The sequence below is a fragment of the Cryptomeria japonica genome, chromosome 7 (genome assembly GCF_030272615.1).
Source record: "Cryptomeria japonica chromosome 7, Sugi_1.0, whole genome shotgun sequence".
NCBI classification, from domain to species: Eukaryota; Viridiplantae; Streptophyta; class Pinopsida; order Cupressales; family Cupressaceae; genus Cryptomeria; species Cryptomeria japonica.
This window is the reverse complement of record NC_081411.1, coordinates 706,716,833-706,788,921: the sequence shown is the minus strand read 5'-3', so window position 1 is coordinate 706,788,921 and position 72,089 is coordinate 706,716,833. Positions and strand designations below refer to the sequence as shown.

The following is a 72,089-nucleotide window of genomic DNA, read 5'->3' as shown; positions in this document are numbered from 1 at the left end:
CTTATCCTAAGAACATTGCATCACCTATTAAAAGTATAATCATTTACATTCAAGTATTTCAGCCTTGCCCTCAAAAGGCAAGCTTTTACATTCAGTTCAAGTTCATTTTCTATTTCAATTAGGTTTAATTCCAAACCTGGGGTTTGACCTAAGGCAAACCCCTATCCACAACCCCCTTTATTTCCTTCTTGTGTGCAATTACAAGTACCCAATGGTGTCGGGAAGATCAAATTAGCATCAAGACCTAGAGGCGGAGCATCCAAGTAAATTTAAGTGAAAAGTGCCTAGACCAGGACACCCAAGGCCCTAGTCCTCAACTAGCCTCAAATTTGGTAGGGAGCTCTTAGGTAGTCTCAATTTTTTTGCAATTCAACCTAGTCTCTGGGACCAGGACACCCAACACTCTGGTCCAACCAATTTAAACTCAAATTCTGGACACAGGTGCACAACAAAATTCCATTCTTAGATCTATACGTGTTGTTTTAGTTCTATTAAGTTATGAGTCTGATATCTTACTAATTTAGTCACTTGTATTCATCTTCTTTGCATAGTTTCACATCCTCCTATATTTTGCACATTCTCTTTCATAGAAACAAAGGAATAGAAACCCTAAAAGTATTCATTGACTCTCTTTCACAAGAGTTAGTCAAATAGAATCACTCCTTTAGGTGCTTTTGTATTCCAATGTATGAATGAAAGTGGAGTTAGGTCCTAATACTACTTGATACCATTTTCATACATCACATTTTGGTGAACCCGACATCTTTCATACTTAATTATGATTTATTGTCTCGTGTCTAATTGTTTATGCATTTTAAAATTCAAATTTGCACTCATAGATTGAATCTTCAATTGAATTACATACATTTAGAGGTTAAATTCGCAAAAACCCTAATTTGTAATTCTAAAATAAACTTGTGGGTTGCATAATTTTTCAAGTGTTTTTTCAAATTTAGATGTATTTATTTCATAGTTTTATTTAAAAGAAAAATACAAATAAATCTTATTTTATGCATTCTGTGTGTTTGCCTGCTTTAGCTCATTTCATTGCAATAGTTAGCATTTCTTTCAAAATGTCAAATTACTCTTTGCAAGAGTATCATGCCTTTGACATTCCATTTTCTTATAATGACTATCCTTTTGAATAAGTATATAGTAGAGAAGAACTTGAGGAAGCTCTTGATGGTTTCCTTTATCCTAATCTCTCACCTTATAAACAATCCTTTTATCAAAGGTTAATCAACATAATGCATAATCCATTTAGCAGTGATGACCTTGAGATTATGGATGAAACTCTTGATGACTTCATCCTTACCTCTAAATCATCTTCTAAATCTCCAAAAACTCACAAGGATATTATCAAGCATGACAATCTTCTTTATGAACCTTTACCTTCTATTTATCCTATTTATGAAGAAGTTTTTGTGATAAAAGAAGCTAATGTGGATGACCATCCTCTTTATCAAGCTTTACCTTCTAGACAAGAGGCCCTAATGAACCATGATAATTCCTCTCCTAAATATTCTCTTGATCATGAGGATAATTTGGTGCAAGAAGAGATTATTAACACTTATTTTACAACTCTTCCTCTTAAAGATGAAGTTTTAACAATTGATGATGATCTTCCTCCCAGAAATAGCCTCTCCCATTAGAATATCTTAGAGCAAGAGGATGATACCATAAACACCTTCCCTAATATCACTTTACCTTCCATGCATGGTACCTCTCCTAGAGAATAAATGTTGATGGACATTGATTTACCCTCTCCCAAATTTGGTCCTACCAATTAGGGCACATTGGTACAAGAAGAGGTTATGAGCACTTCTTTCAAAGATCTCCCTCCTAAGGATTAACCTTTGAAGAATGTTCTTTATCCTAAAATGTACCTCCCCCATGAGAATCATTTGGTGCAAGCAGATGATATTGTAGCTACCTTTCCTAGTGATACCATATCTTCTTTTCATTTTAATGAATTTCTCACTAGAGATGAAACATTAATGGGTTATGTTTGTCCTTCTCCTAAAGCTTTTCTTACCCATAAAGATAATTTGGCACAAGAGGATGAAATCATAAGCAGTTTCCTTAATGCTCTCCCTTCTAAAGATGTATCCTTGGAGAAAAAAGATCTTAATCAAGTCAATACCATTCATATTTCTAGTTATGAGAAGCCTAAATCCAAGGTACCTCCCAATATCCTAAAAGTTGCAAAATACATATGTGAGAGGTGATATGGAAAGACAACTAGAACAAAAATATGGTTTTAAAATGCATCAAACATTTAATTCTTATGTCAAAAAAAAAGATCCCAATATTCTTCTCACTTCTCTTTCTTCCCCCTCTCACCCCAAGAATCACATTGATAAGGATCTTGTTGAGAAACTTCATGATATCTTAGCAAAGATCTCCCTTTGGGACTTAATTAAAACTTTCCCTTCATACCATAGGTTGATCCAAGAAGCCTTTCATAAAGTGATTCCTCATACTTCTTCTAAACCAAATGATATTGCATCCTCACAAGATGAATTGCCTTCTACAGAGGTTTAAAATAGAGATGATCCCCTTATGATTACTCCTCACATTTATGAACAAAATATAAGAGGTACCTTAGTTGATAATGGATCAGCACTTAACATTTGTTGTGTTGACTTATTAGATAAGCTAAATTGGGATCCTTCTTTCATTCAACCCGACCCTCTTTGTGTTTGTGACTTTGATAATGTTCCTAGAGAGTCACTTGGTATAGTCATATTACCTATCAAAGTAGGACCCGTGACTTTACCTACTCCTATTCATGTCATGCCCAACCATCTTAATTATAACCTTCTTCTAGGTAGACTGTGGATTCATGCAATTAAATTAGTCTCTTCTACTCTTCATCACACAATCAAATTCATATATAACAATGAACTTCACACAATAAAGGTTGATCCTAACCCTTATGATTTTGTTCATGATGAAGTAGGATGCATTTCTCCCTTTAATAATATGATTCCTTCAACAACACAATATCCTATCAATGATGCTTCCTTAGCAAAGAATTGGGTACCTTAGATTTTACATCCTACTTAAATGGGTATAAGATCCCTCAATCGACACATTAAGCCTTCAAGGATCCTTGTGTGTCATTTATCCAAACTTATTCTAAATAAATTCCCACCTCTCCTTCCAATACATATATTTATGATGATTGCGGCTCTTTAGACTTTAACACTAAGAATTAACCCTCTCCTCTAGACATTTCAACACATATATTTGATTTTATGCATGGAAACAATGGACATGGTTTCGGATGTATACAACAAAGTTTTGATGGTCGTGAGAAATATAAATCACACTTTTCCAAAGAGGGTCTAGGTTTCCAAAGTCCTCCTTTTTCGGTGTCCCCTCCTCCGTTGTCTAATACATCTATGTCTTCTTACAACTTGTCATCAAAACAAGAGAGTATTTTGTGTGAGCTTCTTAAAGCCAACTTGATTACTCTCCCTTTAAAAAATCAAAGAAATAATTGTAAGAAAATTCAACACAATCCTTCTTTTTGTAAGTATCATCAAATCCATGGTCATTCCACTAATGAATGTCATGATTTAGGGGATAAGATTCGACAACTTATTGTTACTAGTATCATTCAAATACTAGATGACAATGAGTTGGACTCTCAACTTATTCCTTCTACATAACATTAGTGGATGTTATGTTGCTCCTCGTTATGTGACATTGGTAGCTTACCTATTGGGGGCTCATTGTCATTCATGGTGGTACAATTTCAAGTACAGTCATACTTTGGTAGCAACATAATAGCCTATTCTATATCTTTTCTTGTCTTATGTTTGGGGGCAATAATGATTTCCAAATATCTCTCCTTCTTAAGATTGAACTTTCCCTTTGTGAAGTAGTGTCTTTACTAAGGATCTCTTATTGATTGTGGAGGTGTTATCCCTACTAGGGATCCCCTCCCTCTTATTGGAGAAAGTATCCCTAATGAGGATCTTATCATTGCCTTATAAGTACATATCCTTAATTGGACCTCTTGCAGTTATAGGTACTCAGTGGAGTCGAGAATAGAAAAACAGCATCAAGAATCAGAGACAAAGCATCCAACCAAATTTCAATGGAAAGTGATTGGACCAAGGCACCCAGCATCCTAGTCCTCCTCAGTCAACCTCAAATTTTGCGGGGAGCTCTTAGGAAGTCTCAGATTTCATCCCCCCAGTTTGCAGCTCAACCCAGTCTCTCGGACCAAGGTGTCCAACACTTTGGTACTACTCATTTAAGCTCAGATTTTGGTCACAGGTGCACAACAAAATTCCATTTTCATATTTGTACTTGTTGTCTCAGTTCCTGTTAAGTTATTAGTATGTTGTCTTACTATTTTAGTCACTTGTATTCATCTTCTTTGTATAATTTCACATCCTCCTATATTTTGCACATTCCCTTTCATAGCAGCAAAGGAATAGAAACCCTAAAAGTATTCTTTGACTCTTTTTCAAAATAGTTAGTCAAAGAGAATCACCCCTTTAGGTGCTTTCGTATTCGAATGTATGAATGAAAGTGGAGTTAGGTCCTAATACTACCTCGATCCATTTTCATACATCACACCAACCACAATAATAAAACACTCAAGCAATTCATTATATGTAGATCAATCAGACATTCAATCATCAACAATTCCTATTCAAGCCATCAATCAAGTAATTCATGCAAGCTTCGAGTCATCTAAGCAATTCATTGAAATATCAATTCCTTCAAGCCTCAGATAAGGAATCTATCAATCCACCAGAAATTCATCATCATGCATCATTCCATCAACAAATACCAATCAATTGATAAGTCAATCAATCAATCATCAAATATTGAATATCAATCAATTATTAATTCATCATACATTCATCAGTCCAATTATCAAACAAACAACCAAGAATTGAATTTCACTCATTGTTGAAAGAATATAATCAATTGTTTGCAGCATTCACATATATAAACATCGATTTATCAACCGCTAGGCATAAATCCATTACTTTATATCAACTCTTTCTTAGCACACAAAGATGAATGTTTTGTTCATAGATTTAGGACATGTAGATTCTTGGTTTCAAGTTCCAAACTATTTTCAACTCATAAGGTTTGAAAAATATCTTGAGGATAAAGGTGGAATAAATCATTGATGTTACAATTTTATTCTCCCTCTCTTACATTTCCTTGAAAGGAAGATTATATAGAATAAAATGAGGTTTGAGGTGCATCCTAACCACAATGTGATGTAGGAGCATCCACCCATCACCTATGGTTAATGATTTCAAATAAAATTAAAATGGTTTTTTTTTTTTTTACTTCAACACCATTTGGAGCACCAAATCTTTATAATTTGGCAGATTTTAATGACTAAGTCAGATATCATTTATCTATTGTTGGATGTAATCCACATGGAGAGTCGTGTAATGGATGTATAGAAAATAAAGAAAATTGTCGACCTCAGACAGAGGTCTTGACCCTAAAATAGATGGGTGTGGGCTACATATTGACAGAGGGGAATGAAGTAACACAAAAAAGAGGGAGAGGTGGAAGTTGAAGAGAGATTTTTCAAGCTTATAAAATAGATAAAGGAAAAATTGATGTTGGGGGGAACGCTGGGAGAAAAGTGTGCATCTGAAATGAACACATAACATGTCTGAGTTGTATTTGCAGTGTGTGAGAGACTGGGTAATTTTGTATTGAAAATTTTGGATTTTTTTGTGGATTGAGAAGTCGTTGTGAGGCTACTATTGTATTTTTAAGTTGTAGATTTAATGAATAATATTATTGTTGCAGAAAAAAGTCTTTGTTATTGTTTTGTTGTTTTGTGTTTCAATTTGAAGTGTATAGGCAGGAGTGTTCTGTTACTACATCAGTGGTATCAGAGATAGAAGATTCTGAGTGTGTAGGCAGATTCCTCGGAAGGAGGCAACTTGCACCAAGATCAAGCTTGTGGGTATTGGGAAAAAATCTATTCAAGAGGAGCCCCACATAGTTGGAGTAGAGTTGGAGTTAGAAATGAAGGAATAAATCCTCTAGATGTTGTTCGTATTGATGATTTTAGAGCCCTGAGTAGGCAAGTTGAGGCCATTCAGGAAGAGATCATAAGAAGGTTTGCTTGCAGGAGGACACTCGAGAGTGATGATGATGAGAGTGAATCAATTTCGAAAGAAGAAGCAATTGCTGAAGATGAAGCTGAAAGAGCAGCCATAAATGATCCTCTTGTTAGAGCAATACAAAGATCGAGAAAAGATTGAAGGTTGAAGTTCCTTTCTTCGATAAGAACTTGGAGATCCAGAAGAATTAATCAATTGGATATATGATATGGAAGAGTACTTGGAGTTTGAAGAAATAGAAGATCCAAACAAAGTGAGGTTTGCTAAAACGAAACTAAAAGGACATGCTAAAATCTAGTGGAAATAAGTCCAGATTGGAAGAGAGAGAAGAGGAAAAAGTAAAATTTGCAAGTGGGATAAGATGTTTGAAAATATGAAGAGATGATTTATTAAAAAGAATGCAAACCCTGACACGAGGAAGTAAAACACTAAGAGAATACACATAAGAATTCCACAAGATCATGATCAAAAAAAGCCATTTTGAAGCTGACAAGGAGAAGATAACCCGTTACATCAATGGGTTCAAGCCAAGAATTTAGGAAGAGTTGGCGTTGATAAAGATCTACACCGTGGAGGACGCATATCAATTTTCATTGAAGGTGGAAGAAAGATTAAACAAAAGGTTTGAAAACAAGCAACGAGGAAAGGGTAAATTGCATGAAGAGAAGAATGAAGTTAATAATAAGAAAAATTAGAATGAAGAAGACTAGCAATAGCAAAAATCAAGGGTATGATGGTTCATATGGTTCTAGAGATCAAAATTCAAGAGGTAGAGGGAGACCAGGTAGAGGTTTTGGAAGAGGATCTTTCAAAGGAACCAGTTATAAGTGTGGTGAAGAAGGCCACAAGGCCTATGAATGCCCTCATGAAGAGGAAAGACCAAAAAGAAGATCAAAAAATCAGAATAGAGTAGCAAACATCAATGAAGAAGAATCACATTCATCACAATTAGATGAAACCGAAGGAGGTGAAGTCCTAATGCAAAGAAAAGAATTGTTGAATACAAGTAACGAACCATCACAAAGAAAGAAGTTGTTCAAGACAAGATGCAAGTGTGAAGGAAAGGCTTGAAATGTCATCATTGATATTGGTAGCATGGACAACCTTGTGTCATAAGAAATGGTAGAAATTTGAAGCTTGAGAAGAAGAAACACCTGAATCCATATAGGATAGCATGGGTACAAGATGATAAGAAAATTTTGGTAAGCAAACAAAATGTAGCAAGATTTAAGATAGGAGGTTGTTTTGATGAAATATTATGTGATATTATTGCTATGGATGCATGGCATATGTTGTTTGGAGACCTTGGCAATATGATAGGAAAGCAATGCATGATGGTTATACCAATACTTACAAATAGACTAAGGATAGAGTAAGACATTAAGTTAAAACCTTTGAAAGATGATTTGGTTCAAGTTTGTGGGAATGCAAGGGTTTGCTTAGTAAATGTTGTAGATGGTATGAAGAAAAGACATGTTCGTTTTGCTATCCAAGAAGTTGAGAAGGATGATTTGCTGATGCATATTGAAGATTTCAAAAGGGACGAAGGTTGCAGCAGAAGGTAAAGTAAAGTAAAATCATATTTTTTATGTGTTTGATGTGAATGAGAGTAAAGAGATAAGGAAACAACTGCAGCAGTTAATAGCCTTGATAAAATCAAATTTGAGATGCATGAAGAGGAGGCAAATGAAGGGTTTCTAATAAATCTTTGCTTGAAAAAAGTACTAATAAATTCCCCTTGATCAGTGATCGTGATTCCTTGTTAGGAAATGAGAAGATTGGGTCTTTTGACTGTTGTACTAACATTGTTTTGAATGAAGGAAATCAGATTACAGAAATGATACGTTTTCCAAAAGGCATTGAAACAGTGAAAATTCATGGAGGCAAGGTGGAAGGAGGGGGGAAAGTTAAAATAGCAAACAAGGTAATAGAAGACCTTTATTTCATTGAAAGAGAAGGTAAAAATTTATTTGTTTTATATACTTTTGATGGAATGTATTGGTGGGAAGTCAAAACTGAAAATTTAGATTTCATGAATGATAGAAGAAGACTGAGGATATCACGAAGTTGTAGAAAAACAAGAAAATGACAGTGGACAAAGTAGAGAAGTGGATGCAAGACAAGGATATGGTCTACAAATGTTTCTAAGTTTGACTCAAGAAACATTTTCTTTCTACCATGAGTGTTTGATGCAGGAGCATCCACCTATCACCTACGGTTAATGATTTCAAATAAAACTATAACATTTTTTTTTTTAACTCTTAACACCAGTTGGACCACCAAATCTTTATTATCTGACAGATTTTAATGACAAAGTTATATAGCATTTATCTATTGTCAGATGTAATACATGGAGCCTGGTGTGATGGATGCGTAGAAAATAAAGAAAAATATTGACCCGAGATAGAGGTTTTGACCCAAAAATAGATGGGTGTGGACTACACATTGATGGAGCGGAATGAAGTAACGCAGAAAAGAGGGAGAAGTGGAAGTTGAAGGGAGATTTTCAAGCTTATAAAATGGAGAAGGGAAGAAGGGAAAAATTGATGTGGAGGGGGATGCTGGGGAGAAAAGTGTGCATGTGAAATGAAGACATAGCATGTCTGATTTTTTTTGGTGTGTGAGAGAGACTGGGTGATTTTGTATTAAAAAAAATTAGAATATTTTGTGGATTTAGAAGTCGTTGTGAGGATACTATTGTAAACTTTAAGTTGCAGATTTAATGAATAATATTATTGTTGCATAAATTCTTTGTTTGTGTTTTGTTTTTTTGTGTTTGAATTTGAAGTTTATAGGCAGGAGTGTTTTGCTACTACATAACAGTGAAAGGATAGATATTCACAATTCCTCGAACATTCGTGGGAGTCAAGTGACAAATTTGAAGATAATAGCATGAGTTATAGTTATCTCAAAGCGCTTAATGTTAGATAATAATAACCTACCTTGAACGAAATGACAACAACATATCTTGGTAGCACAACGGAAGATGAATCTCCATAAAGGACAAGTTACCATGACAACAAGAGGTTTATTTTAGAAAGATATACATTATAATGAAACAATGAAAAAAAAAAGATACAACAAAGAATATTACTAGAATGAGTAATGATTTTATAACTACCCCATGCATTCTAAGTTGCTCAAAGGAAAGGAGGGAAGAATATGGTAATGCCTGGAAACTTTGGATTAGTGATCATTTCAGAGAACAATAAATTTAAGGTCATAAAAATGTGTCATGCCCCTAACCCTCATCATTAAATATATGGAAAGCATTAAACCTCGTTCTAGCATAGAATAACCCTAACTACCCCCATCATATTATGTTATTCTATGCTAGAAGGGTAGTTAGGGAAATCATTAAACATAAAAATGTGTCATCCTCCTAACCATCATCATTTTAGAGAACAATGTTGGATTATATGTTTATTCATCTTTTGATAACTTACCTGGTTGCAGGCTCTAAATCAAGATATTATTAAGTTGACAATTTACATTTCCCAAACATAATGCATACATCATTTAGGAACTCTAGGGCAAATTGAATTAAGTCCTAATAGGGGACATTACACTTCTCTGCTAACTACATTGATTCCCTTCATGCTACATTAAATTGAAATGTCCTCTCAATTTATTGATTTATTTGACCATACGATGCCTAATAGGAGATGGTCTTATACGGGGATGTGACATAGGAGCACATCACATGAGCCAATGTGGTTCTATGATCCAAAAATCAGGACAAACTTGCTAAACCAATGGAATTAAGGAGAAACAGTTCAGTCAAGAAAGTGTCTTAAGTGATATGAATCCAAAGAATCGTCATTAAAACATCACATTCTAATGAATGCAAGGCCATAAACATGTTAAGGGAGAATCTAAGGTGATCTAGGGCATCTCAAAGTTTGAAACAAGTTGCAAACTTCAACTATTAAGTAGACAACCAGTTTTAACGTTTTCCCCAATTGTCACAAGCAATGAAAGCATAATCTAACCACAACGAAAAACACAAATATCATGAGAAAAACACAAATGCCCCTCTGGTGGAAGTGACAATTTCATCACTATGCACACAAAGGGTGGAATTTGATGGTTTTATCGAGTTCACTTTTTAGAATTTCATCTTCTATTTAGGTGTGCCATGGAAGGGTAGAGGACTGTATATGTTGTTTATCCATCAAACAAGAAGGGTTGGCTCTCAAGAAATACTTCCATTTCTCCACCTGTTTCATGGTTTCAAAGGTGTAGGGCAAAGGTTAGGTTTGCAGAGATACATAATGGATAAAATCATAAAAAGATGATGTTTGTTGACTTTTTCATGACTCCAAAAGACCTATATATGGCATTGCAACATCTACTTATTGACAGAAATAGTGGAATGAGTAGCTTTTTGCTCCCTATTGCTAGTGTTATTAGTTTTACCCTTTTAAGGATTTCTCCAAGACAACCACTTTGTTGTAATTTTATATGTGCATGTTCTGTGCAAGTTTTTATGTAATATCCCCTGTTGTTGATAAACTGAATAAGCAAGGAATATTGTCAAACAATTGACGGACAACCTGTTGTTCTAGTTTTTTGTCTATATAATCAGCGTGTTATGCAGTCTGGACAGCTAGTATTACTTGCGTGTTATGCATCCCTTGAAGAATTTTGTCAAACACCTGACATATGACTGAAATAAAACTTCAAATTGCCAATGGAAACAACAAAGAACCCATACAATTTATCACATACAGCTAATTATCATTTCGACAAACATAAGACAGGCATCTAGTCTGAAACTTAACCTTCACTGATTTGACTGATGTAGGAAAGCATACAAGAAACTAACATGAAGTAATATACCTCAAATGCATCTTAGTATGGAATGGACATTACAACAAACACTTGTCATGTGTGTTTCAGAATAAGAAATTGAATATTGAATAATGTTGTCATAACATTCTGAATACAATTTCAATCCTTTAGAGAAGCAAAACAACTTATTTCTTCATGGATGATTGACAAATGAAAACCCTATTAATGGCTGCCACAAAGTCTGAACACTAGTACTCAAAAAACTATTATTATTGCTATCAAATATTGGTTAAAAACTAATTTAGAATCGCCTTGCCTTAGGATGGAAGAAGCAAGCAAGATCCTTGTTTGCTGAGCCAAATTCAACATCAAACATGAAGTGTCTTTAGAAATGCCCCTGTTGTTCAAGGAGATCAGATTAGGATAAATGATCAGCTGTTAGTCCACAATTTCCTTCCCAAAAAGTTTGCCATTCCTCTACTAATACAACGCTACCCTCATTGATGAAATTTGATGCCAATTGAATGAAATATGAGTAGAATCTAAGGGAAGATGTTGTCAGGTACGATCTAGTTTCAGACCGACTAGATTCTAATCCCCTCGTCAAATACACTCCAATAGTCACAGAGAATCGCCTTGCCCTTCCAATATGATTGTTGGCCTTAATAGGAAAATTCAATAACTCTATGATGAAATTTGAATCAAATCGAGAGTTTATAGGAGGGAGACGATTTTGTCTCAGATTTGTAATAAGCATCTACCTCTTAATTTCCTCTTTCCAAAAATAATCCTCAATGAGTCGCTTTCCTTCACCCAAGTTGTTGTTGTCTTCTTGAGTATGATTTGTGGTCTGAATGATGTGGTGTGACCAGATTGTGGCTTGGGAGCAGAAAATGCAATTTGTTCTTCAAATCTGAAACTTTGATCAGCATGTTCCCAAACAATGTTTCCAAATGATCTTCAATAGAAATCAGTTTCTTCTTCTATAGAAATCAATGGGTTTAAGGCTCCTCAAGGATAATTATGAAAATGCCATGAACACTCGTCCACCATTTAAGTTACAACAAACTCATTATGCACAATTAGGAAGACTGAAGTGTCTCCCTCTCATAATAGTAAATTTGTCTTCGAAAGAAGACTTCACAAATTAGGCGCTAATGTAGATCCCGTCACGAATCCACCCCCAAGATGAAGAACTAGGGTTTCGTCCAACCCTTCTATCAATCTGCTGAAAGTTTGCATCCTCAAAGATTCAACTAATGCAAAGCATCAATCAGTTCATCAGATCCAAATCCATTCTCCAATGATCTTACAATGAGGCTCATCCTCTATTTATCTTTTTTCTCCATACGTCTCATAAACTTCTAGAGGATTCTAGAAATAATATTATTTCATTTTAGTGGCTTTATAATTAATTATTTTATTTTAAGTCGCTAATTAATTAATTAATTAATTATAAAATCGCCCTTTTAATTTTTTTTAATTTATTTCATGATTTTATAAGAAATTAATTAATTAATTTCTCCTTATTTCTCCACTTAGCCAAAAGGCTAAAACTTCATAAGAGGCTAGAAAAATGGGGACATTACAGTCTGCCCCTCCTGAAATTGCTTGTCCCCAAGCAATCTCCACCGCTTAACAAAAACATTCTGAAGAATCATGCCACCTGGATCCCAAATGAAAAACTATGCAATACCCCTGTCAACATGAAAGACCTCATGTAACACCAATTGAATCTACTGAATCAATTCAATCACCGCATCACGTGCCACAGGATTATAAGCGTCAACCCTAGCAATACCCGGATCCCAAACCAATCCATCAATCCTACCATATGTGATGAAGATGAAACGACTCCTCAAATCACCATGAATCTCCCATCCTGGAAGGCTGACTAACAAGGAAATGTGGAAATGAATTCCCACATGCCAATGAAACAACACAAATGGCCACCCAACATTGCTATGATAACTTAGATCAGCAACATGAATGATGTCATAGATGTCAACATACCAATGTAAACCCAAGAGATCCATCTCATACTCATTCCCCATTGAATAGATATGTCCCCACACACTTTTCGTGCCACTGAATAGCTGATGTAGAACATGCCAAATCTGAAAATGCATTGGGAAACAAAACATGGCAGCCACTAACCCATGCAGAATCAAGGAAAATTGTGTCACTAATCAACAAGTAGATAGCTACCATATCATAAGAAATAGGTGCCCACATCAAATTTGTAATGTAGGTGTCTTTCTTAACACCCCAAAGTAATTCATGTGTAGTTGATCTCATAAGGCCACTATGCTCTGCTCATGGTCTATATGATTGCAGCGCTCCTTGACCCCTTGTAAGTGTTGCCCCTTGTTTGGGCAGCTAGCAACTTAGCTTGCCTAGCCTCCCTTAACCACACATCACACATACTTTGAGTCCTCTTTACCTCTTCTATGTTATGATGCACAAAATCAAACCTTTTACTAGATGCATCATCAACCAATAACTCGTGTTCATCTTCCCAAATCTGAGTGCCAACATTTGTAGTCTTTTCTTCATTTGTCATTTCATGAGTTAAAGCTGCAAACTCATGAGAATGAGGGAGTAAACAGTTGTTGCCCAAGAACAATTCAGTGATGGTATCATGCCATAGCAAAATATGACCTTCATCATGTGTAGTCAAAACACTAGTGGTTGCTCCACTAGGTAAAGGATCAATTTTCACACCCACCCAAGTCTGATTGTAATCACCAAAATAATTCTTACCATTATCCATATCAATCTTATCCTCAAACAAGTTGTTAACAACATCCTTGTGGGTTAATTTTATTACCTCATGCTTTTCTTTATTTGCTGTCATGAAATCAGACTGCAGTTGGACATCTCCAACTTCTACCGTGTGTTTATCAATCCATACCTGGTTGTCCTCAATGGAGTGTTCATGTGCTGATAACAGATTACTGATTGGATTCAAAATATCAGAATTATGTTCCCTTTCATCCCTCCTTATCATCCTCATCACATGTTGCCCATGTTGTTATGTCATCACTTTCAAATGATTTATTCATAAGTGAAGATTCATGCTTCTCATTAGAGACATCCTAGAATTCTAACATGTTTCTTCATTGAATTAGACCATCACTTGCACAATCTCTATCTATCTGAATCTTAAGAGCACCAACGAAGAATTTCGAGTGGTTCTCACTTGAAACAGTTTGTTCTTCATTCTCTTTCTTGCTTGTTCCCTTTTCTTTGACCATCCTTTTATCTATACATTTTTGATTGAACTACCAAGGACCTTTACAAGTGAAGCATAGACCTTGTCTTCACATTTCATTCTTGCTTACACTATGCTCTTGTCAGAATGTTTTCCCATGATCACTTGTGCGCTGAGAAATTACTTTTTTCTTTGATTTCCCAAACATTCTTAGAAATCCTTGTTTTGTTTCCGGATCATTCAACAAATCTTGCAAGTTCCTCGTCAAATCAATAATGGATTTGTCAATAGCCATATTTCCCTCTATACTTCCCCAACAGGATAGCAGGAAACCGCTTAGATACCATTGTAATATCCCCTGATGTTGATAAATTGAATAAGCAAGGAATATTGTCAAACAATTGACGGACAACCTCTTGTTCTAGTTTTATGTTTGTATAATTTGTGTTATGCAGCCTAGACAGCTATTACTTGAGTGTTATGCAACCCTTGAAGAATTTCGTCAAACACTTGACATATGACTGAAACAAAACTTCAAATTGCTAATGGAAACAACATAGGTTCCATACAATTTATCACATATAGTTGATTGTCATTTCGACAAACATATGGCAGGCATCTAGTCTGAAACTTAACCTTCACTGATTTGACTCATGTAGGAAAGCATACAAGAAACTAACGTGAAGTAATATACCTCAAATGCATCTTAGCATAGAATGGACATTACAACAAACACTTGTCATGCGTGTTTCAAAATAAGCAATTGAATATTAAATAATATTGTCATAACATTCTGAATACACTTTCAATCTTTTAGAGAAGCAAAACAACTTATTTCTTCATGGATGATTGACAAATGAAAACCCTATTAATGGCTGCCATAAAGTCTGAACACTAGTACTCAAAAAACCATTATTATTGCTATCGAATATTGGTTAAAAACCTGATTTAGAATCGCCTTGCCTTAGGATGGAAGAAGCAAGCAAGATCCTTGTTTGTTGAGCCAAATTCAACATCAAACATGAAGTGTCTTTAGAAATGCCCCTGTTGTTCATGGTGATCAGATTAGGATAAATGATCAGCTGTTAGTCCACAATTTCCTTACCAAAAAGTTCGACATTCCTCTACTAATACAGCACTGCCCTCATTGATGAAATTTGATGCCAATTGAATGAAATATGACCAGAATCGAAGGGAAGATGTTGTCAGGTACGATCTGGTTTTAGACTGACTAGATTATAATCCCCTCCTCAAATACACTCCAAATAGTCACAGAGAGTCGTCTTGCCCTTCCAATATGATTGCTGACCTTAATAGGAAAATTCAATAACTCTATGATGAAATTTGAATCAAATCGAGGATTTATAGGAGGGAGACGATTTTGTCTCAGATTTGTAATAAGCATCTACCTCCTAATTTCTTCTTTCCAAAAATAATCCTCAATGAGTCGCTTTCCTTCACCCAAGTTGTTGTTGCCTTCTTCAGTACGATTTGTGGCCTGAATGATGTGGTGTGACCAGATCGTGGCTTAGGAGCAGAAAATGCAATTTGTTCTTCAAATCTGAAATTCTGATCAGCATGCTCTCAAACAATGCTTCCAAATGATCTTCAATAGAAATCGGTTTCTTCTTCTATAGAAATCAATGGGTTTAGGGCTCCTCAAGGTTAATTCTGAAAGATGCCATGAACTCCCATCCACCATGAAAGTTATAGCAAACTCATTATGCACAATTAGGAAGACTGAAGTGTCTCCCTCTCATAATAGTAAATTTGTCTTCGAAAGAAGACTTCACAAATTAAGCGTTGATGTAGATCCTGTCACGAATCCACCCCCAAGATGAAGAACTAGGGTTTCGTCCAGCCCTTCTATCAATCTGCTGAAGGTTTGTGTCCTCGGAGATTCAACTAATACAAAGCATCAATCAATTCATCAGATCCAAATCCATTCTCTAATGATCTTACAACGAGGCTCATCCTCTATTTATCTTTTTTCTCCATACGTCTCATAAACTTCTAGAGGATTCTAGAAATAATATTATTTCATTTTAGTGACTTTATAATTAATTATTTTATTTTAAGTCGCTAATTAATTAAATATATAATCACCCTTTTAATTTTTTTTTAATTTATTTCATGAATTTATAAGAAATTAATTAATAATTTCTCCTTATTTCTCCACTTAGCCAAAATGCTAAAACTTCATAAGAGGCTAGAAAAATGGGGATGTTAGTGTTTTCATATTTTGTTGCATGTTAGCTTTATTAATGAACACTTAATATTGTGTTGGATGTGTTAGAAAGTTGACGCTAAGAAAATCTTTTTTAGTGGTGATCACAAAAGAGAACAACTCGAATGTTTTACAAATCAATCAAGAGTTTTGTAAATGGGCCAAAAATTGTTGCATGCATAAGGTCAGAATTACTATAAACTCAGAACTGTTGGGCAAGGCCTAACATTCCACCTCAGCATTAGTAATGGCAAAAATATCACTTCCACTAACAAGGGGGCCCTTACATTGCATGCATGAGCAATTTTAAATCTGTCCTTCTGTTTCTTCTTCAAGTGTATATTCGTATTGTATATGCTAGATGTTGTGCAAATGTTGACATGAGAAGTACATCAAAAGAGTTTCAATGACTGTCTGCAGCTTACTGAGCCCATCAGTCTTAATGGCAACCTTCAACTCAGTAAGCCCATCAGCTATATTAAGGCATCTACTGATCCATGTTTGTAATTTAGAGTTAACTCTGTCCGATATGCCTATCCAATGTTCCCAATCCTGCAATTTATGAAGCTTGCTATGAATTTTGAAGCCCATGTTTTTAGTTTGAAGTTTATAGAGTATCACGTTTCAAGTTTTTAGTTTGAAGTTTATAGAGTATCACCATGAAACAAAATCCTCAACTGCTGAGATATACCATAAGGTTCACACTCTTTGAAATTAGAAAGTAGTATTCTTCTACATGATAACAACCACAAGCCGGCAATGGTCCACATGGTCTGACCACACCACTGCAGGCCGTGTTAGTAATAATCATGGAATCTAGGGCAATTTACATGGGATTTTGATGAATGATGTCAGCTTTTGCAAAAAAAAATTGATAAGTTTTTCTATAATTGAGTTTCTTTAAAGAGGTTTAACCAAGGAACAAGTCATTGATGAAAGATGAATGATAAATTGTGAGCAGAGTTAAACCATAACATCCAACCACGTGAAAATATAATCTCTGCAATCGTTATGTTCACAAGAAGCTTTAATCCCTGCTAATGCTATCATTAATTTAATCATTCTGCCACTCCTTCCATGGACAAAATAAGAAGCAAAGGAACAATGGGTCTCCTTTTTTTAAGACTTTGGTTGAATAGAAATGGGGGTTAGTCATAAATAATAGAGGAAAAGGAAAACATTATTAAAGATTCCCTTACCCAACCAACCCCAGCTTTTGATAGAACTCAAACTACAGTGTCATTAATTTGGACATGATGTACATTTCACGGTCAAAAACTTTGTAGAGCTCAATGATAGTTTACCACAACTGCAAACATTTTTATTTTCTGACGATAGCAGCCAAAATTAGTAAAATATATCACCACCAAAGGTGGTTTGCACCCTGCTTATAAACTCAACTCTAAATCAAAACATGGCATTCAAATAAATAACATTCAAAAAACACAAGCGAAACTGTCAATCATAGATACTCTCATGGGCATCAAATGGCTATGGTGCTGAGTACACCATAAAACCTAAATGAGGATATTGAAACCCTTGCCACACTTCTGTGGGCATCAAACAGCCTGGCGCTAAATAAAATATGAACTCAGAAAGAGGATTGCCATGACTGAATGCTTATAAAGCTCGATCACTATAAAATGAAAACTATTTTATTGATTATAGATTTTGTCAAAACTTGCTAGAATCAATCAATCAATTGTAATGATCTCAACATTTTTCTCAAGAACAAGGAATTTAACCATAGCAATATTTTAATATACATAATATTTTAACATTTGTAATATTTTACATTCTGTTTTCATTAATACACACACAAATAACTGACCAAACCCTATTTGATTAGTCTAATATATTGTGTTTATGGCTCTGTAATATTTAGACTGCAACAGTAGATATGAAATACAATGTGAACATAATTTTTTATCTACCTTGCCATTTTCTCTTAATGGTGTAGCAGACAATCATAGATATAGACACATAAATCAATGTAGAAAGTCTTTCATTGGATCATCATGATGAATTCTTTTCATTCGATATGCCTCCATATCCTCCGCTGTGATCTGCAAGAAGCAAACACGAACATAAATAAATTTCTAACAGAGGCATGTGACAGTGTATTTAATCTACCAGGATAACTTGGAAAACAAGAAAGCAAAAACTGTTCCTACCTCATCATTCCATTTAACATTGTATTTACGTTTTCTTTCATCCTTTTCCTCCTTTTTCCTCTCATCCTCCTGGTAAGATCAAACATAGCAAATCAATGTTTGTAAGACTGAATACTTGACAGTTCCATGGCATTTGTCAAAATTATAATGCAATTTGAGAAGGTACTGGTTTGACTTATAAGAATGATCCATTTCACCTTTTCAGAACTCAATATAATTTTTAGCAAAAACATGCTCTGATTGGGTCAATATCAATTACAAATACCACTAATTGATTTATGCTTTCTCTTGGTATGATTATGTAATCAATTTGCAACACTTGATTTGTAATGTCACCTTGTTGACTTTGAAAAGAGGTAACTGCTCTTTTGTTAATTATTTTTGTACAAAAAGTATATATATTTATTTTATTTTGCCGTTAACAGTAAAGCTTCTTTTGAATTTACCAAAAAAATTCTGATAAAACCTTTGCCCTTCGAATCATATTCCTAAATGGATCCAGTTGTGCAAGCATCAAAATAAATTCCCCAAATGTTATTGATAAACATAACATTTATGGGTGAGAACAATCATGTAACTTGATTGTTATTTTGTATATAGACTTATGTAAGATTGCATGTTACAATGTTTATTTAAAAGAAATTTTGCAAACAAGATCTTCAGTCGGTACCTTTTTGAGAGCCTCTGTAAGACGTTTCTTATCAATAACAAGATCCTCAGGTACATCAGAACCCCAGGTTGCAAGGTTCTTTTCTTCAAGTTGTGGAGGCTTTTCTGCAATGGGAAAAGGAATGAATAAAAGGCTATGGCAAGAATCAAAGAAAAAGCAGCATCTTAACTAATATTTTGATAAAAAAAGTATTATGAGCAAAGCAAAGGGCAAAAACCTTCTACAGATTCCATCCGAATCAAGTTAGCTTTCATTAGATCAGTTGCTGCTTCAGCAGCTTCAATCCCCGCCAACCCTGTACAGTAGCTATTCCTTATTGTTTGTTTACAACATTTGTAACCCCATTGATGATCTTTCCACCAGGAACCCCAAACAGAAGTGTGGTTGTTAATGAACAGATCTTCCTCATACTTGCTCTTTGGTACAGCTTTTTCCTGAAAACAGACATTTGAATCAACAGTTCATGTCTAGCCTACAGGAGGAAAGAAAAAACTAGCCATTCAATTGAAATATTTTACCAGTACAGAATTTTCAATTAGCCTTTTCAAACCAATTCATCTCATCACAGAACAAAGGGAGGATGTTCAAATATGGCTTACCTGGCCTTTAATTACACGGCCTGCTCTGTCATATTCAATTTGATTCTCAGTTTGACCCATGAGAAGCTCAACTGGAGGTTTTTCTTCAGATGCTGCATTTCCATACTTGAGCATGATATCCTCCTTTGTTTGGGACTTCAATTTTTCTTTCTTTATTTTGAATTCCTGGTGCAACAGTTCTGCTTGGGATGGAGCTGCCTGTAAGTGAATATCCTGTCCTTTCTCAAAGGCTTCCCATGCATGTATATTTAGTTGCTTAAAATCCTGAGCTTGGCCAGTAGTCCTATATTGATTATCTCCCTGTAAAATTTTATGAAGTGCAAATCAACCCAGAGCATCATAATAAGAAGATAATTGACCCTTAAGAACATCAATATTGTAAGAAAAATTCAAATATACATTGATAAAAGGCAGTATACCCCATAGAACTTCTCATTTGGATCACTGTCAGGCAGAGGATCCTCTCTCATGGACCGAGTCTTTGGATCATAATGAGCTGAATTTACATCCAAATTCAAAAGGTACTTGGCCGTGTCTTCTCGAATTCGTAAGTTTCTGGTGTACATTTATGCACGTAAGAGTGAATCAGAATCCAAATGAAAGATGGTGCAACATGTACAATCAACTAAAAAGTTAAAAACCTGATTACAAAAAGGATCAAAATAGAAACTAACCTAACTGTACCTGTGCTACCACCTCCTGTGGTACGCACACGCTTTTCTACCTTGGCAAAATCCATTTGCTTGCTCTCATCAACCTTAGCTTCATCGACCTTTAAAGCATCCTCATCATCTTCCTCATCACTGTCCTCACCTTCTTTTTCAGGATTATTATTCTTCTGCTCTAGTTTTATCAATTGCTGTTCTTTCTGAAACTTCCTCCTTGCCTCATCCCTGGCATCATACCTATCTATGACACGGGCATATGTGGCTGGATCGTAACCATTCCACCGATCACGTTTTCCATCATAATCCAGTTCAAAGGATTCAACTTTCTCATCAGGTGCTATTCGCTTGTTTGTCCATTTTGCTCCAACTTTACGAGGCCTTTCCATACAGGACTTGGAATCATGTGTCATTGCCCCACAGCTGGTACACAAAGTCATTTTTGGAAATTTATAAAATAATAAAACACAACATTTGATAATCCAAAAAACTCTAGTGTCCATTTTGTCTTATCATTTTGTCAAGTAAACCCACTGGAAAAGAACAATACTAGTTGCCATTTCAGTACAGAAGAGAACATCTAAGAATATATGTTTTTATGCATGTGTAAGAGCATAGTGTGATATATACATACTTTAAGCATGCACCTTTTCTGTATCTATCAGCCTGGTAGACCTTCGCACCTCTGTCATACCAGTCCTTTGAATAGTTTGGATCTGACTTCCATTTCCTTTGATGTTTCAGACTCTGATGAACAAATTAGTGGCAATTACATTAGAAACATTGGAATAATAGCGTGATTTTAACATAAAAATAATGCAATCAAAACTAAGAGAGTTTAAAAAATAATTACCGGCCTCTCTGCATTTAGATACCATGGAGCTGATGACATATATTGAGGGATGTGAGGATTGATCTCCTTTCCATCTTCATCAAGTTCTGCTGGTGCGAGTCCAGCCTTCCGAGCCTCTTCTAACTCCAACTGCTTTCTGTGATCTTCTCTCGATTTGAACGACCCTGTAGTTTAAAAAACCATTAGCACTATTGCATACAACATTCTCCTTGCAGAAGGTATATGAAGGTATTTCCTCTCTCACATCTTAAGAGGTGAACTGCAGTAATGATATATCTGAAAATTGTATGAATATCGTTAGCTTGTGGAGCCACCAAAATAAATATATTCAAAATTCCTAACCATTAGGAAAGTTTCCTCTCAGTTGGTGAGAAAGGTAACTCTCATGCCTCATTCCTCCCATCAAAACCCAGATCAAGAATGCTTGAAACTCAAAGCCATAATCAGAACATAACACTTAAAATATTCAATTCTGAGTATGCTCCGGCCTAAACATGGATTTCTAAAATTCTCTTTTTCTTTAGCTGGGAAAACAGGAAAATACTACCTGACTTACTAGAGTAAGGCAGAACACAAATCAAATAACTAACATATATTCTGCGCAAGCTTTTGTCCATTCATGGCTTTCTAAAATTTCCTTGTTTCTTTAGCTGTAAAAACAGGAAAATGTTACTCCACTATAATTGATGAATGCAGCACACAAAACACAGAATTTGCCTATGGTTGAGCAACCTTTTGATATGAAAAGGCGAATTGTTACCACAACTTAACATGGCAATGTTGTACATTGTGAAATGCAAAACTTTCTTTCAGATGAAGGGACAGATTAGGTGGTAGTCTTCTTTCAAAATCTACCTGGGACTCACACCTGGCATCACCAGTTTTTTTGCTCTGTGCAAACCAGACTGCATAAATGGAGTGAGCAGACAACAGGAATTAAAAGCAGGTCATCATTATGGCAATTGATCTGCCTACTAGACACTTTCCCAGAATTTATCTTACAGCGTAGCATAACATTCTAAGGCAAAATTTGCAGGTCTCATTAGCTAGCCACCTATAAAATGTCAGATGCACCGATCAATTTCATGGCCCTTACTATTGTAATTGATGGCAAAAATATGCTTCATTCATCATGGGGTCTTGTTGTGACCTTTTTCACACATCACCCCATTGAGAATGGGGACCCTCTCCTTTCCTGCTTTCTAGGGTTTTTGTTAGTGTCCCGTGGCCTTCCACTTCAATTTTGCTCAGTTCTGTCAAGTTTTGAACGGTTTGAGTCTCAAGGATTGAAAGTTAGTTTTTGCAAACCAAGTGATAACAGATTCTAGACACCATCAAAGTGCCTAAAAAGGCCAAAGGATGAAGAATGCAATTGATTTGAACGAATTCGGACAACTTTCTATTTTTGAAAAGTTTGCTTTTTTGCTTTTTCCTATTTTTTAGGCAGTTTCGTTTTGGCATTTTTAGCTCAATCCCCGGGATGGCTTTTTTTAGAAATTTTTCCCTATTTTTTTAGGGATGTCTTCTTTTTGCTTTTTTGGAGTGGGGACCTAGGGTTTGCACTCGTACCACTGACCTCCATCGATCGTAGTCGAAATTTTCAAGTTTTGACCCAAAAAGCTAAGTTCCTACATTTTAGGGGTCATGGCACTTTGGATGGGTTACCTGAGTATGGATTTCAAATATCATGTTAATATGGCTAAAATTGAAGAAGTTATCAAATTTTGAAGTTTTCCAAGTATTTCTCTAAGTCTGGCTAATCATGTTTGGTGTTAAATGTTATGTCAGGAACTCCAAAGTTCACCATGTAGGAGAGATGGAAAAAGTCTGCCCAAGGTGCAAGTGCAATGGTACCTCAAGCTTCACAAAGTCCGCCCTACTCTTGATAGCATTGGAGCATGAGTGATAAAGTCCGCCCTCCCAAGTGCACATGAGTGAAAAAATCAGCCCAAGATGAAGTATAAGTGTCATGAACTCCAAAAAGTCCGCCCAAGCAATGTGGCATGAAGCTAATGAAGTCCACTCTCCAAGGTTTCTAAACCTTCTCAAAGTCCGCCCTAGGGGTGAGTCCAAAGCAAAAGCATAATCATGTTCCTCTTGAAGTCCGCCCTAAGGTGAGATAAGAAGCAAGTAAATGGTGCATAAGTCTAACCAAGTCTGCCTTGAGGGAGATTTGAAGACCAAGTGCATAAGCCAAGGAAAGTCCACCTAGGACTAGTTTGCATGAAGTCCACCTTCCTGCTTGGGAAGAGAACAAGTAAAGTCTGCCCTACAACTTATGGAAGTAACACTCAAGGAAAGTCCGCTTAGAGGTGTGTGAGCATGGTCAAGGTAACAAGCAAGTCCACCCTCATGGTGTGTGCTAAGGGTATCAAGTATTTCCAAGTCCGCCCTCACCTTGGTGCACAAGCTAAGTGAAGTCCGCTCAAATGAAGAAGAATGGAAAGAACCAAGGAAATCCGCTTTGAGGAGAGAAAAATTTGATTAAGTTTAAGGTGCACACATCAAACAAAATCCGCCTTAGGAAGAAAGAGGTTCCTAAGTGCTATAAAGTCCGCCTTATGCTCCTAAGTGTGAAGAACTTCGCCCACGGTGATTAATGGGGAATCACAAACTCAACAAAGTCCACCCTGCTCATAATTGAGGTCAAAACAAGTCAAAGATTGCTGACTAAGTTTTAAAATGGAACATTCTTCAAGTGATGTCAACAGATCTTCATGGTAATCAATGTTTAATGGTATTGATTCGAACAACGAATTGTTCTACACTCATTGCTTATGCATTAACATGAATGGTGATCAATGTTTAATGGTATCGATTCGAACAACGAATCATTCTACACTCATTGCTTATGCATCAACATGAATGGTGATCAATGTTTAATGGTATTGATTCGAACATCTCTAAAACGTCCTCAGAAGATTGCACTGAGCTTGTGTCAAATTGTTCAAGTTGATGGTTAGACCTTGCCTAGTAGGATTCCACATAGTCATTCACTCATCTTCTTACATTCTAGGCTTTAGGAGTAGCATAGACTTCTCAAACCCCATCTCTTTTACCTTTTTTTATCTTCCAACTAAGTAGATAGGACCTAAGTTCCAGCAAATCAAGCATTCAGGCACTCAAATGTAAGTCCCTTTGTGATTCCAACATAATTACATCAACCAACAGAGCTTATCCACACGTAGTGACCCTACATTCATGAACCTTGGAGTCTTCTCAAGTGATCCTTAAGCTAATCTTCAGCATTTGAGAGATTTTGTTCAAGAGAGGATAAGATACTCTTAGGTATTTTATTTTGTGTTCGCATGTGCTTAAAAAACACATCAACAAAATTGGTGCTAGGAGGGCCTGATCACGATGAATGCCTGAACAGTTGATATCCAGATTCTATTAGTTTATGTTTGAGGGAGTAATTTAAAGGACTTTTCACCCTCCTCCCATGCTCAACAAAATTAGGAAGGCATGACAGTGAATGTGAACTCTTAAATAGGTGAATCCAAGGAAGATCGGTGGGGAGTCATCCTCCACGCTTGACAGAATTGGAGCACAAGGAAGGCATGATTGTGGATACATGAGTGAAGCAGTTGATGTTGGAAGTCTCCCTTTGGTAGACTTGCGAAGAAAGGAAGCAGTTCGCGCAACTGGAACCAGTTGAGCTTTCAAAGCTAAATTTGAGATTTGCAAGATCTCTATTCCAAAAAATAAAATAAAAAAGTCAAAAACTAGAAAATCAAAAAAAAAAATCAGAAAATCAAAAAAATCAAAAGGAAAGATTTCTCGATGGAGCAACAACAGTTTCATTATGAACAAGAAGTTGATATTCCTCAACTTTAGTGGAGTTGAATATATAGCTTTACCCACGCCGCTTGTCCGAGTTTGCAAGGCCAGGGCAGTGTCGAATCCACGAGACGAATGAACATGATGAGATACATTGCCCAACATACCTATCAAGGATGGAATCGGCGGCGCAAGGAAAGATCTTCATTTGGGATGTCTCCAAACCAAAAGTAGAAGAAAGCAATTTCAGTGTCCTAGGAAGAAAGGATCCCCTCTCAAGTTTCTTATGGATGATCGAAAATCAGCTTATCTTGAGTGGTGAAATGCATTTAGAAAACATATTGCTACCATTGTGGAGTAGGATTCACAATGCACCCCACTCTAAATTTACTTGCTCATTGTGTGAAATGGCTATCAACCAAGTTAGATACCAATTTGGAATGCCAGTCTTATCCGAAGAAGAGTGTATTACGAATAGATCTTGGGGTACACACCTCGCAGCCGAATTTAGAAGAACATATGAACATGACATTGCTACATCACCAAATAGTGAAGAGAGGCAGTTGCACGATGATGCCACAAGTTCACTTGATGATCAACATAGTGTAGCAAATAGCTCACCATACCTTGCACCTGAAGAAGAATATCATGAAATGAAAGTTGAAGAAACAATTGAGAATGTTCAAGTAGTGGCAAGCAATGATCACAATATTGAGCAAATAATCAAACAAGAAGAGAAATTCCTTAAAGAATTTTCATTCATGCTACAAAAGGAGATCCTTGAGAATGAAATGCAAGAAGTTTCAAATAGCACCCTTGAAGAAGACAATCATATAGAAATGTTGAATGAAGAATTGCAAATCATCGTGGGCTCGAGTATGAAGAACAATTCGAGGGGACACTCAGAGACGTTATCACCATCATACTATTTGAGGGGGCGCTGAAAGATCTCATGGAAAAAATACAAATGGAATCACTGTCAAATTTTTTCAAGACAAACAAGTTATGGTGAGTGATTTAATTCATCTTAAACTCCGGCCTCCCGAGACAACGCTCGAGGATGACATGCCACCAGAGATTGTATTTGATCAACTAGAGGAAATTTTTGAAGCTCAATCTATTAAGGAGTCCCTAATTTTCGAAGATATGCTTACAAAGTTTCATGAGGATGCGTGGTTTATGCATAGAGATGAGCAAGAAGTCATTATGAAAGCAAAGAATGTTGAGCTATTCGAAGGACTGCTAAGCTTGTTTCAAGAAGAAATCACAAGTGAGGATCAACATATTGTCAATGCTCGTGGAATGATACATCATCAATGACAACCTCCTGAAGCGGTTGATGATCTCTCTTCTTATGATGCGAAGCTAGAAAACACACAAGAATTTCCATCCGAGCTTGACACATGCCAAGTTGCCTCTTTCCTTAAGCCTAGCTTTGAAAGTTATTATGATTTTGATTACAGGGGTTTTGGGGAAACAACTTGCATGTGGATAGATCATGGTCCTAATGAATTGCCTCAATTGCTTATCTTGCGTGAGGAATTGCCTGAATATGAGAGATACATGGTGAGAGCTTGCTTTTCCATATTCAAGGATGAATTTGCTCAACTGCAAACTATCACTTTTACCATGCTCGTGTTGCACATATGGAGAAATCATGTAAAACCATGTACATATTTTGCTTCTTTGAGTCGTGTCAAGTCTAGGAGTCTCATATATAGCTTTAGAGTAGGTTTTCCTTTCGTGTGTTTTAGTTAGAGGTCTTTTTGAGCCTTATTCTTAATTTGCCTTGAGTCATTTGACTCATGATCTTGAGTGGCTCAAGTGGTTTAGTTGTTTGCTTTCTTTAGTTCGTTTGCTTTTGGTTTGCCTTGGTTTGGTTTGCTTTAGTGTGCTTTTGCTTAGTTTGCTTTGGGTTTGTTTTGCTTTCGAGTCAATCATTTTGCTTAGTTTAGGTGTCCTAGGTGGGAACCTGTTGACGCGTCTAAAATCGCAGAACTTACGACTTCATCCAGCCAATGCAAAATAGAAATACTAAGAATCCTATCCTCTCTTGAGATAAGGAAATCCCTAATGCTGTGTGAATTTGATCAATGGGGATGACCTCAATGTTTTGGTTGCCAGGTCTTGACTGCGAGATAGCTTAGCAGTTTGATGTGTTTTGCTGGAAACACAAAGGGGACTTAAGGTTAGACGGAATCGGTTTCGAACAGGTTCTCTAAAGTTCATCAGTCCTATATCATTTGATTTTGCCTCTAATTGATACTATTTCAGCTTGACTGTATGGTTTCTTTTTGATAAAAAAGGAAAAAAGGAAGGGAAAAGAGATAGAAAATATCTAATTAATCTATATCTAAGATAGCATATTCAAGAAGATAGACGAGAACCTTAAAAAAACCAGATTTAACATTATCAGCTAATAAAGCACAATGTTGTAAAATCTAGTGCAATCTTCGAAGGGAGTTGGATTTTCATGCTACTAAACATAAATACAGAATTTGGCATCCATTCATTTGATGTTTAACAACCGAACTAAGCACATAAATGGGTTCAGACTAACCATGCAGGGGGAATGGCAATCAGCCAATCCTTAATGGTATGAACACCAAGGTTTCTATCAAATATTACCCCAAAAATACTATGTGAAAGCAAAATACATAACAAGAATGTTAAATGATGAAGGAGACCATGCACTCACAAAGAAATAAGACAGCTTTAATTTCCATTAATTCTGCATGAATTTCGCTAGAGTTTCAGCAACAATCTTAGACTTTTCTTTACAAAGAGGAACTAATTCCTTTATATAGACTTCCAAAAACGGATGAATGGCCAAGATTTAAACTTAAATAAGCAGACCAGATTCATCCTACATCAAAACTGCCCATACCCATAAATGGGAGGCAAAATATCAACAAAAGGAGAAACAATAACTACCCAAAAAGGTAATTAATAACTACCAAAAAGCTGCTCCAAAAAGTGCACATGCACGGAGCTCAAAATTTACAACTGTTTTGGCAGTTAGAAATGAACTTTATGCCTAAAAAGTGCCTTTTAAGATTTTAAAGGAAACTTGCACTTTATGAAAACACTTTCTCCTTTTCTGCTGTAGACCCTTTTTCCAAAAATTCATCCTCGCCGTGCAAATACTCCTTCCAGAGGTCCCGACCTGCTGCACGCTCTGCTCGAACATATTCTTGAAATTTGACGCATAGCTGGAATAGTACCATGCTTGGAGGCATAGGAGGATGGTGTATTTTATATTGCATACCCTCCAAGTGGCGATCTACATGCTTTAGCCCATCCTTCCAATCGGACCAATGAGCCTCAAAACTTAGGATGTCCGACTGCAATCCACTGGCAAACTCTAGGTCCTCCGTGGAGTACGCGACCTTATCAATTCTCAATCTATCCTCCCAATCTGGTTGTACTTGGTCCTCGGACAAACTATTCTTCCAGCCCAGAACCATTGATCGGAGGATCTTTCCACCAAGATCCCTCATGTTTTTCAAAATTTCCTCGCATTCCTCCTGTTCTTTATTAATGGTGTCTTTTGTTTCATTCTTCATGTTGGCAGTCCAGTACCACTCTTTAAAAACGCTGATATCATAAGGATCCAGGATAGCAGTCAATGTGGGAACCTGCGTGTGGGTCCAAAAAAGAGCCCTCATGAGGGGAAGAATTGAACCAACCACCTCATGAACCTTGAAACATTCCCTCTTTACCTCGAACAATTTGACAAAAATGGTCTCCGGGTGGTGGGCCATTTCCTTTACATCTTCAATGATGTGTTCTCCCTTTTCCTTGATGTCTCGAATCCATTCCTTGATAGCTTTGGCGGTATCACGCACTCCTTCAAACTCTATTGTAGTCCTTTGTGCCAATGCCAATGGGGGGACGTGAGATTCGGGGGCATGTTGCAATGGCTTCAGCAGGTGATCAATGTACACCTCGGCCTGCTCAGCACAAACTCGGTACATATCCCTCTCAGTAGTCATTTCGTCGAGTTGCCTGAGCATATTTTGCACGGAGTCCTTGAACTCTTCCCTTTCTTACTCTTTGGTGGCTCACCCTATCGGGATGGTTGTAATGCTATAATCGGCCAATGCAATTTGATTTGTTGGCTTATCGACACATGGGGTAGCGATATGGATGGTGTGGTTTCTCTGCTCATCCTTGGTGATCCAGGAGTAGATCTTGGGCCTTTTCTTGCCTTTGGATTTTGTTTCCTCTATGCGAGAGAAGATATCCTCCAAGTTGATAGGTCGCTTGATGGCTGCCTTCCGATGTGCACGAGCAACTAACCAATCTTGAGGGATGGTTTGCTTGGATGTTATGGCCAAATTCCCACTTTGCTCCTTAAAGGTTTCAGCTGGCCCACTACCTATCTGCAATTGATCTGTCATAGAAGGAAAAGATGCAGTATCCAGCCCTTTACTTATAGCCGAGTTCTCCCCCACCTCACTGAACAACTATTGAGTATCCCCTTGTGATGGTTGCTCTTTAGTTCTGTCGGGCTCGTGGGTCTCATCCACCTTGCGTTCTCCTTCAACGGTGGTGTCATCTTTGTCGGCGCTATTCAATTGTAATTCATGTCGACTCCCCTAGGTGAGTTCATGCATATCAGCCTCCTGATTAGGCAGAATTTCTCCTTCCTCAACTTGATTTCCAGGTTCACTAGAACCAATGATCCTGACCTCTGCATCTAGCTCATCTTGTGTCGGAGGATTATTAGCCTCGAATGCATCAACATCGCTTTGGGAGGGCGAAGCAGGTATATAGTCAAGCTCAACTACGTCATCCTCCAAACTATGGTCCTTGGATGACGAACTGACCTCAGGCCTTCTAATAGGGGCCTTTTCCCTTCTAGTTCCTTTTGATGCTCGAGTCCCTCTATTAGCTCTGGCTTTCTTCCTCTTCTTTCTGGGTTTCTCAACCTCTTCCTTCGAAGCACTTGAGGTTCCCTCATCTTCCGAAGACTGGGAATCGAGACTGCCCATCATATGGTATGTAAATTGGATTCCTTCATGGGTTAGTCTCTCAATCTGTTGGGATAACTAGTGATCGGTATACCTTCCTAGAGCTGCCATAACTGCCTCAAAATCAGTAATCGGATCCTGAGACCAATCAATTCCTCGCAAGAGGTACTTTACTGCCTCAAACTCTTGGACCTGCAAGCAATTGCCCGAATCTGTCACCTGATCTGGGACGCAACGGTATTCATAAAGCCGCACCTGCTGCACACTTAGCCTTGAATATTTATGCCATCAAACCTCATAGTCATCAGAACAATTTCTCCAATAGACCTCAATCAATGCCTTTGCTCTGTAGTGCCTGCCATAGGCTCTTTTTGCCAAATTGTCATGATCAAAACATTTCCTGGGGAAATGTTCCTGTAGGTCATAAGATGCTAATTCAGCAAGTGACTCGTCAGCTTGTATTGAATTCTTGAAATGGACATCGAGAGCACCCAAAACCATAGGGCAGGTGAATCCGGACTGCTTCTTATCTCTGAGTAAACTGCCCGCTGGATGTGCCTGCCTTGCAACTTTCAAAAGGACTATTTTATCTATGGGATAGCGCGGAAGTCAGAACAGAGCTCCCTCAAAGACGGCTATTCTAATATAGATGAACCTACGGAATTGGATAAACCAGGCGCCGTACTTTTGTACCAAAATGGTAGCCTGCTCTGAGAGCCTTATGTGCAATCCCCCCTGCATCAACCTGACTAGGCGCATTGTAAAGGCGTCATTGACACGCTCATATTGACCAACTGTATAAGTAGCGTTGTTCTTTTCCCTTTGAGCTATGTCATAATAATGTAGTTGAGGGTAGCAGTTGTACACCTTTACCTGAGTGGGCCCGTTCCCGATTTCACCCTTCTTGATTAATCCTGTCAACAGCTGGTGTCGGGCGAACATATAGACTAGGTAGGAGGTCATGGTGAAGTACTTCTTTTCTTCAAGTTCGACCAGCTTTTAAAACTAGGTATGGATATTATCACTGATGATCTGGGCCCAGTCGAACTTGGATTTTCCGGCAAAGACCTGTTTCGTAAAGTAGAACATCCGGCACTCTTCAAAAAAGTTTGACTGAGGGAGTCCCATAACCCGACTGAGTAAGGTGACCATATCACCATGCTCGTTATGAAAGTCACTTCTGGGGGTCTTTTTACTAATGGGATGTCAAATGCATCCCTAATGGCCTCAGGTGTGAAATCAACTAGCACCATATTTTCTAGAACCACTAGCCTAGTCTCTGGCTGATAATGTTGGGCAGCCTCAACTACTAGCTCATAATTCTGCACGAATGGAAGGAAACCTGCCACCTGAGCGATACCACTTTCCATCATCCGCCTGGGCTTGCCATAAGCGTTAGGAGAATATACCCGGTCTCTGAAGTCCTGAATGTCTATGTGGCCCAAATCAATATCACCTATGTTTTCCCATATGCTCTGGACTTTTGACTCCCTCAGTCCTCTCTGGTACTGATACTTCATCTTCTCGCCTTTACGGGGAATGTCAGATTTAGAGGCCCGAGATGTTCCGGTTGCACCAGGCGTCTTTGAGGATTCTACCACAGATCTAGGCATTTATCTTACAGAACCGGATGCAGATTACGAGACGAGATGAAGGAAACAAACAAGTTAGTCAAAATAGAGGATGATGTTAGGACATAAGGATCAATGGGAAAACTGAAAATTTGAAGAAAGTACGATGCTTCAACAAAAAAGCCTGATTAATTTGGAAGTGAAATGCTATTAAGTTCTTTGTTTAAAATTTGCTACTTGGCTGCGGTTCAGGGCTCAGGTGTTCAATGATTGCCAATTTTGCACTCGAAGTCTTAAGTTCAGTTTTTAAAATGTTCAAAATTTTCCCTAAGTCTACATTTGTCTTGCAAGGCTAATTTTTTGGCAGGTTCGCCTCTACGCCATGTTTAATGTTTCAAATAGACGACCAATTTTGCATATATAATGATTTGAAGGAAAAAATTGAATCATACCTGGCGAATTGCCTAATTGATGAGCGAACTTCGGCGACTTGGGTGGTTTTGCAAAATGTTGCCCTTTTGCCTTTTTCCTCTTGCGTGATATTGGACTATACTTGCTGATATTCGGACTAAAGGCACTCTTTGCAAGCTTGTTAAAAAAACGCCTAATTGAAAAACCGCGACACTCCCAATTTCGGGGCAAAACAAGCTTGCAAACTCTCAACCTTTAACGCCTTCCTCCTAATCTGTGATTTCGGACAGGGAAGACTGAAAAGGTATTGCCAAGTTTAAAACTTATAGCACCCTTAACCAAAATATCACGACTTTCATGATCTTCGGCATTTTCGGTCTACAAGGCAGTTTTGCAAACCCTACGAAAAAGACGCCTGCCTTCTTTATTTGCGATTTCGGACTTCGGCTGAGAGAGGCGTTATAAAAAGTTTTCCAACTTAACACCTTCCTCTCGATTTGGCATTCCAAGTCGTCTCGCCGATTTTCGGGCCAGAAGACGTTTTGAAAAGTTTTAAATATTAACGCCCGATTGGATTTGGCAAAAATCGGGATAAATAGCAATTTTGCAAGGTTTTCTTAGTTTTGACGTTTTAACTTGGTTTGGCGAACTTCGGCTGAAATGTGTGTTTTGAAAAGGTTTACAATTTTAACATTTTGCCTTTGGCCCCCGAAATTCGGCCCAAAAGGGTCTTTTGCAAGCTTTTTTAATTTTTCACTTTACCTTTTACCTCCGAAAATCGGCCTAAAAGGGTCTTTTGCAAGCTTTTATAAATTTTCACTTTACCTTTTACCTCCGAAAAATCGGCCTTAAAGGGTCTTTTGCAAGCTTTTATAATTTGTCACTTTACCTTTTATCTCCGAAAAACGGCCTAAAAGGGTCTTTTGCAAGCTTTTTTATAATTTTTCACTTTACCTTTTACCTCCGAAAATCGGCCTAAAAGGGTCTTTTGTAGCTTTTATAATTTTTCAATTTACCTTTTATCTCCGAAAAATCGACCTAAAAGGGTCTTTTGCAAGCTTTTATAATTTTTCATTTACCCTTATAGCGAATTTTGGGACAAATATCGATTTTGAAAAGTTTTATAACTTTAACATTTTCCCTTTGGTTCCCGAAAATCAGCCTAAAGGACACTTTTGAAAAGTTTCACACTTTAGCGTTTCACCTTGGTTTGGCGAACGTCGGCCAACTTGGGTGTTTTGAAAACTCTCAAAACTTAGGCGTTTTCCTCCATTTGGCAAAATTCGGCCCAAAAGGCCATTTTGCAAGTTTCTGGAATTGACATTCTTGCCTACCTAGCAGACTCTCAAGCTTTAAAACTAGGTTTCCCTTGGATTGACTTTGGGTATTCAAAATGTGAAACTCTCCGCGTAGAACTCCCAGGCCATTGGACTTAAGATCCAAACACGCCCTTTCTTTTAATGACCACAAAGCTTATTGCTTCACCACTTCCTGGATCCCAACAAAAGGGATGACGGACAAAAATCAAAATTCAAAACTCCACAAGATGAAGGCTGAAAACCAAAGAGGGGGACCCTGTTGGCGACAAGGAGTGTGTGCAACACACAACAAAACCTTCATTTGTGAGAAAGACGTTGGTGTTGTTTACTCACACACCAGCAACAATTTGGATCTTATGTTTGGTTCATTTCTTAGATATCTATTCATGAAGTGCTTTTGAATCCAAAGTTATTCCTCTTCGACTTTATCATTTGGTTAGGACTTGTACTTGACTTCGAAGGGAATCACTCTCTGTTTCTTGATACCGACATCTCTTGATTACTATATCTTTACACACTAATAAACTCCGAGTCATTATGGTTTTCGAGCGAAGCCATGATTACTGAAAAATCCAAAGTCTAGCTTCAGCGCCACTATAATCGTCAAACCCAAGTAAGCTTCATTGCTTATGAGCCAAAGGAATTGACGGAATAAAAGAAAAGAAAGCAATATCAAAAGAGAAAAGATGAGATAAAAAGAAAAGTCAAGAGAAAAGAAAATGAAATATCAAAATCATTGGCTATGGGAACATGCAAGTAACTCCATTGGGGCTATGGAAGCCCGGTTGGCAATGTAGTAATATTCGTGAGATTACAGCGATAACCTCGTCGGGGCTATAGACATCCGACTAGCAGCGAGGCTCTATCCAAGATGCTTATGAAGTTTAGACAAACTATGTAGCTAATCACGATGGAACTTAGAAGTGAAAATGTTCATGTTGAGGGGAATGAATACACTTGCACACACATGGGTAATCAAAGACGAGTTACCTTGATCCAGTTCGGGATTCTTCTTCTACTTTGAGTACACTTTCTAGTCTCTTGATAAGTTCGGTTGAATATTCTGGAGGTTCTGAGTATGGATTAAGTCTTTATATTTGAGATGTTCAAGAACATTTATTCGAGGTGGCACTAGATGTTGTGAGGTATTCACACATCACCCCATTGCAAATGGGGACCCCCACTTTTTTCCTACTTTCTAGGTCGTGTTAGGGTCTTTAGCTCCTAGCCTTTGCATTAGAGGGATCTAGGTCATCAAGAAGTCAAGAGTCCGATGGATAGTCTTACATGAGTGTGAAGTAAGTAAGTTTACAAAGTCTAGATATCAGGAGTTCAACCATGAGCAAGGAAGGATTGCTAATTTGACGGTCATTTCAAAGTGCTCCTCTTAAAGGAACGAACTCCACTTCATGAACACTCCTTGTGTAGTGAACTTCATGCTTGAGAGATTTGGAGCGAACTTCTTCATGGTGAAAGTGGAACAATGAAGGAAATTTGAGAGCACTTACTTCATGTTCGAACGTTCAACGGCAAACTTCACGAGTTGGAAGATTCGAGCGAATTTCATGAATGAGCACACATGAATGAATTTCAACTTCATGAGTTGAGCTCTTGGAGCGAACTTGAACTTCATGAGTTGCACTTTTGGAGCAAGCTTCATGACTTCACCTTTTGGAGCGAACGTCATCAATGAGCACACATGAACGAGCCTACATGAGAAAAATTGAAATAGAAATGAAGAATGATTGATGGCATTTAGCCTTGAATGGATTCAACTTGAAATGAACTTCATGAGTTGATGATCAAGAGCGACTTCATGAGTTGACAAATTGGATCGAACTTCATAAGTTGGCAAATTGGAGCAAATTTCATGTTAAAAACATTTGGAGCGAACTTCACAAGTCAAGAAAATAGAGCGAAGTTCATACAAGTATACTTCATGAGTTGACAAATTGGAGCGAACTTCATGAGTTGGCAAATTGGAGCGAATTTCATGTTGAAAACATTTGGAGCGAACTTCACAAGTCAAGAAAATAGAGCGAAGTACATACAAGTATACTTCATGAGTTGATGGTTAGGAGTGAACTTCACAAGTCAAGAAAATAGAGCGAAGTTCATACAAGTATACTTCATGAGTTGATGATTAGGAGCGAACTTCATGAGTTAGGAATTTGGAGCGAATTTCACTTAAACAAACTTCATGAGCACACTCCTTAAGGCAACTTTCATATTTAAGCTCACATGAACGACTTTCAGCATCACAACTTGACCTACAAAAGTGAACTTCATAACTTGGCAATTTGGGGAGAACTTCAGGAGTTGAAGAAATGGAGCAAATTTCTACAAAGGTGAACTTCTTGAGTCAGAGATTTGGAGCGAACTTCATGACTTGGAAGATTGGAGCGAATTTCATGAGTTGAGAAAGACGAGAACTTAATAAGCAAGATGATTAAAACAAGTTTCACATGCACACCATCTAGAGCAATCTTCATCTTCAAACCTACATAAGCAAATCTCAAATTCATGAATTAACATGCATGAGAGAATTTCATATTGAACTTCACAAACTCAACAACATGAGAAAACTTCATGAATTCAAGGAGGGGAGCGAACTTCACCCTCTAGCATACAGAAGTCTACTTCATGAAAGGACAGAGAGGAGCGAACTTCATGAAATGAGCTTCAAGAGCGAATTTCAAGTGTAAAAGTTATGGAGTGAATTCTACTTCATGTGTTCCTAATTGAGGGTGAATTTGCAAGATTGACTACAAGACCACTCCATTGGAAGAGATTTGATGATTGGAAAGAGTCATTTTGAGTTGAAAAGATGAAAGGTGAGAATTCAAAGATCACTTCATGAGAAGCAAGGTCAAGGTGAACTTGATGAACATCAAGGGTGGAGTAAACTTCAAGAGCTCCTCTGCACGAGCAAAAAACAACTTCAAGTGTCCTTTCATGAAGGCGAATTCTCTTTATATGCTCTTATTAAACTTATATATCAAGTGTATTTGATACTTGCAAGAGATGGAGAAAGAAAACATGAAGATCAATGTGGAGAAAGAATGGAACAAGTCGCTCGAGGATCAAATTTCAACATCAAGATTAAGATGCAAGGAATATATCCTAAAGGGAACTTCATAGACAAATACAAGAAGGTAATCACACAAGAAGCATTCACTTATACAAAGACATGATCTACAACATCAACGACATGAAGGGAGTCACAAGAGAAGGAATTCCAAAGGAGAAAGACAATGGTGACATCGGAAGATCATCAACACTTCAAAACTAAGATTTATACCTTGCACTTCCATGATCAAGGCATTCGAGAAGACAATTTCAGAAGAGTTAATCAAAATTAGAAGATCATCGTCATCATTGTTGAAGTTGGATAATGTCGAGTATCAAGAAATATTCCTTCATGATGATCTACCAAGCCTACAAGTGCAGGATAAAGGTGGAATCCTAGTCATCGTCCCAGTCACCACTCGCCAATCAAAGAAGTTCCACCTCAGCATGTCTTGATTCAATGTACTTGATTCACCAGTGATGGCACAAACTTTGAGACACCTACCCTTGTTATCTATTGGTCATGCCAAAGTGTTGTAATTATTTCATTGGCCAAATTGAGTTTGTTGTAACAAACCCTAATTAGGGTTTTCATTGTAAAATATTGGCCATTGATCTCAAATTGATCTGAACCATTGAATTGTATTGAGAGCACTATAAAAGGCTCAAGTCTCTCATTTGTAAAGGTTAATAGCTAATGATTAGTGAATAAGAATAGAATAGAGGATAGAATAGAAATAGATTAGGAGAAGGAAGAATTGTTGATATGACTTGTAAATGAGAAACTCTTTTCATTGAAGTTATGGTGAAATTTGTTATTTCAATAAGCCTCATGGTTCTACTTCTCATTTTGTTTTCATGTTGATTAAATTGGATGGAGGAACTTATTGAATGTAATTATGTGGAATCCATTTGGTCCATACCACTAGCCTCTTGTTGCTTGTAAGTGCGCCTTGTGTGGTCAACTGGAATGATATGAGCTTAACTTTGAATCGTTCTACACTCATTGCTTATGCATTAACTTGAATGGTGATCAATGTTTGATGGTATTGATTCAAACATCTTTGAAAAGTCCTCAGAAGATTGCACTAAGCTTGTGTCAAATTGTTCAAGTTGATGGTGAGACCTTGCCCAGTAGGATTCCACAGTCATTCACTCATCTTCTTACATTGTAGGCTTTAGGAGTAGCGTAGACTTTTCAAACCCCATCTCTTTTGCCTTTTTTTATCTTCCAAATGAGTAGATAGGACCTAAGTTCCAAAAAATCAAGCATTCAGGCATTCAAATGTAAGTCCCTTTGTGATTCTAGCATAATCACATCAACAAACAGAGCATATCCACACGTAGTGACCCTACATTCATGAACCTTGGAGTCTTCTCAAGTGATCCTTAAGCTAATCTTCAGCATTTGAGAGATTTTGTTCAACAGAGGATAAGATACTCTTGGGTATTTTATTATGTGTTCGCATGTGCTTAAAAAACACTTCAACACTAACTACCTTCGAATTTCCCCTAGGGAGTGTGGATGAAGTTGCGGATGACTTAAGTGAGGATTCTTGATGACTATCGATTTTCCACCAAAGCTTTTCATGACGATTTTTTGTGGATTTTAGTGCGGATAGTGATTCAAGACTTGGTGCCAATTTCCACCAAGTGCAAATTGAAGATTTTTAAGTCCGTATTGCTATCCAGACTGGGGTCGATTTTCCCCCAGAGGTGTTTTTTGGCCAAAGTGATGATTTTTTGTCAGGATTTTGACTTCAAACTTGGGATGATTTTCCATTGAAGGCAATTTTGTGCAATTTATGATGAAAATTTGTTGGGATTTTTATCTAGATAGGGGTCAAATTTCCCCAATGTGCATTTTTGAAAAATTTGAAGTATTTTTATTTGGATTTTTAATCCAAATAGAAATCGATTTTCCCCATGGGTCAAATTTTGGATGAAATTTTAAAATCTTTTTAATAAAGTGACCCAAATTTAATTGTTTTTAATGATGTTGACAATTATTTAAAAAATAAAAACAATTAATAAATGATTTGCAATGAGCATTTAATGATTTCATCTTCTAGAAGCAAATTGATTTTCCTAGGCAAGTATGAGTACAAATATTTTATCCCACATTGGTTGTGTGGTGAAAATTCAACGTGAAAGCAAAATTTAAAAGGGGAGTGGCCAGCAATATAATATTATTATATTTGCCAAGTGTGTTTCATACTTAGGCGATTTTTTCCTCCAGCTGGCGAAGTGTCAAGTTGACACATTGGGCTGAAGATTGGTTTTATTGTTCATTTTTCTTCCATTCCCAGCCACGGCGATTTTTCTTAGCTGCCATTGGGTGTGTCTGAAGCATCATTTTTCAGACTTTAGCGATTTTGGGAGGGTGGCGCCAATATAGGAGTTGGGCGATTTTTGTTTTGGGAGGATTTTACCTCCATTTTGGCTATTGAGTCTCCTTAGGTGGTGGCGCCATTGTTGGGAACTTGCTGATAATTGTTCTCAAACCTGATTTACATCATTTTTCAGACTTATGTGACCTCTATTGTTGGCTGGTAATTAATTTTCAGATTTCATTCTTCATTGCCCAGCTAATTCCAATTGGACGATTTGCATTTAGAGGAGTTTTGTGGAGTTTTGTGTGTATTTTCAGACCATTTACATGCTGTTACAGGTCTGAAACTCCATTGATAAGGAGCTGACCTCAGAAAAATACCATTTCCAGCCACTTGTCAACATAGGCGATTTCACTTTGGAAGCATTTTTGCTTCATTTCGGAGCCATTTTCTGAGTTTATCTTCATTTGGGTGCTGGTAGGTCTGAAAACTCCATTTTCAGACTTGTCTTCAGAGTTAACTTTCATTTCCAGCTCTACATACATTCTCAGATTTACCCATATGTTTGCCTTAAGAAATTGATTTTCATCATATATTTTGCCTTTTGAGTGATTGCAACATGATTTTAAGGAGTAATTTACACAGTTGCAGGTTGTCTTCAGACTTTTGGCAGCCATTGTTGACTTTGAGAGGGTGTCCTCGGACATTTTTTGTGTGAAAACACTCCTTTTCACACCTTTCCGTAGTCATTTCTTGATCCAGTATACTCCTTTGCGCTCTATTTTGGGTAAATTTCCTAAGTGTAAGGAGGTGTCTTCATACTTTCTTAAGTCTGAAAATGAATAATTTTATGAGTTTTCATGAGGGTCTTGTACCCTAATTTTATGTATTTACATTCTATTTTCAGAATTCGTTTTAAATATGGGCAAAATTCTTGATTTCTATTCCCAAATTTGTCTACATTTTAAGAAATCAGAACTTTCCTAATTCTGAAAATAGCTTATTAGGATTGATTTTCTGAAGTTCTAACTTCTAGCTTCGTATAGGTACGATGTCGAAGCCTGGAATCAAGGAAAGGAGAGAACAGAGGATAGTTAAGACGCGATTCTATCCAGAATCCAAGATGTCATCCAGATGGAAGGAGATTACAGACATAAACATGCATTTCCTGAACATGGTCCAGACGTGGCAACGGATGTTTGGAATTGGAAGCCAGATTCCTTCCCCAGCTTATGTGAACATTATGAAGAGTGGTATTTATCAGGCCGCTGGATTTTTGTAATCCATACAGTGTAGTGAGCTTATCCTTGAGTGTGCACGATGTTATGATCCTTGCTCCCGAATGAACAAAACTCCTAAGGGTGCCATCATTGCCTACCTTGCTGAGGATGCGATTGCTGACGAGTTTGGAATTCCACGTGGAGTAGACATGAAAGATATAACCAAGGATGAATATGAAGATAGATATAAAAAGAAGATGGATGTGTGCAAGACTGTAGTGAACAAGGAGTGGATGATCAAGCCTAGGACTCATCATTTCAAGGCTACCAAGACACTCATGTGCACAGACTTCAAAGATGAATATAGTGATTTAGTATTCCTGAATCCTGATTAACCGAGTGATGGGGATGCCGCAAGGTGCAATATATGATGGATGGATGTTCTATTTCATCTTGGATTGTCTGAAAGGAACACTGATTAATTGGTCCAAAATCAAAAGTGACAATCTGGATTTTAGGCTGAGGAATATGGAGAGGTCCAAGTCATTCGCCATGACTTCCTATTTGGTGTACCTGCTTGCACGATTTGTTACTTACAAAGGATTGATATGCAGAGGTGAAGTCAAAAATGGGCAAGGACAATTCAAGAGTTATGAGTGTTATCCACAACTGAACATGTATCGAATTGAAGATTATAAGAGAGTGAATGATGCATTCACTATGTACATAACGCATATGTTGCAAGGCGGGATGCACAGGAAGTTGTCCAAGGAGGCAACAGAGCTGATAGAGAAATATGTATCGTGGTACATACAATTTCTCACTTTCACATACCTAAGGATTCATGGATTTCAATCTAAACCTTACAGGCTTCCTAGGTATCCTTCTGACAGAATGATCTTGTTGGAGGTGGTGAGACAGCTTCTAGAATATGATTCCATCCAAAAGGATAAACATAGAACGAGCATGTCAGTACCTATTTCCATAGGGAAGACATTGGAGGTTTGCCAATCCGCCGCAGCAGTTGAAGAACTTGCATTCTATCGATTTGCAACATACAAGAAAAGAGAAAGGTTTGATCCAGATAAGAAAGTTGGAAGGATTAGGGGAGATAAGTTCATCCACAAGGTAGACATAGAAGATTATTGGACCAACCTGATGGACGAGCAGGCAATGAAAAGAAGAATGTGGTCCAAAATGTCAGTGGATTTCATGAGGAAGTGTGGACTTTTCCTCATTCCTGATCAAGTATTAGATGACAAGGATCATACGCATCCACAATATGAGAATGAAATGAAGAGGGCGATTCTATTGCCTAACTGGTCAGAACAAGAAGTGATAGATTTGAATGTGTTGATGAGAGAAGTCTTGAATTTCTCCCGAGGATGGGTAGACCATTAGATGAACAAGTTAGTTGACATGGGCATTACCTTCACTTATGAAAAGATGAAACCGAAGGAATCCTCTTCCGAAGATGATCAGAGGACTATTAGTGATATCAAGATTCATGCGGATGAGGAGAGTCACGCTCCCAAGCAAAGGAAGAACATACCAGGAGAAGTCAAGGTTGGAGGGAAGAAGGTTGAGGAGGTTGAGAAGAAAAAACAAAAGACTATCATTCCTTCACCTTCCCTCAATGTCTCGTCAATCAAGGAAGTTGAAGTGCCAAAACAGAACAAAGACACTGAGCAATGTTCCAACACAATGATATTATTAGAGAATATTCAAGATTTACATGCCACAACTACATCTGCTCCACCTAATAAGGATGATGATCAGTCGGGATCTCCCATTGTCCTTTTGGAGGTTAGTTTGGGAAAGAATGTATATGATTTGACCAGGGATAATCCTGATGATGATGATGATGATGATGATGATGATGATGATGTTATGTCGACATTGAGAGAGCTTGACCAAGAGATATGTCTTGATGATGGTATGGAGATAGCCACTATTCCTGATTGGCTGATGAGGAGTATGGAGAAAAGTAAGAAAATGATAGAGGTACAACCTATTAATGACATTGCTGACTACTTAGCTAGGAGCAACAAGGAGAAAGAACATGTTGATGTGTATTTTATACACGACCAAACACAGAATAAAATACCTAAAGGTACCTTATCCTCTCTTGAATAAAGCTCCCGAATGCTGAAGATATCACGGAAGGATCAATCGGAGAAACTTTAAGGTTCTGTTATGTAGGATCTCTACTCGTGGATAAGCTCTTCGTGGTATAATGTGATTTTGCTGGAATCACAAGGCGACTTACTACTCTACTACCTAGAATGTGAGAAGATGGATGAATAACTAGGTGGAGTCCTACTGGGTTGGGTCTCACCATCAGGCTTGAACAATCCTACACCAACTCAGTGCGATCTTCTAAGGGATGCTTCCAATACGTTCAAATCGTACACCATCAGACAATAATCACCATTCAAGATAATGCATGAACAATAGACGTGTAACGACTTAAGATTAAGCTCATTTTATGCTAGTTGACCACGCAGGAAGCACTTACAATCAGTAAGAGGCTAGTGGTATGGACTAGACGGATTCCACACAGGTGCATTCAACAATTTTCTTCATTCAATCTAATCATTTACTATCTACAATGAAGGTTCAACAAGAGACCATGCGTATTGTAAAGAAACAACACATTTCACCATATCTTCAATGTGAAAAGGGTTCATTTACAATCAAGGCAACAATTTCTTGCCTCCTCTTCCTACTTTACTCTAATTTCTATTCTATTCACTATCGATCATTAGCTATTCTAACCTCTATGAACTAACTCTTAACCTTTACAAAATGAAGAGCTTGAGCCTTTTATAATGCTCTCAATACAATTCAATGGCTCAGATCAATTTGAGATCAATGGCTGAGATTTTACAATGAAAACCCTAATTAGGGTTTGTTACAACAAACTCAATTCTGGCCAGTGAAATAATTGCATTATTTGGACACATGTCTTCTCTGGAATATTCGACCAATGGATAACCGGGGTAGGTACATCAAAGTTAGTGTCATCTTTGATGAGTCGGATATATTGAATCTGGACATGCTGAGGCGGACCAATCCGACTGGAGGAGTGATGACTGGGATGCCACCTTGTCTGACACTTGTAACTTGGTTGATGTTGAATTTGATGATGCTGAGAAGCTAACTTTGATTAACTCTTCTGAAGCTATCTGCTTCTTCAACGGACCCTTGCACTAACCTTATTTGATTTTCCTCTGTCTTTGACGTGATGGATGGGTGGTGTGCCTTTCCTTGAAATGCTGGCAACGCCTTTCATTGCCATCTTGCGGTTCCTTAGTGTGGCAAAGTGAAGGTTCTAGAGGTAGTTGGCAATTCCTTGAACACCATGAGTCTTCCCTTTTGCCTGTGGAACATCCTTGACGATGATGGACTGGAGGAGGTCGTCCCTGATGATGCTGGATTGGAGGAGGTCGTCCTTGCCTTGGCCTAGTCTTCTCCATCTGCAAAATAAACCAGAAGATGATTAAGGTCATATAAAAAATTCCTTTCAACATAGCATTTTCCACCTTAAATCATCAACAAGAAGATATTAAAAAGAAGCTTGCTCAAGATTCTCCCTAGGGACAGGCCCTATAAGAATTTTGCCCTGGACCCTTTGGAAGGGTCAGGAGCGAAATTTACATTTTAGGACAAAATCTATCATGCCTCTACTCCAAAATGCCTTCCAAGGCAAGCATACACTAGTCTTCTCTCCACCAAAGTCTGGGAATCCATCTCCTGATCTTCATCATGAGCAATTTAGGTGAAATTGGGAGTTTCACTTTGGACCCTTTGGAAGGTCAGGAGCGAAATTCAAGTTTTAGGCTTGATCTTACACTTCCTTTACCTCAATTCACCCTACAAGGCAAGAATACCTCACTCCACCTTCAACCATGCCATAGGTATCAAAGTTTTAGCTTCACGCAAGGGGAAAATGGTTGATTTGGAGAATTTCGCCCTGGACCCTTTGGAAGGGTCAGGAGCGAATTTCTCTCTTTGCTTATTTTCCTTCACCAAGGTCCATCTTTTTCACTTTCTATACTTGGAATCTCATCCTTGGATCCCTCTCCCCTGCTTGCAACATTTTGTTTGACCTCAAAATGACTAGAAAAGAGAATTTCGCTAGAAATCATGGCCAAGGACGGGACCTATAATGAATTTCGCCCTAGACCCTTTGGAAGGGTCAGGAGCGAATTTCTTCCTCTAGCCAAAAATCATCATTTTTGAAGGCAACAAACCATTCGAGGGCAATCCTAGGGGCATCCTCAACTTGGTCTAGGCCTGGCTTGGCACAAATTTTTTGGAGGATAAGATGGGTTTTAGGATTTTCGCTCTCGACCCTTTGGAAGGGTCAGGAGTGAAAATCTTGTTTTAGGCTTATTCCTCCATCTTTCAACCTCAACCAACTTCAAAAGGGCAAGAACACCAATCCTGACACTCATCCAAGCTATAAAAACCCAAGTTTGACTTGACTTTGCAAGGAAAATAAGTGATTTTAGGAATTTCGCTCTGGACCCTCTGGAAGGGTCAGGAGCGAAAATCTTGTTTTAGGCTTATTCCTCCATCTTTCAACCTCAACCAACTTGAAAAGGGCAAGAACACCAATCCTGACACTCATCCAAGCTATAAAAACCCAAGTTTGACTTGACTTTGCAAGGAAAATAAGTGATTTTAGGAATTTCGCTCTGGACCCTTTCGAAGGGTCAAGAGTGAGAATCTTGTTTTAGGCTTGATTGTTCATTTTTCCAACTTCAATCTTCTCTGGGAGGCAAACATAGATCATTTTCCACCTAAAGAACAAGGTTTGAAGCCCAAACAAGGTAGAAAATGAGGTTTATAATGAATTTCACTCTGGACCCTTTGGAAGGGTCAGGAGCGAAATTCAAGTTTTAGGCTAAAATCATGAATTTTCCAAAGCATCCAACTCCCTCTCAAGGCAAGAACATACCAATTTATCCTTCATCATGCCAACGCCTAGCCAAAACAAGGAAGAAAACAAGAGCTATAAGGATTTTCACTCTGGACCCTTTGGAAGGGTCAGGAGCGAAAAGCATGTTTTGAGCTTGATTCTTGATTCTTCCAACTTCAATCCTCTTTGGGAGGCAAACATAGACTATTTTTCTTGCATCTCCATCTTGGTCCTGAGTTTGGCAAAGGGGAAAAAGAGTGTTTTCAAGAATTTCGCTCTGGACCCTTTGGAAGGGTCAGGAGTGAAATTCATCTCTTAGTCTAGAATCCTTCATCTCATCCACCTTTACTCACCTCCTAACGCTAGAACATTCACAAACACCTCCACACATGCCTTAGAAACTAGGAAATTGGCCTAGACAAGGAAGAAATCAAGGATTTTCGCTCTAGACCCTTTGGAAGGGTCAGGAGCAAAAATCTCACTCTTGGCTAGTTTCTCACTTAGGTTCACTTCATTCTCCTCCAAACTTGATCAAATCAACTTCCTCCTTTCACAATCAAGATAATCCATCATCCAACTTGGTCTAGGCAAGGTCCAACTAGGTTTTCAAGGCCAAAGGAAGGCAAAATGGAGGATTTTGCTCTAGACCCTTTGTAAGGGTCAAGAGCAAAATTCTCCTCCCAGGCTAGCTTTCATCATCTCAAAGTCCAAAAAAACTCTTCTCCAAGGCAAACATGTATTAAACTTTCTCAAACCATGCCTTAGAAGTCCCAATCTTGGTCAAGCTAAGGAGCAAAATAGAGGGAATATGAATTTCGCTTTGGACCCTTTGGAAGGGTCAGGAGCGAAATTCCTCTTTGAGCTCAAGTCCTGGCTTCATTTTCACCTTTCTTCATTTACACAAGTGTTTTTACCTTCATTCAAGCCTAGGAAAGGGTTAGCTAAACTGTGGAGAAATTCGCTCTGGACCCTTTGGAAGGGTCAGGAGCAAAATTCCTCTTTTAGGCTTAATTCACCTCCTTTTCCACTTGACTCTGCCTTAGTCTTGATCTTTGATTCATTCCTTCCATGTCTTAGCCAAATTTGCTCCATTCAGACCTTCAAAAGACAAAATTCCCTCATCAAGATTCAATGACCTCCTGACACCATAAGCAACAAGAGCAAACACTAAGCTTAAGGGAGACTTTCGAAGAAACCCTAATTCGGGAGCATCGGGAACTCACCCTGACTTAAGCAAAGCTTGCTATCCAGTGATCCCCTTGACAGCACTCATCATGCAAAGGCTAATAGACACAACCCTAAAAGACCTAGAAAACAAACCCTAGAAAGCAAAAAGGTAGGGGTCCCCATTTGCAATGGGGCGATGTGTGAATACGTCACAACAGAACCTAAGAAAGCTGAGATTTTGTCACACATAGCTAGAGATGAGACAGGAATGCGGATTGCGCAGGTGGTTGTTCCTATTGGAGGTGTGACGATGGACATTGCTACTCCCATGGATTTCCAGATTACTTCAATTGCCCTTGGTCGTACTACAAAAGAGCAGGAATTTCAGGAGGTTGGTGATACCCTTAAGGCAATCAGTGCGAGATTGGATAGAGAAATAGAGAAAAGAGAGAAGTACGAAGAAGAGAATATCAGACTTAGAGAGTATATTGTAGGGATTAGGCGTGAGAATCCCACCCTTATTTCCCCTATTGCAATTGATTGTGGACTACATACACATTATGAGGCAGCGAGAGATACACTCTCGGAGATGGAGAAATGGATTGAAAATACAAAGAGACAAGCGGATGATTTCCTTACTCAATTTGTCCAGGCTTATGACAGGACAACAAGGCTTATATTCAGAATACAGTATTTGGAGGGAGTTTGGAAAAAATTGCGACCTATTCAGGAAAAGACTATTCCACACCTCAAAGCTTTGAAGAAGATTCCTAAGTCCACATTGATCAGGGAGAATGTTGTGCACAATGGAGATAGATACAATTTCCATGGCTGGTATTGTTCCTTAGCCATGAAGAAATCAACTTATGAGAGCACATTAATAAGTTGTGCAGAGATGGAAGGATCAATTCATGATATTCAATCAAAGATCCTTGCCTCAATTGAGGAACTATAGGGAGTTGATGTCAGTAAAGCCAGTGGTTTACACTTAGCAGAATTGAGAGACAAAATGAAATTCATGTATTTCAATTAGTTGGACTCTTTGAAGAAGAGTCAAATGGATAATTTGGTCTCTTTGTTGATTCATGTTCATAATTCGCAGAAGCTCATGCCAGATTGGGAAAACACCTTGGATGCTTGCTCCGATGCGTTAGACGTGATTGATTTACAGCAGTATACCTTACCCAGCATTTCCATGGAGTTAGATTTTGTATTAGCTAGATTGTTGGATTATGATGTGAGAGAAAGAGATGCAAGACGAAATCTTCTAGAAGATTCCCTATTTGATGACTAGGTGTCTTTCTATTGGGCCATATGTTGGTGGCTCCATTTTTTATGTAAACCCTAATTAGGGCAACTCTAGGGTTTTGTTGGCATGATCTTGGCCCTTGATTTTGATTTAATCTTGGCCATCCATTTTGTATGAGACTCTATATATACCTCATTGCCTCTCATTTGTAAGGGAGAGATTTTGTAGAATTGTTGGCATATGTTGCAGCTTTTGAACATAAATCATTGTTCAACTTGATGGTGATTTTGTTTTTCAAGTGTTGTTTTGCATTCAAGGTTCTCAATTCCTCCAAGTTAGATTAGAATTTGCTTTCATGTTTGTTAGATTGAATGAAAGAATTGTTGAATGTATTTGTGTGGAATCTGTTAATCCATACCACTAGCCTCTTGCTGATTATAAGTGTGCCTTGCCTGACCAACTAGAAATTTATGCAAACTTAACTTCAATTATTATACGTCTATTGATATGCATCAACTTGGATGGTCTCAATGTTTGATGGTAGTAATTTGAAAATCTATGAAATACACCTTAGATGATTGCACTAAGCTCGTGTCAAAATCTGTTCGACTTGACGGTGAGACCTTGCCTAGTTTGATTCCACTAAATTTGTTCATCATTTCCTACATTCCAAGGCTTAGAATAGAATTCCTGAACCCTATTCCCTTTTGCCATTTTTTAGAAAGTCTTGTTAGAATTAAGTCCAGAACTACATTGCCAAATCCTAAGTTATCAACACACCCATTCCATATTCATGATAAACAAAGTTGATTCAAACAATTGTGTAAGTCCCCAAGTGAAAACAGCAATTCACATCGACCATTGAGTTACCCACTCGTCAAGACCTAACTGTAGAAAACTTGGAATCATTTTAGTTGATCTTATCCTTAGCATCTGAGGTGATTTTGTTCAAGAGAGGGTAAAGTACTTTGGTGTTTTATTATGATGCTTGCACATGCATAAAACACACATCAACACCCCCCTCATTTGAATGGAAGGGAGACTTATATGAAATTGTTGCAATAAGTTTTTGAGATAATAACAGTGAAACATTGTTCTCTGATGGTGTCCACTTAAGTTATTTTTTAAAACTTGCATGGTTTCACCTTCCTCGCTTAGAGTAGAATTTTATTTTCTCAGTTGTTAGATAAAGTGCTTTGATTTCAATGGAGAATGTAATGGTGTTTGATGAATTTCCATGGTTCATACTTTTTGCATCTTGCTGATTGTAAGTTGCAGTGTAAAGTTAGCCTGAACCCCCAAATTTATGCTAAGTTCGATTGTGAATAGTCGTTTGGATTGCGCCATGTTGGGTATTCAAATTCATTTTCTCAATGTGAAAATCTTTCAACATCCTCAAAAGATTGCACCGGTTCTTGCAGAGTTGTAGTTAAACTTGGCGAAGCAAAGCTTGGTTTATTTAGAATTTGTCCACTAAAGCATTATCTATTGACATCACTGCCTTTAGGAGTAGATTTAGATCTTTCTAAACCCTTTCCCCTTTATTTTCAGTTAATTCGAGTTAGTTCGTTCGAAGCAGAAGCATCACAGAATTGCTACATCCGATGATGGAGTTCCAGCCACAACAAAGAAGCGAAAGAATGATCCAAACGTAAGGCCCCTTGGATTGCCAGCAATCACATAAGCCAATTGAGTCACTCCTGTAGCATAAAGGAACCTTGGAGTCGATTGTTTGAACTTCCTGCAATCTTAGCATGCAATTGCACTTTGATCAAGAGAGAGTAAGGTGACCATTGGTAACTTTATTTTGTGTTCGCCGTAGTCATAAAAAACACATCAACGGGATCTGAGCATGCAATCGCACTTTGATCAAGAGAGAGTAAGGTGATCGTTGGTAACTTTTGTCTGTGTTCGACGTAGTCATAAAAAACACGTCAATGGGTTCTAGCTCCCTAGATTTTGATCCTATGGACCTGTTGTGACGTATTCACACATCGCCCCATTGCAAATGAGGACCCCTACCTTTTTGCTTTCTGGGGTTTGCTTTCTAGGTTTTTAGGGTTTTGTCTGTTAGCCTTTGCATTTTGAGTGTCACCAGGGGGATCACTAAGATGGCAGGCTCTGCTTGAGCTAGGGTGAGTCCATGGGGCCCCAGAATTAGGGTTTCTTTGAGAGTCTTCCTTAGGGCCTGGTTTTGCTCTTGTTGCTAATTGTGTCTTGCTTGGTGAGTGAGTATCATCCTTGAAGGTCTGAGCTAGGTCAAGTTGGTGAGTGATGAAGTCTGGAATGTCATCCTGATCTTCAAATGCCCTGAAATTTGGCTAAGTCTGGAATGTCTTCCTGATCCTGAAATTTGACTAAGTCTGGAAAACTGAAGAATCCTCCAAAAACTAGATTTTGCATTGTAACTCTTGGAGGTCCGAAACCAATCTCAAACATCCTGACAGTATATATGGAATATAACTTAAAGTATAAGAAAGAAGAAAGATATAAGGAAATGTCACTTATACTTAAATGTTATATTCCACACATGAATCCTGACAGAGAGACCAAAATGTCAAATTTCACTCCTGACCCTTCCAAAGGGTCCAAAGCGGAATTCTCCATAAGACATTCTAGTTTGACCCAAACTTAGAACTAACTCATTCCCAGGCATTATTGAGGGCAAAACACTTGTTTGGATGAAGAAATGTGAGAAATGAGATGAAGATTTTACCCAAAGTATGAATTTCGCTCCTGACCCTTCCAAAGGGTTCAGAGCGAAATTCATCATAAACCTCATTTGCTCCCTTGATTGGGCTTCAAACCTTGTTCCTTGGGTGGAGAATGATGTATTTTTTGCCTTACAAAGAAGATTGGAGTTGAAAAGATGAGATGTCAAGTCTAGAGTATGAATTTCGCTCCTGACCCTTCCAAAGGGTCCAGAGCAAAATTCCCCAAAACCACTCTTTTCCCTCAATTTTATGCCAAGTCTAGGGTGGTTCAAGGTGAATTAGGATTGGGAGTGTCCTTAGGTGTGACTTTGACTGGCCAGTGATTATCAAATTTGAAGGAATTGAGCCAAATCATGAATTTCGCTCCTAACCCTTCCAGAGGGTCTAGAGCGAAATTCCTAAAAACACCTATTTTCCTTGCAAATCAAGTTAAGTTTTTGGTTTTTATGACATGGATGGAAGTGAGAAGGTGTGTCCTTGCCTTTTGAAGTTGATTGAGGTTGAAAGAATGAGGAAATAAGCTCAAAACTTGAATTTCGTTCCTGACCCTTCCAAAGGGTCCAGAGCGAAAATCCTAAAAACCATCTTATCCTCCAAATTTTGTGCCAAGCCAGGCCTAGACCAAGGTGAGAGAAGCCCTTAGGTATGCCTTTGAATAGATTGTTGCCTCCAAAAATGAAGATTCTAAGCTAGTACAAGGATTTTGCTCCTGACCCTTCCAAAGGGTCCAGAGCGAAATTCTCCAAATCAACCATTTTCTCCTTGAGTGAAACGAAAACTTTGATACCTATGGCATGGTTGAAGGTGGAGTGAGGTATTCTTGCCTTGTAGGGTGAATTGAGGTAAAGGAAGTGTAAGATCAAGCCTAAAACTTGAATTTCGCTCCTGACCCTTCCAAAGGGTCTAGAGCGAAATTCTCAAAATGTCATTTTTCCTTCAAGTTTGTGCTAGGCCAGGACGGTGATCAAGGCGAATTGGACTTAAAGATTGCCACAAGCATGTTTTAGAAGGGGTTGTGAGTGAAAGAGGTGAGTGTTTTGTCAATGATCAAGAAATTTCGCTCCTGACCCTTCCAGAGGGTCCAGGGCGAAATCCTCAATTTCACCTGACTTGCTCATGATAAAGGTCAAAGCATGGATCCCTAGGCTTTGGAGGAAGGAAAACTATCATATGTTTGCCTTGGGAAGAATTTTGGAGTAAACAAGTGATAGAATTATCCTAGAATGCAAAATTCGCTCCTGACCCTTCCAAAGGGTCCAGGGCGAAATCTTTTGAAACTCCTATTTTTCACCTTGTTTGGGCCAGGCGAAGAGCTAGTTGTGAGATAATGTTGAAAAGAGGTCTAAATTGGGCAAAATAGCAAATTTCACTCCTAACCCTTCCAAAGGGTCCAGGGCGAAATTCTTATAGGGCCTGTCCCTAGGAAGGATTTTGAGTGAACTTTATTTTGAAGTCTTCTTGTTGATGATTTAAGGTGGAAAATGCTTTGTTGAAATGAACATGTCATATGTACTTAATCACCTTTTGGTTTATTTTGCAGATGGAGAAAACCAGGCATCATCAAGGACGACCTCTTCCAGTCCATCATCATCAAGGGCGACCAATTCCAGTCCATCATCGTCAAGGACGTTCCACAGGCAAAAGGGAAGACTCAAGGTGTTCAAGGAATTGCCAGCTACCTTCAAAACCTTCACTTTGCCACACTAAGGAACCACAAGATGACCATGAAAGGCGTTGCCAGCATTTCAAGGAAAGGTACACCACCCATCCATCACGTCAAAGATAGAGGAGAATCAAATAAGGTCAGTGCAAGGGTCCGTTGAAGAAGCAGATAGTCTTAGAAGAGTTAATCAAAGTTAGCTTCTCAGCATCATCAAATTCAACATCAACCAAGTTACAAGTGTCAGACAAGGTGGCATCCTAGTCATCATTCCTCCAGTTGGATTGGTCCACCTCAGCATGACCAAATTCAATGTACCTAATTTATCTGAGGCGGCACAAACTTTGATGTACCTACCCCTACTTCTTATTGGTCCTCGCCCTTGGAATGTAATTTTCTAATCGGCTAAGGAAGTTTGTTGTAACAAACCCTAATTAGGGTTTCTATCTTGTAATCCTAGCAATTGATTCTAATCAATCAAAGCCGTTTGTTTGTAAAGGGTTCTCTATATAAAGCCCTGGCTCCTCATTTGAAAAGGTTAATAGTTAACAGGGAATAGCTAGCTAATAGTTAATAGTGGGTTAATAGAGAATAGATAGTAGTGAATAGTCAAAGAGTAGGAAATAGTTAGAGTAGAATAGAAAAAGAAGGCAAAGATTGTTGCCAAGATGTTTGTAAAGGACTTGTAAACTTCATTGAAGAAATGGTGAATTTTATGGGTCGATTCAACAATTTGCATGGTCTCTATACTTCTCAAATTTGATTTCATGTTATTAGATGAGTGGAAGAAATGTGTATGATTGATGGTGAAATATGTATATCCATACTACTAGCAATTTGTTGATTGCAGACTTGCCTTGTGTAGTCAACTGGAATCATTCAGCTTAAGCTTAACTTCAATTGTCGCTTCTTCATTGATATGCATCAACCTGATGGTGTCCATGCTTGTAGCGATGATCTGAACATCATAAAGCTTTCCTCAAAAGATCGCACTAACCTTGTGGAGATGGTCCTGGGACGTCAAAGCAAGACTTAGTTAGAATTTCATCAAAGGTCATTCATTGCTCTTACATCCTTAGTATTAGAAATAGATCCCGTTTCAACCTTTCTCCTTTTTCCTTTTTTTTCAAAATCAACGGCCAGTAAAATCTCACGTTCCAACAATATCCAAAGCAAATCAGACGTTCAGGCAATCAAACGTAAGTCCCCTTGTGATTCCAGCAAAATCACATCATACCACGAGAAGCTTATCCACACGTAGAAAACCTACATACAAGAACCTTGGAGTTGCCTCGATTGATCCTTCGGCGAGATCTTCAGCAATCGGGAAACTTTGTTCAAGAGAGGATAAGGTACCTTTAGGTATTTTATTCTGTGTTTGGTCGTGTACAAAAGACACATCAACAAGACCCTACTTGTGTTCTCTCCACACCTATCCCTATTCCTATCTCTGTCAATCCTTCTCTTTGTGCTTCTAGCCAATTCCCTAACCTCCTTCCCCACGAGCTCACTCATCCAAGCCTAGCCTGGTCCACGATTGGAATAGTAAACTTTTTGCCAACCTATCCAATGCCACCTTAAGCTCGCTAGCTTTCAATTTTTTGAAGAGAGGTCTTGGTTTTGCTTTATCACTGCGAGTCATACCCCATGTTGACTTCCTCATGGAAATTGAAAACATTGTTCATCCACTTCCTAAGGAAGAGGTCAGGCGGGACTGTGCAATGGCATTAAGACATGCTAAACCCCCTAGAAGCAACATTCCTAAGATTGAGGATCTTGCCTTTAATGAGCTCATGAACAATAATGACTTGATCATTACGAAGCCTGACAAAGGCAATGCCACTATGATTATGAATAAGCAAGACTAGATTACTAAAATGTTGAATCTTGTCTCCAACACTAATAGTTACAAAGTCTTGTCTCACAACCCTTGTGCCAAATTTTTAAAGAGAGTTAAGGCAGCAATTTCTAGTTCCTACTTTGATGTGGCCACTAAGAAGCATCTTTTACCCAACAAGGAGGTAACCCCCTGTATCTATAAGGCCCCCAAAATTCATAAACCCAACATTCCTCTTAGACCCATATCGGAAACCATAAACTCCCCAACTTACAATTTGGTCTCTTTCCTTTCCAAACTCATTGCCCCACTAGCGGGTAATTCTCACTTGTTCATCAAGGACTCTTCCCATTTTGTCCAATTTGTCAAAGACAAAAAATTGGATAGCAATGACCTCTTGGTGAGTTTTGATGTCATTTCCCTCTTCACTAAGGTTCCTTTCCCTAATTCCATTGTATAGTTAGACGCAAATCAAGTGAGGAGATTGCCACCTCAGTATAGCTATGCCATAGATCTATTGCAATATGCCCACGACCGAAGGTTGTCCGACATCACCTACCTAATTCAGTTAAGGAACAGATTTTGTATAGTTAGCTTCTGGATGTTCATGTTCTATCTTAAGTGGCCCAAAAGATTGAGTAATATTATCTTGATAGTTTTCCGGAGTATATGGTAATCACTTTTTGGTCCGAATCAAGGAATAACATATAGCTAATCACATTTGAGGATATTCGGTAGCGTGTGGAACAAATAGATCTCTTGCAGTTATTGGAGCCGACAATATACATGTTTTGTGCAATCCGCCTTAATGGAATTGAATGTTTTTTGGTCCGGTGGTGATATACACATTACATCTCCTTCTAGCCAACTTCATAATAAATGTGTTTGATCTTGATGATATAAAGAGGTCAGACTTGTTTGGTAATTGCATGATCTAGTGTGTGTGGATATGAGAAAGACGAACAATGTGAAGGTGGTATAGATCAGAAGCTGATCACAGGTCCGGAGTCTTAGCAGATATGAGTGCTTTAATTGGGAACTGTTATCAGCATTGAATAGATGTTATTTTTGTGCAGTTCAAATTATATTTTATATTGTATCAGGACAGTTATTTGTATCTTGCCCTGAAGAAGTGATCTTTAGCAATGCAAGTCATCTTTTGTATCTTGCCTAAGGTAGTGCACCTTAGTCTGCAAGTCTGAAGTAGTAAGCTCTCTGGCAAGTGGCAAAATTTATTGTAAACAGTGAAGATACATATTGTGAGTTTAATTCTCATCATGGTTCTTCCCAGTTCAGGTTTTCAACATAGAAATCTGGTGTTCCTGTGTGAATGTGTTTACTGTTTTGTTATTTGTCCTACTGCATTGTTGAAGTAAGTGAATAATGTGTTTTGGCATCTTGAATTAGTAATATTTTTGTTTATGTTGATTCACCCCCCATCTCAATATTTGGTAAGCATTCAGCAAGATCTACCTTTTTCTCTTTTTAGGCCATCATCTATGAGCAAGTTGACGAAGTGGCTATGGGCTCCCCTCTTTCTCCCATTATTGCAAACTTATACATGGAGAACTTTGAAGAGAATGCCCTACACTCCTTCCAACTCAAACCAAGGTGGTGGAAATGATATGTGGATGACATCAATGTTTGTTGGCCCCATGGTCTAGATAGGTTAGAAGAATTTCATGCTCACCTTAACAACATTGCTTCGTGTATATCCTTTACCAAGGAGGTCAAATTTAATAACCAACTTCCTTTCCTTGACATTTTACTCATTAAGAAATCAAATGGCTACATTGGTTGTCGCATGTTCCTAAAAAGCACCCACACTGATCTTTACCTCCACTCGTCTCATCACCACCCAAGTCAAAAAATTGGGGTCCTTAAAACTCTTGCTATGAGAGCCTATCGGATTTGTGATGAAGAAAACTTAGGTCATGAGCTTGAACACCTTCGTAATGTTTTTAGACTGAATGGCTACTCGAGAAAGCAAATTTCAAGGGCCCTCAACCAAACCAAGCTTCATTTCTTTTCCAAAGCCAAGCCTCCCCAGCCTTTGCCCCCTCCCATTGTCACCTTGCCCTATATTGATGGCATTTCCCAGAAAATCTCCAAAATCATTCTCAAGAGAGGCTTGTAGTGTACTTTCAAACCCCTCTCCACTTTGAAGCTCCAGATCCCCTCCCTCAAAGACTCTTCTAACATCTTTTTGGGCTCTGGGGTCTACAAGATTGTTTGCTCTTGTGGCACTCCCTACATAGGTGAGACAGGTAGATTCCTTAGCACTAGACAGAGAGCATAGTGCTAACATTAGGCATGACCGGGGCCTTAAATCTGCCCTTGCCGACCACCCTTCCTCAACCAAACACCACATTTGCTTAGAGAACGCACAAATCTTATCTAAAGAGGATAACTTTTTCAAGCATAAGCTTAAGGAAGCCATTGAAATAAGCAACTACCCATCCAACCTCAACCGAGATGAAGAGTGGAGTCCTTCTTGGCAACCCTTGTTATCCTTCCTTAGAAATTGACCTCCGCACCCCTAAACCCCATTTTTCCTTTCTTTTATGTTCGCTCTCCTCTCTTTAGCTTGGCCCCTTGGTTTTCCCCCTTCCCTTCATCTTCTTTCCTCTCTAGCTCTATGGTCTCCTTGTGCCTGTTGTGACCATTTCACACATCGCCCCATCGCAAATGGGGACCCCCTCTTTTTTTTTGCTTGTTTTTCGTTCGTTTTCGCTTTCCTTTTTAGGATTTTGTTAGTCAGTTAGTTGTCTGGATTTAGGGTCGAGCCTTAGGGTTTTTATTTTTGTCTTTTCAGGCCAAAATCCAGTCGTTTTTGAGAGCTTTTGAGTTTCCTTTTCTAGGATGCAAATTTTGAATGCAATGAATTCGCCAGAATGGTCTAATGTTCAATTGGAATGTTGATGCAGAGCTTAAATTTGTCTAAGTGTTGAGAGTGAAGTGTGAATTTTTGTCCGATTGAATATTTTGACTAAATTTTGACCTTTATGATTTTTGATCCTAGGCATTTGAAATGATTTGTTTTTGCCTTGTGAAGTGTTAAAATGTGAAAAATCATGTTATTTTGGCCTGTAGGAGCAAAATCGCTCCTGTCCCTCAGTGAAGGACGGGAGCTCATTTTCAAATATCTCACTATTCCTGCAGAGTCAAGACGAATTTCAAATTGGAAGTGATGGAGAACGGCGAGATCTTTCCATTGAATATAAATTGAAGATTTTCATGAGCACCGAAACGCCTCCAGGAGGAAAATCGTTCCTGTCCCTCAGTGAAGGACCGAAGCTACAAATCAAATTTTGCCTTGTCCTTGCGAGATTTCGTTGACTTAATGATTTGAAGAGGTCCAAAGGAAGATGCTTTACCAAATGAATATAATTTGAAGTGCTAACACAAAGGAGAATGGTCCAGAATGCAAAGTTCGCTCCTATCCCTCTCCAAGGGACCAGGGCGAAGTACCTTATAGCTCCCGTCCCTCTCCCAGGGACCAGAGCGATGTCCTTCATTGAGCAAAATCCAGGCAAAAATCAAGACAAGTTTACATCCAAAGGCAAGGAAGAGCGTGAGATGAACTCATTGAATACAAATTGAAGATTTTTAAACGTCCACAAGGGTCCCAAAATGCCCAGTTCGCTCCTGTCCCTCAGGAAGGGACCAGAGCGATTTTTGTTATAATTAATTTTCTTGCCAGGTTGCAGATGATATCAAGGCATGGATGAATGGAGTAGAGCATGACGAATCCGTTGAATATAAATTTGGAACCTGACAAAATGAAATGAAGGCCACAAGAGATGGATCGCTCCTGTCCCTCTCCAAGGGACCAGGGCAATACAATGGTTATATTGCCTTTTACTTAAGTTTGAAATCGATCTAAGTTAAGACGAAGGGTGGCAAGAACATCTTAAGGCATCTTCATCGAGCACAAGCACATAATGATGAACTTCGCTCCTGTCCCTCTCCAAGGGACCAGGGCGATGTTGGATATGTTGGCCACTTCATGCAAGATTTACGTAAGGTCAAAGTTTTGCGAGATTGTAGAAGGTCCATGGCATGATTAGAGGGTGATACAAAAGGATTTTGAACGTAAAATGATCACCAAGATGTACATAGGGACCATATCGCTCCTGTCCCTCTCCAAGGGACCAGGGTGATTTGCCTTGGACTCTTCGTTTTGTTTCGAGTTCATGCCAAGTCAAATACTCCACAAGATCATACAAGGTTCGAGACATCGTTTGAAGATCACATGCAAGAGTCTTGAACGTCCAAACATCGTCAAACATGCTAAAAGCTCACATCGCTCCTGTCCTTTGGACGAGGACCAAGGCGATCCCATCAAAAGCACTCATAATCCTTCACAGTCAAGGCAAGGCGAGGATGAACAAGGTAAAGGACGGCGTTTGGAAGACATCACAACGAATATTGAAGTTTAAAGTTGCTAAGATTATGGAGAAAGACATGGATCGCTCATGTCCCTCTCCAAGGGACAAGGGCGATGATCCCTCTAAATGTCCAAACACCACATGCAAACAAATGGAACGAGCATAGAAGGAACGAACAAAGATGTTATTCGCTCTACAATGAAGGATCGAAGATCAAAAATGTGAGGTCTACGTGAAAACATGGAGATCGCTCCTGTCCTTTGGACAAGGACCAGGGCGATGAACACCCAAAGGCACTTATGCGCACATGCAAGGCAATCAAATTCGAAGGACCCATCAAAATGATCGATATTGAACGTGGAAAGGAAGGAGATGAGCGTTGAAAAACATGACAAAATCATGGATCGCTCCTGTCCCTCTCCAAGGGACCAGGGCGATGAGGTACGTCCCTTTCATTTTCATAATTTTCGCGCCAAATAAACATTTCAAATGCTAAGTTCGATAAAATCGAAAATCCTATTTAAATTAGCATTTAATATGGCGTTGATCATTTATTAATTATTTTGCCTTTATTAAAAAATCAAAATTTATAAATTAAAAACGAAAGGCATTTAATTAATCATTAATTAATTAATAAAAAATCGAATTGGAGCGCTCATATATGGAGGTCGGCCTTGCTATTTAATTAAAAAATCATTTTAAAAAATTGTTTTATCTCCAAGTCGGCCTAAGGGCATGGAGAGGTGCAAGCGCTATATATGGAGGGTGAAAACTATTGTTTTCACATCATTATTTTTATCTCTCTACATGCGAATTAAGGAGAAAGAAGATAGTGCGAAGTGTGCTTGAAGGGGTGCGAATTCCATTCAAACCAAAGGTGGCGCTAACACATCAAAGGTGGTGTGATACTTCATTTGAGCGAATTTGAAGACCACACCAGAGGCGATATTTGAAGATCATTTATACATCAATTTTGCCTAGGCGATCTTTTGTCTTTTTGCATTCTAGAGTTAGCTCTCTCTTGAGGTATGGCGATTTGATTTTATTGTTTTTATTCATTCATCGTCATATTTTAAATTTTGAAGTTTTGAATTTTGATTCTCTTAGCTCAATCGTTGTTTTTTAGGAAATGATAACTCTAGAGACTTATCATGACGTTTCCTAAAAAAATTCTCTCTCTAATCTATGTTATTTATTGCAAAATCTAGTTCTTATAATGAAATGGTGTGTAGGTATGGCGACTCCGAAGACGGGAGCATCCACCAGCCGTTCAGCTCTCATGAAAGAAGATCAGAAGACCGAAGAAGTGGAGACCAAGATCGTGTCAAAGTGGAGCAACATTGGAGATACAAACTTGGGGAACTTTAGCACGAAGAAGTTTCGAGAGGTCCCTTACATTGGCAAGCCATCACCTGTCGCCCGGAGAATAATAGAGAGTGGCATCATCAAGGCGGCCGGTTTTCCTCCAGCTATTCAGTGCCACGAGTTGATGATCGAGTGTGCCCGTCACTATAATCCACAGTCCAGGACAATTGTGTCCAATGAGGGAAGCACTTTGGCGTACCTTTCAGAGGAGGCTATAAGTGAAGCTTTCCATCTTCCAGAGCACAGGGACATGATATATAAGAGCATTGAAGGAGCCAGATCAGTGTACGATGATGATCCAGATGCTTGCCTAAGCATAATCAACAAGAATTGGCTACTCAAGAGTCGTCCCCGTCTAAGCAAGGTACCGAACACACCGCACCGGATTGATTTCCAGGAGGAATACAGAGATTTGATTACCATGCTCAACCGAGTTACAGGAGCACCTCATGCCTTCTATTTTGAGAAGTGGATGTTTTACTTCATCCAGGTGATTGTTCAGGGTAAAGGTACGATACATTGGGCTAGGATAATTAGCCATTGCTTAGACGTACAGTTGAGGAGACTCAGGGCTACTAAGTCCTTCCACATGAGTTCATACGTCATCTATGCTTTGATCAGGAGTGTTGAGTACGCAGGACTACCTCACAGAGGAATGATTGGAAGAGGACCAGGTGAGGTCAGAGCTTGTGAATCCTATGCCTACTTGCATCATCCGCCAAGGAAAAACTACAAGTTAGTTAATGATACTTTCACGATGAACATCACAAGGACATTGCAAGGAGGGATTCACAATAGATTATCTCAGGATGCCCAGGAATTCATCAAGAGGTACGGTGCTTGGTTCATTCAGTTTCCCAAGTTCACTTACATTAGAGTGCATGGATGTCCTTTACCTCCATACATGTTGCCGAGGTATCCGACAGACAGAATTGTGTTACTTGAGGTAACAAGGCAGTTGGTAGCATATGTGAAGGCATTCAGACACAGACATCAGAATGGAGTCCAAGTACCTATTATTTTGGGTAATTCAGTTGAGGTATGTCCTAATGTCTTAGCCATGGATGACGCAGAGAAGGAGTTAGCCTTGTATTCTTTTTCATCTTTTGCTTGGAGAAATAGTTTTGATCCACATGGACATTTAGAGGAGACGGTCGGTAGAAGATTTAAACATGAGCACCAAATTGAAGATTTTATGATGAACCTCCTAGATGATCTTGAAGTGAAACGAAAGATACATTCTAGATTGCCTTTGGATTTCATCAGGAAATGCAGGATTTACAGAGTGGCCGACCAAGCTCAGGACAATGGCAGGCACATCCAGTCTTCCTATGATAGAGGAAGCAAAACAATAAGTTTGAATTGGAATGAGCCTGAGGTCGTGGATTTAGATGCTTTGATGGCACCAGTCTTGTCTTGTACTCGCAGATGGGTAGACGTTCAGCATCAAAAGTTGAGAGAACAAGGCATAGCTATGTCTTTTACTTTGGAAGAGAAACCAGCCGAAGGTGGAGCAAGTGTGAGTGAAGGCAATCCTAATCCTAGGAATTCAGGTGAAGGTAACCTTCGATGTGCCAGTGAGGGCAATCTCCATCCGAGAGGTTCGAAGAGAAAGGAAAGATCAGAAAAGAAAGAGCCTTCCAAGAGAAAGCAAGGGGCCAACAAAGATCAAGCACCAGGTACTTCTTCTAGATCAGAGAATAGAACAATTCAAGTGGAAGAGTCCATGGAGTCTATGGTACAGAATGACAGGCAGGAGGAAGGACAGGCACAGCATGTTTCATCAGATGGATCTCTCCAAGACTATGATTTAGATGAAGATAATGAAATGACATCTCCTCCCAGAGAAGAAGAAATAGTACATAAAGAAATTCAAGTTCAAGAGACAAGATCGAATATTCCAGATTGGTTGAAGGAAAGATTAACCAAGGTGATCGTAGTAGAGGACGAGGACAGTGCAATTGATTTAGAGAGCCTTGTTGGACGTTCACATGTGATAACAGAAAAGAAGAAGGCTACAAAGATGTCCAAGATGATTCGAGATGAGACTGGATCCAGAAAACTGCAGATAGCTACACTGGCAGCAGACAAATATGAGGGTGAGATCCTAGCAGAGGATTATGATATACAGACTATTGAGTTAGGACCATCCACAGCAGAGCAGACAATGGATGATGCTACCGACATATTTGAAGCATTGAAGGACAAGCTTAGAGAAGAAGTGGAAAAGAATAGAAAGCTTGAGAGAGAGAGAGGTGCATGGAGGACATATTTCAGTCACATCAATGAACCTTTGGGACGTCAGGATCCAGTTAGATCACCAGTGCAAGCATTGCCACTTCAATCGATCAATGAAGCAGAAAGGTTCAGGAACCTGGTCCAGCGTACGTGTAGTTGGATGGATAGATCTCATACAGTGGCCATAGAGTTTGTTACAAGGATGACGAAGATTATTCATCAGGCTATCCAAGTTCTTGAGATAATCCACAGATTGATGGTAACAGTAGCCGCATTTGCCCATACCAAGGACGTTATCATCCCTGTCTTGAAAGTAATAAGACATACATCCAGAAGAATTTTAGCGCAGGAGAGGATCTTGGAAGGTGATTCTCACAGTTTATTTCAGTGGTCAACCTTACTCCATATAAAGAGTGTTCTCTTCAAGGACATCAGTGTTAGATGTGGTCAAGTTGAGGAGGTGATCAATCCGATTCAGGACAGAGTATTTGAGGTACTTCGTACCATTCTTGGCAGAAGGATCGAGGTCGAGACAAATGTAGATATGCAAGAATTTGAGGATAAAATCAAAATCATCTTTTGCAAGGACACAGATGTTACAGATGAACAGTATGATCAGATGTATGCCACCATGCTCCTGATTGATAGAACGAAGGAACTTGAACCTACTTGGGACGCAGCTCTTCTAGATGCATTCGATCAGGTCATCCACTTAGAAGAGAGTATCAAGAATCTTCCCGAGATTCCAATCACAGAAATCGAAGGAATCGTGACAAAATTCATTGCATATGCTAAAAAAGAGAATTGGAAAGGGAATAAGATTCTAGATGAAAGGTTGTTACAGATGACATGACATCTTATTTCTCATTGGTTGATACCTCCTAGGTTTTTGTGCCGAATTTAATATTTGGCTATGTATTTAATATTGTTCAGTAAAAAGGAGGTCATTTGTAACAAACCCTAATTAGGGTTTAGGTGTCATGATCTTGTCCGTTGATTTACTTTCAATCTGGACCTTTCATTGTAACTGGGGATGCTATTTATACCCCCATTTTTCATTTCAATGGGTAATAGATAATAGAGTAATAGTCAGATAATAGTCAATAGTTGTTGTAAGAGAGATTAGAGTTAGAAGCAATTTTATTTTGTAGCAAGATTGAGTCTTGAAGAGAGAAATTCAAGCAATTGTTGTACATGATGACTTGGAAATCAATAAAATATTGAAGTTATGGTGTTTTGTTGCAAATTTCTTGAGTTATCTTCATGGTTGTTTGATATACTTGAATCGTGCTCAATCGAAGTAGATTGTTAATTTGAAGGACTAAGTGTGAGATTTGATATTTGGTAGGATTCGTAATCCAAACCACTAGCTTCTTGCTGATTGTAGGAAAGCCTTGCGTGGTCGACTGGAGAAAACTTTGAGTCCTTTAATCTTCAACCATTATTGTGTCTTGGATATGTACCTTCGTAGTAGTGTCCTTGATCTTTGATGCATTGAATACCATTATATTACCTTAGAAGATCGCACTAATTTCAATTGAGTTGTTATCTTATGGCAAAATTGAAGTTGGTTGAATCTTACCAAGTCTCGTCCATACTAAGTCATTCATAGGGTTAGGCTAGATTAGACCTCTTTTTAAACCCTATCCTTTTGTTTTTTTTTGAAAGTTCCTTTTTAGTTTAGTAAAATCTTCGAGCTATAGAATGCGTAAGACCCCTTGGAGGAAACAGCAAATCACATCATACCACTAAAAAAGCTTGTCCACACGTAGAGACCCTACTAAAAGAACCTTGGAGTCTACCTAACTGATCCTTTTTGCAGATCTTCAGCAGTTAGAGACTATTTTCTCAAGAGAGGATAAGATGCCTATTGGTATTTTATTCTGTGTATGATGGTGTACAAAATACACATCAACAGTGCCTCATCTCTCTTCGTTTTGTCGTTCTAGCTCCCTTGGCTATGCTTCTCTTCCCCTCTCCCTAGAGTTGGTTGTCTCATTTCTTTGCTTAGTTATGCTTGGTTTTTTTCTCCTTTTCGCTTGGTCCTTTTCATGTCTCTTTTGCTCTTTTTCTTTTCTTTTTCATAGTTTATAGGCTCTTTAGTTTTCTTCTTTACCTTTTTTCTCTTTGTAAGTGTATTTTAATTGTTTCATTTTATATTATTTGTTTTAACTTTTTCTTCCATTTTTTCCTCTGTTTCCATTTTTATTATTTTTCTTGTCTCTAGGTTCTTTTTATTTGTCTTTTCATTATTTTCTTGTCTTTTTAGACTAGTGGGCTTTTATTTCAATTTTTCTTTGTCTTAGCTTGTTTATTATTGTTGTTTTTGTTTTTCTGGGTTCTGCTCTTGTTTGTTTGTTTTTGTTTTCTACTTTTTGAGCTTTTTTATTGTAGTCGTTTTTGTTTATTTATTTTGTTTCTGTTTTTTCTATTTTATTGTTTGTTTCTTTTATTGGTATTGTGATCTTTTCTTCTTTTCACATTTTTATTTTGCTATTGTCTTTATTTTTTGTTTCCTTGGGTTGGTTTCATCTCTATTAAGAGCTTTATTTTGTCTTTTGATATTGTTTTCTTTAATTATAGTTTTGTTATTTTGTTAGCTTTGTTCAGTTTATTATTTTAATTTCTTTATTTTTAATACGAGCATAGGTTTACTTTTAGTTCTTTGGCATTATTTTATTTCTTTTTCTTTTTATATTTTGTCCCTTTCTTTTTTAACATTTAGCATAGGCTTTGTTAGTTTCTAGCTCCCTTTTTCTTCTCTTCCTATTTTTGGGTTTTCACTACTCTCTAGTCTTTATTTTCTTCTTTCTCTTGCTACTTTCTTCTATTTTTATTTGGTCCTTTGGATCCTACCTCGGTGTGTATCATCTTCCCTCTCTCCCTCCTAATCCAACCTCTTTTTATACCTACAAATATCTGCAGCTCTCTATTTTTCTACTTCATGAGATTTCTATCATCTTGATGATGGATCACAAAGTGTGATCCGAAACATTGATGCAAACAAACACACAATCTAATCCAGAAGCAATAACAAGAACTATTATGGATTGTGGAAAACAAATATCTTTAAATGAATAATACAATCAGTTCTCTTAGGCCTACACAAACCCATGGAAGAGATGCTAATTCAGACCATTCCAAAAATAACAACAGAACTCCATTTAGATCACCACCTAGAGTAACACAGCCCATATTATTGCCTAAGAAGAACCAAACATGGCGGTAAATAACTTTGACGAATGTAAAGACGCATATTTAGGACTTGATCCAAACCTTAGAAGACAAATTCCATTTAAAGAATATTATAATGCAAGATCAAGAAATATCTCAAGTGGAAAAAATAGACAAACCAACAAACATTTGCAGCAAAGATTAAGTAAGATGACTCTCCCCACTTTTGATGGTTTAGGGAGGGTCACTGTACAAGCATGAGTTCAAAATCTAGATACATATCTTTCTCTTAGCCCCATGACATAAAATGAAGCCCACTAAATTTGCCATTCTTCACTTAGAAAGAACAGGAAATAAATGGTGGCATCATGGGCTAGTCACACAAGGGCATCATCTAATTGTAACATACACTGGCTTCACACAAAGACTCATAGAATGGTTTGATAGAAAACAGCCAGAGATACATTTTAAGGAGTTAACAAAACTAAGGCAACAAGGTACGGTAGAAGAATATGTAGCAGAAATTTCAAAAAATCTCAGTTTTAGTGCTAGATATTACCAAAAAAAGATTTTAGTTTTTATTTATCGAAAGACTTCCAGAATCATTTAAGGGATTGGTCTGAGCTTTTGAATCATCCTCTCTACAAGATGCTATTTGAAGGGCTTTAAATTTGGAAGACACCACACATAAAAACAATACCTATCCCAACGATATAGTTGTATTAGCAAACCCTTTACAAGGATAATTTGCAACCAAAGGCATTACCTCCTCAATCCAACAAGGGAAGAATCCAAGAACAAGCTTCAAAGGAAGAAATGTGTTTTAATTGTGGAGAACCATGTGGGCTGGATCATACATGTTCTAGGAAGGGACAAGTACACCACATAGAAGCAATGATGGATGAAGAATTGGAGGAGGAAGAACTTGAACCTGAAAGGAAGACGAGGAACAAGAAGTAAAGTTCACAAGGGGAACATTGGTAACACTTTTCAGAGGCACCCAAGTATCACCTTTTTAGAATTCAGAGTGTTTTACAAGGTCATAAGGTGACTGTCTTCATTGATAGTGGTGATAGGCATAACTTTATTGATGAGAACCTAGTGATGAGGATGAAATTAAAGGCTGAAAAATTCGAGGTTTGAAGGTAGTTATGGTTGACAGATTCACTACCTCTTGTACACGAAGAATTTAGCTAGTAGACATCACTTTTGGGAGACAGCAAATAAGTTAAGATTTCTACGTGGTAAGCATGGGCAACACAGATGTGGTTTAGGGCATTCAATGGTTATGATCTTCAGATATATACTATCAAGAATTTTAAAATATAGAGCTATGTTTCCAACATAATAGCAAGGAAGTAGTTTTGCAAGGTCTATCAGATGGATCTCAAGGGTTGTGACTTCCAAAAGGATGGAGAGCATCTAGACATGGGCAGCATAGTGTATGATCATCAATAGCTTTTCTCCCAAAGAAGGGAAGACCACTGATATTGATATCTAATCTATTCTAGACAAGCATAGTGGGATTTTTAGCAGTATTTCACCAGGATTACCTCCTAAGAAGGTTTGAGCACATCATCGAACAAGAAGAGGGAGCAAAAACAGTCATTACCACACCTTACTACCACCCAAAGAGATATAAGAAAGATATTGAGAAAACAATTAAAGAACTGTTTAATATGGGGCATATCAACCTAGCTCTGGCCCTTTTGCTTCTTCCGTAGTATTGGTAAAAAAGAAAGATGGTACTATGGGGATGTGTGTGGATTATAGAGCACTTAATAAAAAACTATCAAGAACCACTATCCCATTCCTAGGGTTGTGAATTAATAGATGAACTCCATGGTGTAATATATTTCTCTAAGATCAATTTGCGTTCCAAATACCACCAAATAAGAATGAGGATAGAGGATGTTCACAAAACTGCTTTTAGGTGTCATTTTGGATATTTTGAATTTCTAGTCTTACCCTTTGGACTAACTAATGCTCCGGCTACATTCCAATCTTGCATGAACCAAGTATTCAGTAAACGATTGAGGAAATTTCTTTTGGTATTCTTTGACGATATATTGATTTATAGTAAAACTTGGGAAGGTCATTTAAAGCATATTAATGAGGTATTGGAAAAATACTTGAGCAACAATCACTATTTGCTAAAGCATCTAAATGTTAATTTGGAATTACTGAAATCTTGTATTTAGGGCATAAGATCAATGACCAAGGAGTTAGTGTAGACGACGAGAAAATCAAAGCAATAGTTGATTGGCCTCAACCTAAGACTTAAACACATTTAAGGGGATTTGTAGATCTTTGCAGTTATTAAGAAGGTTTGTCAAAGGATTTTCAAGGCTAGCTGCCCCATTAACAAATTTAAATAAGGAAGGTTCTTTTTCATAGAGCGTGAAGGCATAAAGAGCTTTTGACAAGCTCAAAAAAATAATGAGTTCTTGTCTAGTATTAATGTATTAGCCATTCCAGAGTTCTCTATTCCATTTAAATGACATTGATTGGGGTCACAGAGCACACATACAAGAGCGGCAGAATCAAGACAATCTGCCATTGTAAAGTTACAAACAATGATTATACTAGCATATATATCTTCTACAAGACAGATTTTTCCTGTGTTAAGATCAAAGTATTCTATCCGTATGCCTCTTAACATTTCAGAGTACTAATATTTCCGATACATTCTTGAATAATATTTTGAGAGAGCTCTATTAGATAAGCATAATTTCAATCTGCAGTGACAATTTATGTTTTACGCATCTACGTTTGGTTGAGCACATAAGTTATATAGCAAAATGCCAATTTTATTGGCCATATCCACCGGTTAACAGAATGTGCAAAAGTCTACAAATGTTTAAGTGTCGAGGAAAAATATAAGCGAATATAAACTGGTTGAAACAAACTGATTCGAGAAGCGTGCCCTCATCAAAAATTGGGCAACACGATTGCGAATTCGAGAACCTAACCTACTTGCAAATTCCAACAACCTAGACAGATTCGCTATTTCGCCAGAAAAAAATAATAACATACAAGTCATAACGAATAAATTAACAAAGCAAATATTACAATACTTAAAAAATTTAAATTTAACTGAAAACAAAAACTGATTTGAATAAATTATTAACACATCAAAAAGGAGGAAAGAGAGAAAAGGAAGAAACAATTGCAAGCTTGAAACCCTAATTTCAATTTCCTAGCTATACATCACTCGTAAAAAAAATTTAAAAAATAAAATAAAACTTTAATTAAGAATTCCAAAAGCTAAACGAATAGATCAGATATGAGTAGTACAAATAATCTACTTCGCAAATCAAACCCTGCAGTAGACATAAAACCCAGAAAACAAAATTCGAAAGAAAAGCGAATTGAAAAAGAGTAAAATACCCGAGGCTGTCGCCATGGCCACTGGTGCCCTTGTAACCCAAGGAGGCGTCGGTTCAATTTGATGCAGAGACGAGAGAGTGAAGAGGGGCACTTCAGGAAAGTCGGGAGGATTTTCCAATAACCTTGTATGTCTCCTAACTGCAACCTGAATTTGATGACCGTTTAACCGTTTTCAGAAATTTGAAGAACTGTCGCACATGAAAGGAGAGATTTTGAACAGACGTCGATTTCTATAGTATCATTATTATTATTTTTATGGGTCACTATTTATTAACTAGCAATTAAATAATTACACATATTCATAGAAAATGGAAAACGGCTATCCAGCCACTACAATGTATCAAGACATTATCATCTTTTGTATACTATAAATACATAATAATATATGTTTGATACATTCTAGAGATTGGATAGCCATTCTCCAAAAAATGAGTAGGAGGACATAAGGTCACTCCTCATAGTCACTCGAGCAAAATCGAGAAAGCAAAATAACAATCACATGAGCAAAGCCCAAAAAGAAAAATAACAATCAAATGAGCAAAGCCCAAAAAGAAAAATAACACACACGAGCAAAAAGCTAATAACCAGAAACAACTATTATTTTATATAAAAATATGTTTAATATTTCAAGGTCGATTTATGATAAAAAACTATTATAAAAATTTTGTTTCACAGCAAATTTAGGTCCTACACCAACCCCTATAATGACCTTGCATACTTTATCAGAATTATATGGAGATAGATGGTTCGTAATTATTTTAAAAATAAGATTTACTAGAAGCTCCTTATATAAAAGTGATAAACTTTCATTTCATTTATTTTACTTTATTTTAGATTTTTTATATTTCAAAAAAATGTTTTTTAAATTATAATGATTGTCATACATATAACGATCAATGTAAATTTAGGAAACATATAGTTCTTCACAAACGTGTAAAAGTAATCTAAACATATTCACAAATTCAACACAAACAATTTGCCTTGGAGAAAACCTAATAAAGGGTGAAAAACTTAAGCTCTAGAGAGCAAAAACCATATATTCCACTATCAAATGGATTAATATAGATCTTTTGCAATGCTCATAAGGTATTGATGAAAATGCAACATGCAAAGAACTTTTATCACACCTACAAGACACTCTCACTTAGTGTAAACTTGCATTCACACAACTATCACATAAAAATGGAATTCTATTATCGAATAATGAGAGCCAACATTTTCCCCAATAGAAAAAGCCACTTATGATCTTCCTATTCAATTATTATTAGTGCTTAGCAATTGTCATCCTTGAACTACATAGGCAAAAATTTACAAAGAAACTCTTACCGTTTAACTCAAACCAATGTTAATTATTATGCTTAAATCAAATAGCATATGTCATCTATAGATAAGGGCCACCAAAAATCACATTACCTGCCTTCAATGGCACAACATTAACTAACACTTCATCCTTGTACTCTAAATGTGGATTAAATACCAACTTGTATTGCTTCATTACCTTCATATCCACTTCCTGTTGCAATCAACCAAAGCAATATGATTGTTTGTGATTTAAATATTTAATGTCATCCCATCAACTTGATTGGAAGAAACAAGATTAGATTGAGCACACAAGTGAAATAAATCATTGAACTTCTTACTTTTCACTTTTATCCTTGCATGAAAAAGTTAGGTGAGCTCCCTAAGAGTTATTCCAACCTTTAAAAAAACCTTCTTGAGTGCACCAAAAGATAGGTGAACATCTTCATCTCAGGAGTCTCCATTGATGTTTATACCCCTTTCCATGTAAATGACACTTCTATATTTATCCTTCTCAATGGAAGTTACCAAATTAGGGTGTATATTTCAACACCTCTCATCCATATGACCACCTTAATTGCAATGAGAGAAATGGAACTTGCCCTTGCATCTACATTTGATTTAATAATTCAAGTAGTATGTTCTTCCATATCCCTCTGGAATATCCTTATTCTTGGTACCAACAATTTTTTGCTCGTCACCTTATTTAGACTCTATTAAAAGAGTTCTACTTTTTGTTTAGCTCAATGTAGATCTCATCAGCACATGCCATCTCCATGTTTTGGGTATTGGCCATGAGAAAATGTCTCTCCAAGTGACCAAATATCCTCCAAAGTATTTCGTGAAAATTTATTTATCAATGATATTTTTGCCCATTTGAATTCCCCTCTTTCTAAACTCGCTTGTGTATGTTTACACACTTTGTCATTGTTGTAGTCTCAAGTAATTTCATTGTGTAATTTGGTCCTCTTCGTGGTATATGGGATGAAATTTCTCATATCTAGTGGCCTCTTGAATTCTTAAATCACTTTAAATTTGGTGGTAGTTTCTACATTTCCAATGAGTGTTCATAGAGAGTAAGATAGTATCTATAAATATTTAAAATTGCAGAAAAAAAATTTTGGTGTAATAATAACAAATGAAGACTAATGTATATGTCTCTTTTGGATGTCCTTTTGTCCAACTTCTTAGCACTAATATCATTATCATAGTGCTCATATAAATGACTAAGAAACATTTCTTTCAATTGAACAAACTGAAAGAGTTTCAAACAACTAGAAAATTTTTAACTTGCTAAAACGTTATAAAATGTAGCTATAAATTTTAACTTGTGAATTTTCCCATGAAATATTTAACCTTGCAAAAAGAGTTTCAAACAACCTAGAAAGGTATAACCCTGCAAAATATTATCTTGGTGTAAGAATAACTAATGAAGACTAACATATACCTCCATTTGAATACCCATCAGTCTAACTTCTTAGTGCTAATCTCACCATCATAGTGCTCCCAAAAATAGCTAGAAGAGTTTTCTTCCACTTACCCATCAGTCTAACTTCTTAGTGCTAATCTCACCATCATAGTGCTCCCAAAAATCTCTTCCATTTAAACAAATTGAAAAAGTTTCAAATAGCTAAAAAGATGTATTTTGGATTCTTTCCAACCCAAACTGGAAGAGTTTCAAACACCCGAAAGCAATGTCTTTAGAATAGTAATTGAATTCTTCTTAATACATGTTGTGGGTTATGATCAATCCATGTTTAGGATGGGACCATTTGAATGTAATAATTTATTGATTTTTTCTTGTATTTTTCTACACCTCATTTTTTGAGGTTGTTGGTACGCTCGGGATGTTGAAATCAAGACAACTATCTACGTTAGCTTCAAGTTGTTTAATGCTTTAAATGATGTGTATGGATGTTTAGAGTTGGAATGCATTCTACCCATATAGTTTGTGTGCATCCTATTGTTGATTTTAGCACATTTCAAAGTTGGTGTTGAATGGGCATCTAGTATTTTGTAAAACTTTCACCATATTTGACTATTGGTTGTTGGTAAAATAAATTTAGAGCATCTTTGGTTTGGGACAAAATTAATTTAAGGTGTTAAAAAAGGGTCAACTTTTGTATCATTGCGATGTTGGATAAAATATTTTTCCAATCTTTGTGTTGGTGTTTGTGAACCATAAAATAGGTGGTGATGTTTATGATATTGTTCTAAAGGCTAACTTATTTTTTATGGCCTCAACTTAGATCCATTTCCTTGGTCTCCCTCTAGATTATTCGGATGAGGGAATTAATACAGGAATTTATTATTCATTTGGATAGCCCCTTTCTTTGGAGAGCATCGCCAAGAACATGAGACTAGTTTTTGTGAGGCGTTATGTGAATTTCTCTATTAATATTATGCTCTCCACATCAATCCCCTTGGAATATTAGTTGGGATTTTGGAACCAATGTAGGTAGTATGAAAATAACTCCATCTTCTACCACAATTTTTTAAAATGTAGACATTTTTTATTTCCTATCTATATACACATAAAAATGGCTATGAGTGATTAAATAAATATTTTATATTTATTTAATAATTATTTTTCTATTAAATAGTTAATTTGAAAAGAATAATTTATTTAATTTCATGTCCTTCTATTAATTAATTTAATTGAAATATTAATTAATTAA

General features: G+C 37.7%; 1 protein-coding gene across 1 annotated transcript; it reads right to left on the bottom strand.

Moving 5' to 3' along the window:
* Window positions 1-18,096: 18,096 nt before the first annotated feature.
* On the bottom strand, window positions 18,097-68,319 carry LOC131040230 (pre-mRNA-splicing factor SLU7). The gene is made up of 10 exons (XM_057973120.2): window positions 68,113-68,319; window positions 21,322-21,485; window positions 21,103-21,215; window positions 20,478-20,891; window positions 20,223-20,358; window positions 19,804-20,103; window positions 19,422-19,638; window positions 19,205-19,308; window positions 18,535-18,603; window positions 18,097-18,426 (listed from the first exon to the last, which is right to left on the bottom strand). The coding sequence occupies exons 1-10, from the start codon at window positions 68,126-68,128 to the stop codon at window positions 18,349-18,351; spliced, it is 1,611 nt and encodes a 536-aa protein (XP_057829103.1). The 5' UTR covers window positions 68,129-68,319; the 3' UTR covers window positions 18,097-18,348.
* Between the last annotated feature and the right edge of the window lie 3,770 nt (window positions 68,320-72,089).

Excerpts from the sequence above, each read along its gene's own strand:
- LOC131040230 (XM_057973120.2), bottom strand. Across the intron at positions 20,104-20,222 it reads CAAATGAGAAGTTCTATGGG|GGAGATAATCAATATAGGAC; the intron begins GTATACTGCCTT and ends AAAATTTTACAG. Across the intron at positions 19,639-19,803 it reads GCCGTGTAATTAAAGGCCAG|GAAAAAGCTGTACCAAAGAG; the intron begins GTAAGCCATATT and ends GTCTGTTTTCAG.